The following is a 71,339-nucleotide window of genomic DNA, read 5'->3' as shown; positions in this document are numbered from 1 at the left end:
GGATGTGTGGAGGGAGAGGCAGCAAGACAGAGCCAAAGGCCCATTTATAGTACAGAGAGAATTGAGAGGAGGAGGATAGAGGAGAAGTGGGCCAGGAGTTCAGTATTAATTATTGTCTTTATCAAACATTCATAGAATATCCCTATATTTACACAGCACTTAAAAACACTGAGACTCATTCACTGCTGGCTCCCCAACAAGAGGTATGAGTGGGGTTACTAAGTGATCATGGTGATGGTGGGTGCCATAAAAGGACATAGTTAAGTAGGCAGGCAGATAGATAGATAGATAAGTAAGAGGAAAGGAGGGATTTTTGAGGAGAGGTAGGGTTTAAGAGGAGATTTGAGGGAGGAGAGAGAGATGAGGACACGGAGACTGCTTTAGATGTTAAAAGGTAGGATGCTCTTGTGGTTAGAGAATGGGGCTGGGACTTGAGAGATCTGGATATGGTTCCCAGCTTGCCCACAGGCTGTGTGTGTAACAGAGGGAAAGTCGCTTACTCTTTGCACCTCAGAACCTCAACTGTAAAACCAGGAGGGCTGTGTGAACAACAGATTTTACAGTTCACAGGCAATTCCAAAAAACTGGGGGGAAAGTTGTTTAGGGTCAAATCAAAAACTAACATTTTTGAAGTTTTCAGCGAATCAAGAAGAAAAACAAAAATTCATTTCAGGTCAAATGAAATGTATCATTTCAATTTTGAGTGTTTAATATTTATTTTTATAATATTGAAGGAAATTTTTAAAGAAAAAGTCATTTCAACCCAGAATATCAATTTTTTTTTATTTCCAAAACTGTTGAAACAAAATGTTTAGACTTTCAGAATTTTTTGTTTTGTTTTTTGATATGAACAATTCAGCACAAAAATGACACAAATTTGTGAAATGTACAGTGTCACCAAATCTGCTTTTTTTTTTCCTGAAAAAAATTCACCCTAAAAATAAGGATAACATTATTTTCATTTGCCCAGACTCTCTCTTGTACTCTCTTTAGGACAAAGATTGCCCCTTACAATGCCTAACACAACTGGACTGTGATCTTGGTTGTGGTGAGTGTGACCATAATATTAATAGTACTTAAGGTGCAGCATGTTAGAAGGCACAAAGCTGAAAATGGGAGAAGAGAACAAAGGGAACAGCAAGGTGCAAGATAAATAATTTTTCTCTTGGAAAATGCAGTGTTGTTGAAATCAAAACTTTACAAAAGAACATGTCAATTTCAACAAAATTTCATTTCGAAAAAAATCAAATGTCACATTTCATTGATGACAGAATAGAATGGTTCCATTTTTCATTTCAAAAGGACTTTTCACTTTGAAATGTATTTTATTTTATATTATTTTACAAAATTGAAAGTCTAAATGAAATGGTTCGATTTTCTCAAAATAAATTGTTTCAGGTCAACTGAAAAATGTTTTTCCCCCCAAAAAAAGAAATGTTTGTTCCACAGGAAACTTTAAAATGTCAGGATTTTATTCTGATTTGGAACAAAATATTTTTCCCCAACATGTAAGAATTCTGTATCTAGATAGCATCACGGCACAAGAACAAGGGCGACGTCTAAAGGTGGACTGGCAGAAATGTCAATTCCATACGGGGTCCTAGGAATGAGCTAAGCAGGGGGTTGCCGGTGACTCTTGAAGTTCAGGCTCAGAACTGTGTGGAGAATTCTAACTCTGCTCAAGTCTTTCCATCCACACGTGAGAACATCAGAAACATCTCAAATGTTAGGACAGAAAAAGAAACGGGGGGTGGGGGAGAGAACAACTAATTCTGATAAACAGCTCCCTACAGCTGAGTTTTTGCAAAAAAGGGTTGCTGTACCATTCACGTCTGACAGAAACCAACTGTGACAAGGGCGAGACTCAGGTGACCTTTGCCACTGCTTTGCCCTCAAAATATTTCCATAATTGTTTTTTCATATGCTATTTTTTCCTTAGTTTGTCTTTCACAAAGGGTTGTTTTAACGAGAGCAACTCACGGACACACGTCACTTAAAGATACTGACAAGCCAAAGGAAATGTCAAACCATGATTTGCCTCCCAGATACTCAGGACATTTTTGTTTGTCCTAATGGTGGTGTCCCTCCAAGGCCACCATACTCTGGTAACCTACAGAATCCTTGAATGGGTCATTCAGTAGCATAGGAGTGGTCCTATAGCAATTTGCTTCCAAGACAGTATCATAGCTGTCCATAATGAGAAATCACAATGCCTGACATTTTCCTTGTAGCTGATCCATTTTCCAAGAGCCCTGCAGCCTTATACTATGGGAAAAGCTGATCCCAATGCCTCCCAGGCTGTCCCTCTGTGGGCGTGGCTGCGATGGACATGCTGCCCAAGCAGCCACCCTCAAGCCTAGCTAGGGAAAGGTGGAGAGAGTATCTATCACTCCTGCTGATCAATAGGTGAAGGCGTATGGAGGGAACCCACTAATCCCTCTCCTGAGAGAATAGTGGCTGCAACATGGAAGGGGTGGTTAAGCAGCAGGAAATGGGAGGAAATCTTCAAACTCTCTCTCCAGGTGGGAAGTTCTGCCCCAACAGACATTTCAGAGCACTCTGGGAGTGTTAGCATAGCGAGTTTCCTGGCATGGGCTGGGGGAGAACCCCTTCTTTCCCAGAGCTTTGGAGTACCCAGTACCTATTTAGAAAATGTGGTGAAGAGACAAACACAGGAACAGAGGCACAGGAAGTGCGGGAACGTGCACAGAACTTGGATGGCAGAGTACAGATTTCAGCTCCCTATGCAGGTGGCTACATGAAGGAGGGGCAATGGACGGCAGTACAATAACAGACTTATTGTGGCTGACCTTGGCCCAGTGGGTTTGGGGGCTGGCAATGCTGAATGAGCTGCACCTTGCTTCAAGAACATTCCCAGCACATCACAGGCTGGTTCCAGACGGAACGGCGCCCCCGCATTTTCAAAATGGACCAGGGAAGGTTGCAAAAGCCTCTGGGTTCCTCAGCAGCCCCTCGCCAACATGACCCTCATTCCACCCACTACCTTCTCGTTGTTTCTGCCGTATTGTTGTAGTGTGCAGAGCGGGGTGATGGATGTATTTGGTTCAGCTCAAAGGTGGTGTCTGGCTGCCGTACAAAGCTCCCGGGGGAAAGAGGGGACGTTGATCTGTGTATGTGATCTTGCAAAGAACAAGTAACTGCTCTCAGTTTGGGCAGATATGGGAGAAGGAGAACTATAGGCTTGTAAGTGGGTCGGCCTAGCGTCCCTGCCACCTTGAACAACTTCCCCTCCACTTTCCCACAAACAGATGAGCTGCCAAAACCGACTCTCCAAGGCATTCTATGGCCTGGCCCCCAGATGCTTGTCTCTGTTTATGAAATGCATGCACAGTTAGCAGTGCAGGCCATTTGTCACCACAGGCACAGCCAGAGGGGGCTGATGGAGAGAGTTCAATGGGAGGCAGGGGAAAGGAGATGGGAAGAATGACCGTAGTGATTTGGCAGGGAACAGGGTTACAGTGGGGATGAGATCATAGCACTGCAGAGGCAAGTGGCTGTAGGGAGGGATATGACAGCAATGCTAATGCTGGGCAGTCACAGAGCTGAATGTCTTTAATTCCTCAGTGGGAGCGGAGGACACTCAGTACCTCATAGGATCAGGCCCTAAGAGGGAAAGAATAAGGAAGATAAAATGCCAACGAGGAGGAAGAGGAGAATGGGCATAAAGGGAAGGCTAGCGCTGAGGAGAACAGATAGGATGTGGGGTGATACTGGACCTACAGGGACAAAGAGGATAAAGGGGTGAGAAGGATGGTGATGAGCAGGGTGAAGACCATCAGGGTCTCATGTAGGAGATTATCACTTACAGTGTATGGTACTGTGCTTAACGGAGTAAGCCGTGGTCTCTTTGGCTTAAAGATCTTATCAGATAGTAACAGCCCATGCTCTTGGCACAAGGGTGCTGATACGGTGTGGTTTGGCCTCTGCCACTGAGCTGCTGGATGACCTTGGACAAGTCGCTTCCCCTCGCGAGGCCTTGGTTTCCCTTCCCACCCTTTGTCGGTCTTCTCTAGTTAGACTGTGAGCTCTTAGCAGCAGAGCCTGTCTCCCAAAATGGGTACGATCAGCCCTGATCTCAGCTGAGGCTACTGGAATATAAATAATATGACAGCTTTTGGGTGTGTGCAGATTAGCCAATGATTGTGCATATGCAACCCTGGATTTGTTACATACCGTTACCACTGACAGCATCTCTTCCCCTCTTGTAGGTCCTGCCCTCTTTCCTCACTCTCTTTTTTGGATACTTTTTAAACTTTCCTTTCCATCAATCCTCTGGTCCAAGTGAAACAATAAGGGCTAGCTCCTATTTAATCCAGTGCAAGGGGCTGGTGCCCAGTTCATGTCAGAACTCAGCTCCTGCTGGCTGCAAGCAGCTTTTGGGCCAAAGCAACAAAGGTCTCCGCATGGCTGGAGAAACTCTGAGTCACGTTGAGCTTTCTGGCAGCTTTGCTGTGGCGTGTGAAAGCATAGATGAGCCAGAGCATAGAGGAGAGCACAAGAGAGCATCTTGAAATGAATATGGATCACAGAGGTCACAGGAGGAGCTGGGCTGTTGGGGAAGAGAATTCTCCGCGGGAGAAGGCTGGGAGAGTCTCACTGCAAAGCAGAAGAAAGTAGAGGATAGGGGAGAGCGGCACCTTTGCGCTGCTGAAGGGGGCAAACATAACCCATAGCATTGGAAACCATGAAGAGCAACTTGGAAACATTATGGTAGCCATGTGCAGCATGGTCTAGTGGACAAGACACTGGGCTGGGAACCAGGTGTGTTCTGTCCCCAGCTTTGACACTGACCTGTAGGGTGCCATTGGGCAAGTTGCTTCCCCAGCTCTGTGCCCCTGTGACTCTTCCCATTCTTTGTCGGTCATGTTTGCTTAGACAAGGAGGGCAAAGACAGTCTCATACAATGTAGCTGTACAGCACCTAGCACAATGAGGCTCCTGTGATATAAATAATAATGATGGGCATTTCTCAGATGATCCCTCATCAGTGACTTTCTCCATCTCCTTTCCCACCCCTCAGGGTGAGAGAAGAAATAGCTGCACTAAGATGGGAACATCCTGGGGATGTGCTGAGGGAGCTCGCACTTGGAAGGGGTAAAAGCTGCCTGTAAGTGCCAGCTCATCAAGACTTGGTGAGAGAAAGCCGCATACTCATTAAAAGTATGGGTGTATCACTCCCATGCCCAGCATGGAACTACAAATCATGCTACGTCAGGACGTGAGTATAGGTGCAATAGTGCACAGTGATGTGAAAGTAGCACTGGGCTCTCCTACCCATTGATCTGCATTTCAGAATCATGTGAATTGTAGTTCTGGTGCCTCATGCCCCCATTCTCCTCTATGGGCCAGGCTTCCTGGTCAGATTTTATTTCCCATGATGCACTATGGTCTCTCTGCTTCAGTGCAGCATGGGAGATGTTATCCATCTGGGGAGCCCAGCCTGTGAAGGAGAACAATGGCATGAGGCACCCAAACTACCACAATACAGGGCACCAGGGTGGCATTTCCAAATCAAATTTTTTCAGGTTTTGGCCAACACCCAAAAAGTTCATGTTTTTTCTACTGTACATTCAAAGTTTTCCATGGAAAGCAGGCACTGTGTGTGAAAAAACATTGAGTCAAGAACCCCCATTTTCTTCCAAAATAAAATTCAGATGGAAAATTTCTGACCAGCCTTAGTCAGAGGCATTTTTGGCAGTGGTAGTTATGGTGCAGGAGTAGAACACCCAGCCACACTTTGCATCTTAGTTCCCTGCCTCCCATAATAAAATTGATCCTGTGCAGGCCTGTGTGCTCTTATGCCATAGTTCCCCATTACATTTTGGACTGGGATTAATGCATCCCAAGCCGAAGTCTGTTGCACATCAGAGCATGGTGGTGGAGTCTCTCTCAGTGGAGTAAACTTCTGCTATCAGAAGACACGGTGAAAAAAATAATCATTTGCACTTTTCTAATAGCCCTTTTCATCCAAGGCTCTCAGCTTTTCATATATTAACCAATTAAATTTTGCAAAAACCCTCAAAGGCAGGCAAGAGAAATTGCATCACCTATCACTGAAACTGATGTCTGAACTGTGGGGTAGAATCATAGAATCATAGAATCATAGAATATCAGAGTTGGAAGGGACCTCAAGAGGTCATCTAGTCCAACCCCCTGCTCAAAGCAGGACCAATTCCCAGCTAAATCATCCCAGCCAGGGCTTTGTCAAGCCGGGCCTTAAAAACCTCCAAGGAAGGAGACTCCACCACCTCCCTAGGTAACGCATTCCAGTGTTTCACCACCCTCCTAGTGAAATAGTTTTTCCTGATATCCAACCTGGACCTCCCCCACTGCAACTTGAGACCATTGCTCCTTGTTCTGTCATCTGCCACCACTGAGAACAGCCGAGCTCCATCCTCTTTGGAACCCCCCTTCAGGTAGTTGAAGGCTGCTATCAAATCCCCCCTCATTCTTCTCTTCTGGAGACTAAACAATCCCAGTTCTCTCAGCCTCTCCTCATAAGTCATGTGCTCCAGACCCCTAATCATTTTTGTTGCCCTCCGCTGGACTCTTTCCAATTTTTCCACATCCTTCTTGTAGTGTGGGGCCCAAAACTGGACACAGTATTCCAGATGAGGCCTCACCAATGTCGAATAAAGGGGAACGATCACGTTCCTCGATCTGCTGGCAATGCCCCTACTTATACAGCCTAAAATGCCGTTAGCCTTCTTGGCAACAAGAGCACACTGTTGACTCATATCCAGCTTCTCGTCCACTGTGACCCCTAGGTCCTTTTCAGCAGAACTGCTACCTAGCCATTCGGTCCCTAGTCTGTAGCAGTGCATGGGATTCTTCCGTCCTAAGTGCAGGACTCTGCACTTGTCCTTGTTGAACCTCATCAGGTTTTTTTCTGCCCAATCCTCTAATTTGTCTAGGTCCCTCTGTATCCGATCCCTACCCTCTAGTGTATCTACCACGCCTCCTAGTTTAGTGTCATCTGCAAACTTGCTGAGAGTGCAGTCCACACCATCCTCCAGATCATTAATAAAGATATTAAACAAAACCGGCCCCAGGACCGACCCTTGGGGCACTCCACTTGAAACCGGCTGCCAACTAGACATGGAGCCATTGATCACTACCCGTTGAGCCCGACGATCTAGCCAGCTTTCTATCCACCTTACAGTCCATTCATCCAGCCCATACTTCTTTAACTTGGTGGCTAGAATACTGTGGGAAACCGTATCAAAAGCTTTGCTAAAGTCAAGAAATAACACATCCACTGCTTTCCCCTCATCCACAGAGCCAGTTATCTCATCATAGAAGGCAATTAGGTTAGTCAGGCACGACTTCCCCTTCGTGAATCCATGCTGACTGTTCCTGATCACTTTCCTCTCCTCTAAATGTTTCATAATTGATTCCTTGAGGACCTGCTCCATGATTTTTCCAGGGACTGAGGTGAGGCTGACTGGCCTGTAGTTCCCCGGATCCTCCTTCTTCCCTTTTTTAAAGATGGGCACTACATTAGCCTTTTTCCAGTCATCTGGGACCTCCCCCGAAGGTAAAAAGCCTTCATTGTTTAACATGGCATAACAGTGCTGTGCAAGAGTTTAGGACAGGAAGTGAAGGATACAGTACCCAATGAAAACTGCAGGAAGACGTTTAGGTGGGCAGAATGTTACCAAAGTTAGAATTTGGCCAGGACACTGAAGCTAACCATCCCCTTCTGGCAAGCTGTGCATGGGATCTTCCAGAAACACAAGTGGTTGGATTGCCATCTCTTTCAAAAGCCGTAACCTCCAGCAGTGCTGCAACCCCTACACACCATGCTGGAGCACTGGGGTGGTACTGACCCAGTGGGAAGGAGGCTACTATAGAAAGATCTATGGCTTAGATACTCCACATTGACTCCTAAACTGAATTTTTGTTTTGCTAACACACTCTTTTAGCTATAGACTCACAAGCAGCCACTGTCAGCGTGAGCAGAATGAGAACTGAAGTTAGACAGTGAAAACACGCACTGAGAGTGCTCAGTTTTGGTAACAAAGAGCTCCCCCTTTTTATAATGGAAACATTTCTAATTTGGGTGCAGGTTTTTATATAGTTATTCCACATTTTCACCTTCCCCTTCTCCCTCAACCCCTTAGCCTGTATCTGCATTTAGAGCCTGAGCCAAAGCCTACTGAGGTCAATGAAAATATTCCTGTCAACTTCAGTGGATTTTGGATCAGGCCCAAGCAGAATATGCCACTAATCTAAAAGTGTAGAGGCCCTACTCCATATGCCAGCAGCAAACCACACGCTTCCCTGCACCCAGGCCTGGTAGCCTTCTTCCAGCCAGCTAGCTGATCGGCCCCAAGCCAATCAATCCTATGTCCCTGCTGCTGAAGGGTGGGATTTCCTCCTAGCTCTATAGTTTACCTGGGCTCAGGGGCCAGAGAGGCCAGGTCCTCTCTGCCTGAGCCCTAATCAGTCAGGCCTCCATGGAAGGGGAACAGCAGCAATGAGCTCTTCACACAGCGAAGAGTTAAATGAGAATATTCCTGTTGGGAGCTGAATGCTCCAGAGAGCCTGCCGGATCCTGTGAGCCTGTCTGTTCGGTGCACAGAGCTGTTGGCTCTCTCAGCAGGGGCTGCCATTTTAAGGCTTCCCACAGGTGCTCAGGGCTGATGCTATGGAATGGGGGCCCAGGCAATGAAACTCCCGGCTGAAGGCGCAATCAACCTCTGGAGAGTCTGCATTACAGCTATTCCCGTTCAAAATATAGACTAAAAGTTCATTGAAACCCCCCTTGCTCCCACCTGTGTTCCAGCAATGCTAATAGCTGGACTTAAATCTGCAAACAGCATTTGGAGTGAAGGATGAAAATGCTGGGCTGGGGCCAGAGGGCCTAAAAGAAAAGGCACATTGACAACAATGCAGGCTGGAGGGCCCACTTGTATACACAGCCTGGAATCTGATTTCCTTCAGCTTTGGGGGGCTTGAAAATCAGACAATGAGTGCAATGCATTTCCTTGGAGCTGGCTCTCCACATTAGTGCTTGGCAAAGAGATGGGCCTCAGTGAGATAGTCAGTTGGATAAAATATTGGCTGGGGCACAGAGAGTGGAGGGAAATGGTTCCAGACTGTGGAGGCGGGAGATGAACAGGGAAGACCTGATGGCTGCAGGGACTAGCGTTCACACTACACAAATAGCTACACCAACTGCATAGGTCTGCTAGCACTGGCATAGGGAAGGCAGCCATTGTGCAGGCTTTTTCTGTGCAGCTCCGTCAACGCATCTCAACTTTCTTGTGTATCGTCCACGTTCTGTGAGCCCTGTGCCTTCCCACAGGTCTGCCACTGCCCCTCAGGCCTGACCTGCCCCCTCTCCCCCCACTATTCCAGTCCTGGGATCCCCTGCAACCCTGCCACTGCACCTCATTCACTTTCTGCAGCATCTCCCATTATCTTCCAGTCCTAAGGAGCAGCTGCCCACTTCCTGGGTCCAGTTGGAGAGAAGTGTCTGCTATCATTGTAGTTCTGCTCCTTCTGTTTCAGCTATGTTGATTTACCAGCATCTTGTAGTTGATGCCATCGAAGGCTGAACAGAAGTTGACTACTCCAACCATTTGACATATGGCCTTTAGCCAGCAACATGAGGAAGTCATCATTAATAAGACTCCTGCTGTCTCCCTGCTGTGCCATGGTCCAAAGCCCAGTTGCAAAGCACCAAGGATACTGGCAGAACTCTTGCTGGCAGAGTGTGGTTCTCGGTATTTCCTTCGTGATTTGACCTCATTAACAGGGGGTTTGAAACCAGTCAGTAGTAGGGGAGATCTTCAGCACTGCTGGCTTTTTGAGGATGCCATGGACCATTTGCACTTTTCAATGGGGTTTGAAGTGTCACTTCTTTGAAGGAGACAAACTCCATTAGTCGTGGGCACAGTTGTTCTGCTTGGGCTTTCACCAATCAGGAGAGGCACATATCTATCTTGCAGGGGGTAACAAGTCTTTCTCAAGGCTTCTAGAGGCCTTATTGTGCAAGATAGGACAGAACTCCATCAGGGTAGCGGAACGTTTAGTGTTCTCTGGCCCAGTATTGAGAGTTCTGTCTCAGAGAGCTCACCACACATTCTGCTGATCTTATCTGTGAAGTGGGAGAGAGCTCTTCACAGCAGCTGGTGATTGGGTCTTGTGTTTGGATCACACAGCACTGATTGATTAGCCAGTTCACTGTGCAGAACACTCCTGCAGGCCACGTTTCTGTGACATCAGAAGAGAAGTAGGTTTTCTTTGCCTCCCTTTATTAGAAGTGCATAGTCCCGTAAGGAGTCTTTGTACTGTTGACAGATGGATTCAAGGCAAGTTTTTCACCACTTACATTCTATTCTTCTGTCCATGCCCTTTGTCTGACCCATGGGGATCTTGGGCACTGCAGGGAAAGGGGAGACACAGGGTCATGTTGCTGATGACTATGGTCATCGGTGTGGCCCCATACTGCTCCGCTAGTTATTCAGCACATTGGCATTGTGATTAGTAGTTTGCTACTATACCATGTGTTAAAAGCTGGCCAGATTCAGTAGCCATTGCGGGCAAGCTCTCCAGTGAGAGCAGGGAGGAGACCAAGGTATTCACCTGGATAAGATCAAAGTCAGACCAAGATTAGCATCCCACATGCTCCTTCATTCACCGAGGTTGCCTCTGTCTTCCCAGGAGCAGCCTGCCTTGGCATGATGACCCTGGAATTTCAGACATTACCCACACTACCACAGTGTGGGTCTATGTTCTCCTCTAGGGGCTGGTCCACATAAGAAGTTAAAGTCTGCTACAGCTATCGGCTAGGGGATATGCTCCGTTGGCTCATGAAGTAGAGCACCAAGCTTTTTACTGAAGAGTACTGGGTTCAGTCCATCCTAACGGTGCCTGGTGGGTGGCTCACATGGGTGTTTGAACAGCTGTAGACCTGCCAACCCCACCCTGTGGTTACCTACTCTTTGCACTAGTGGGGATAAGGCAGGTATTTGCAGCAGATTCAGGGCTGCCCAAGAATAGAATCAATAGCTCATATCCCTCCCTAACACATGGTTTGGAGGGTGCAGAACTACCCCATCCATTCTGCACAGCCTCACATCTGCTTTCCAGCCTTTGGTTTGGAAAACCCCCCTCCACCGAGTCCTGAAACCCCACTGGTTGGTCAGTAACCACGCTGGGCTGGAACTGCTCTGGAGCCAAGAGAAAGCTGACAAGTGGAGTCAAACAACAGAGCTGACACCATTTTAATCCTGGTCTGTCATTGATATCATAGCAGAGTCCTCCTGGCAAGGAGACGTTAGGAAGCTAGGAGCTGCCATAGCAGATCACGCCTGTGCTCTGTCTAGCCAAGTTGCCTATCTCCAACTGTACTCAGCATTAGATGAAGGTTTCAAACCTCCTAAAGGACGATTCTGCAATAACCTGCCGCTGGGGAAAGGTTTTGCTAACCCCAGGCAGTCAGTGGTGTTCTTAATTGTTTGTATCAACTCCAAGAGGTATAAAGCCATCCTTCACTCCTGTAACCGACAGCGAGCTGCTGGGGGCCAGAGAGCTGGAACATGTGCTGGCGCGTAGTGCAGATGCTGCAGCAGGGGATATTCAATCCACAGCCTCTGATGGAGGGATAGGAGTTGTGCCTCCTGGACACATTTCTTTTCCTTTCTCCTGCTGCAGAATCAGGACATCTCTCAAACAAAAGGGGCAAACTGGTTCACCAGTTCGCAGCGATTCTGTTTCAGTCTCCCTTTCCTCTCTGACAGGCTGAGAGTGAGACTAGAAGGAAGCAGTTCTAGTGGACCCACTCACAGCTTGCCCAATGTTCTTAAATCCTGACCTGAAGCCTCCCCATCTATTCTGGCCCTGGGATCCACACACAAGAACAGAATTCATGTGCAGCATGGAGCCCTCAACTGGATTTAAACAGGTCATGGCTTAATTCGGACATGCTAACCCCCTGCAGTTCCTGGGTCTCCATACAGGTCTGACAATGCACCTGATTTCTCACACATAGGACTACTTATCTTCTGGCCTGCCCCTCCCCCCAAGCAGCACCTGCCATTTATGCTGAATGCCATGGTGCTTTTCGTGTTCCAACAAACAGTCCAATGAAAATTTGGATGAGATTAGCCACCTCATCCAAATGTACCACTGGAGTGGGGCACATGCCTTCTGGAGATGCCTTCTCTTGTGCTTCTCTGCACCACTAGTGCTCCTCCTCTAGCCTGACCTCTCTCTTTCTGGGCCCTCTCCAATAGCACATCTCCACTGCAACCCCATATCCCAGTTCCTCTGCACAGCTCTCCCTCCACTCCACATGGCCTATCCCTCCTGCCAGCACCTTCCCCTGTTCCTATGCTAGCCCCACTCCACCACCATCCCAAATTCTTACTCCTCCACCCAACACTCCCCTCCCCGCTCCACCAAACCTGCCCCTGCCTTTCCAGCCCTCACATCCTCTCACCCTTGTTCCACCAGAACCTTGTTCCTCTCACACCACACAAAAACAGTCCCCTCCAGTTGTTAGGAGCTGCTCCACACCTCCTCCTGTTTCATCCATCCCCTATCCACCTCCCTCATCACCATCAGCACCGAGATAGAAACTCAAAGGAGGTTAAATTCATCTTCACAAAGCATGAGCCCAAGCCTCCAGATACCTTTTGGATGCTGGGAAAAGATGTCCAGTCTAGAACACCATCGCCACTAGCATAGTCCTCCGTTACAGCATGCTGGGGGATCCGGAGGTGGAATATGACTAGATGATGGAGTGCTCCTCACCCTAAGGCCATGCTGAATGTTTGGAAGATGATGCATGTCCCGATTAGAAAGGACAGCACCCCAAGCTTCTCCGTATTTTAACACCGCTCTCAGTGGAGGTACAGTAAATGCAGTTCAATATCCATGGCATGGCCGACAGCACCTCCAGCAGCTTTGCACTGTACTGAGCGCAGAAAGGTGGCCCTCAGCCAGGTTACGTAACAATGTTTGCATTTAACTGACCCACAGTAACATTTAACAACAAAATGTTCAGTTTAAATTTGCTTATTCAACCCAGCAGAGAAGAAATGAGAAACAGCTAATTAAAAATATTGATCCACAGCAATCAAAAGCTGTGCAGCTGGCCGGGAGTTAGAGCCTCAGCAAACTTTGCTTTTCAAAGCTATCCAATCTCCATGCTTCTTGAGTAAGGACAGAGCAGACTTCCTTGTAAATACCATGGCTGTGATTTGAGTCAAGTGCCAGACTCAGAAGTGCCCTGGTCCTCTGTGATTCCTTGCCAGTGGTGGGGGAGGGGAGTATTCATATTGTAAATAGGGCAGTCATATGATAAATAAACCAACCACTGTATGGCACTTGCCTTATTGAAAAAAAATAAACTCTGCAATTCTATGACATTTACTCTGTAAATATCCTGGCGTACCATGGAACCTCGCCTATTTTTATATGATGAACAGTCACCCGGGATGTCAAAAGTCCTGAAATAAGAGAAATAAATAAGAAATCAAAATTGGCTGTCTTTCTAAAAGAGATGCCCTATTTCAACCATAAGTTGCTAGGCTCGATATAGGATTCGCCGTGCAAAATTCCCTGGCCTGTGCAGGAGGTCAGACTTGACTAGAGGATCACAATGGCCCCTTCTGACCTTTGAATCTGTGAAGAACTGAGCAACTCACAAAGGTAAGTCATCATCTATCTGACTCCTACACAGACGGGCATGCACCAGTCAATTATTCAGCAAGAGCTCATCAGCTGTACAGGCTATTTTCTACAGAGGGTGAAATGAAACTGCCTATGTCTGGTCGCAGCACCTGTGCTCTGCTTGGATAGGGGAGAAGCTGCTGACTCCTCATTTCTGGATGGGAACAAAAACATTCTGTCTTAATTAAGAGATAAACAAAGTGAAGAGCAGCTTGACAGCTCTGTGCCACTGACAGCGCTATGAATAGACTCAAACACCTGCCCATGGAGCAGGGAGCAGTTGTGTCCTTGTACCATGTTACCCTGCACCTCTCGCCCTGTACAACCTACAAACTGCTATCCCATGAGCTGTGAAAGGAGCCAACAACTGAAACTAGAAACACGGGTCAGTTCCTTTTGCTCCCAGCTCCATTGAAGTCTGCTGTAATCTTCCTTTGATCACATGCACTGTGCAGCAGCAGGCAGAATTCATCACGTTGGTGTAAGTGAGCTGTGAGCAGGCTCACCCAGAGCAGTAGGATCAAGCAGAGAGGGAATCACAGGGGACACAGTGTAACTTTGGAGCGATGGCTGATGCTCCAGGCTGAAGGTTGGGTTTGGACAAGCAACCCACTGTCTAGACCCCTCTATGAGCCATCTCCAAACTCGAGCCTCCAGCCCTGCACTGGTAATCTTGTAGGCAGAGGCACAGTCAGAAATGCTATCTGCTTGGGGTGCAAAGGCTCTCCCGTGCTCTGTCTTTTACGTGATCTGAACTTCGTTTCAACCTTCCCAAGAGTTTCAGGCTGATTTTACACAGCCCGGATTGCTCCTCCCCATAACCACTCCCAAGCATAGCCAGGCAGCCACCCAGAGCATCAGCTGATCTTTCTGAGCAAAGTGCTCTTGTGACTTCAGGGAGCTCAACCAGCCTTCGAGAATGATAACGGAAAGGCTGGTGACAGCACCAGCCCCTCTCACTTCTGCCCATTCAACCAACCACTGCAGATTCCTGGATTACCTGTGTTGTTACTCAGGCATGTCTGTCTGGGAGTGCCACCCCAGCCCCCTCTTGCAATCTCCCACCCCCAGTCACCAAGATCACAATATTACTGAGATCAAGGGTCCTGCTAAAGCTACAGATAATCCTTGGAGTGAAGCAGTCAGGAAAATTCAGTTCTCTTTGCAGACCTTATCTGGCTCCATGAAGGATAAGCCTAAATCCTCCATTGTATTTCCCCCCATCCTCTTTACTCTCTCCAATCTCCAGCTCCAGGAGACAATCTGGCATCTGGTTTAGACTGAAATACAACATTTGGGAAAGGCATGAGATAGGGATGGTTGTTGGGACAGGAAGGAGAGGAAGGGACATAGAGTGGGGGTGAGAGGGAGAGAGGCCTGTAAAATAAAAATATGCATCTCAGGATGGAACTGGGAATATCCTTGCCCCACAACTCTGCTCCTACAATGCCAAACCTTCTGATGAAATGTCATCCACGGGCACTATCATGCCCAAACCTGGAGGAACCTGGCCAAGTTCTAGGCCTTGAATTCTGAGTCCTCCCAGGAAATGCAGCACAATGAGGATCTCCTAACCAAGGGGAAGTTACAGGCACTCTGATCCCCCCCACCCACCCACTCCAGGCAGAATTTCATCCACCATGCCCCTTAACTACTCTGGCAGCAGCTCATACAGTCCAAGGTTCAGTCGAGCCCACAGGGACTTTCCATTTCTTCTCTTAGCTCCCACCACATCCAGCCTTGCTGTAATTGACCAACTTCTGCTCCTTGGCATGCCCTGCTCTGAGACAGCTCAGCTCCCCCTCAAGCATGGAGCAGGCCTACAGCGGATGAGCAAATCCTGGTGGATTGGGATTAACTAGATCACATGCCTTTTCAAAGCCCGTGTTCAGAAGGGGTTAGCCATACCCCCATTCGTACCCCTTTCTTTCAGCTATGAAATAGCAGGTCACCCCTCTTACTAGACCACCAATGCCAATCCCGTATGGGTTGCAAGGGGCACTGCAGAGAGAGAGGGAGAGCGCGCCATCTCCCCTCCTCTGCCAGGAGTAAAGGAGAATTCGCACTCGGGATTCGGAATTCCAGCCTGGGACTCAGCTGCTGCTGAGCAGATAAGTGCCCTCTCTCTGTAAGAATGAGTTAAGTGAACAGCTGTCGGGGTGGTCGAGGTATGCTTCCAGCCTGATGTGTCTACAATTCTCCATCCATAAGGATATTTGGAGGGTTGAGGACAATCGCAGGCCATATTTCCAGCTTCTGTAATCAAACAATTCTCTCTTTTCCCTCCCTCTCTCTCAGGAAGTGAGACCTCTCCCCCCAAGTTCTAACAGAGGGCTGCTCTGGTTCATTTCATGTGCCATGCTCTTATCGCCCATCACCGTTGTCATGACAACTCACACTTTGATCTGGGCAAGGAACCGACCTGTGACTTGTGTTTATTTAAATGACTAGAAAGTGCCCCTGATATTTTGAATGTAAAAGAAGAGACTCCGAGAGAAGGAGAGAGAGAGAGAGAGAGAGATCCCTGGCTGGAACTCTGGAAGAACTGTCCTGTGAGCCCGATTTGCTCCTTGCTGGTGTAATTAAACAGGGCTATTTTCAAATGTTAGTGTCACATGGAGCAGGTGGAGTCTCCCACGCCCTGGGAGTAAAGATTGCCTAGTGCCCTCAGAGCAGGTCATTGCAGTACAACTTGGGGAGGTCACCATGGGACCTGGTGAGGCTGCACCATCACATCTCATTGCCATGGCCGGACCCAAGAGCAAGCCATCATGATGGGACAAAGGGCCCAAGTGCCTGCAGCTCTCTGAAGTCGCAGGTGCTCAGCACCTCTGAGGGTCAGGCCTAGATCTGCAAAGTTCTGGGAGGGATTCTGCCCCGGCATGCCAGCAGCAAGAGAAGCAGTGTTGCCCAGTGGTTAGGGCACTATACTGGGATTCAAGATAGACAGCTTCAATTCCTGGCTGCCTCCTGGGTGGCCTTGAGCAAGTAACTGCCTCTCCCCAGGACTCAGTTTCCCTACATATGAAGTGGAGATAATGATACTGTCCTCCATAGTACACCGCTCTGAGATCTAAACACTGTTTAAAGCTATCTTTGCCACCCCTTCCCCAGGCTGTCTCTCTGGCAGCATAGCCCAGAATCTATTCTTCTGTGCCCCACCTCCTGCCTGCATCTGAGAGTCAATCAACAGGATGCCAACTTCCCCTGGGCAAAGAGGAACCTCACAGAAGAAGGGTGACTACTGGTGCTGTAGGAAACTGCCCATTCCTGTACAGCAAGTGTTTGCTTCAGGAAAGCTTTGAGGGGGCTTGCAAAACCAGGCTAGCAGCAATGTGCCTTTCTTGCCATTTCTACCAGCAAGCATGAAGACGTTGCAATAACGTGTCAGCCCTGTGCAGGAAATTTCTCCTTGGTAAGTTGCTGATTTATATTGCAGGGAATTTTACCCTATCGATAGAACATCTCATCTCATCCATTCCAGGCTGTGGGTCTGAATGGCATTTCCCATGGCAGAGCATCCATGTGAAGAAAGTCTGTAGAGTTCAAATTCTCACTTACAAGCATGTCATGAGAACCCTCAGCCACTGGTTTGGACCACAAAATACAGAATTAGCCAATGTGGGACAGTTGGCACATATGCCATCTTCATGTTATACATTCCTGCTGCAAAGGACACATGTGAAGACAGGCACAGCAACACACTTAGACTTGCATGCATGCACACACACACACACACACACACACACACAAGTAGGAGACACTCCCTGACAGACAGGCCTTTTTGCATAAACCTGCTGACACTAGTGTACGCACACTACAATAATGACACACTCACTCTGACACTGGAACACGAGCACAAAGACACCATGCCATACACACGGTCACACTGATGTATGCAGAGGCACGGATGTGCACATGCATGAATGCTGCCCTGCACTCGGCCCTGACCTTGGCCACATACACACACCCTAATCAGTACATGCTCCAGTGAGGCTGTGGCCTGTTTCTTCACATGTTGAGCTGTCCTCAGACCGGTTGACTGCACCTGGCACACACAGCAATGGCAGGGCGTCTCTGCAGACGGCGCAGATGTTCTTCTCCAGGGCTTCATGTGGGGGGGCTAGGAAATGATCTGCTGGCAGGAATTAAGATGGCAGCACTTAGCTTCAGGTTCAAGCTCATGGCTGGGAGGGAAGGGGCAGGGAGCTGAGCACTCCGGGCCACGGTTGAGCTCCTATATACACTGCAGAGTCAAGGGGGGGGGGGAACAGTGAGCAGCTGCCAGGGCTATCTTAGGGTCCAGGCCTGCTCGGACTGACACCAATAGGCATTTTGCCATTCCCTCCAATGGGAGCAGGACTTTCCTGGCTCCATTTAGGTTCCTTCATAACCTACGAGGGAGTGGAGAAGGGCTCCCTCACTCCCTCCCCACATTGTACCTCAGCACATGTGCAGGGGCCCCTCTTCAGAAGCACAGCCCCATCCAGCACCAGCACTGACAGCAGCATAAGGTCAGAGCCTTTATTTATTTTTTTAGAAAACCCAATTCTACTCCCTTAGGAGGAGAAGAAAACAACAGTTGAGGTTTACACCTAATAAAGCCCAGCTCCTCTTTGGCCAAGCCTCCAAAGCCTCCTCTGAATGCAATTGCCTAGCAATCTGGTGCCCTCACAAGCCACCGAGGGAGATCCTGCAAAGCCACAAGGTAACTGATTGGACCAAAAACTTCACTATCAGAGGACATAGTGCAAGTGGCAGCCAGATGCAAGAGAAAGGGATGGACAGGGGGACAGATACTTCTACAGATGCAGCCTTCAGCGCTTAGATAAGCCCATGCTGCAAAGTTTGGATCTCAATCTGAACTTTCCCACAGCTCAAGGGATTCGAATCTAGTTGGTCACATTGTGCAAGTAAGGGCCAGCTAGGAAGATAGATCAAGATTGGAGTCTGCCCATTGACTCAGGTCCATCTCTCCTCCTAAACTATCTGAGTAGGGGAGGAGAAAAGGGTGTCAGCAATGACATGCAGTGGGGATGTACACTGCAGAGGTCAGAAGCTCTTCCGAACTGCCTGAATCTGTTGCATCTGCAAGAGCAGGCTGGCACTCACGCCAGAGCAGAGATAGCCAGCATCTCCCTACTTCCCAGCAAGCCAGCAACACCACAACCTTGCCCAATGTCATCCGCTGACCCCAGACAGTGCAGAGAATGACAACGATATGTAACAGGGGCTGGGAGGGGTGGGGGGCAAGCCACATCCAGTGAAAGGTCTGGTTTCATGCTAGAGATGGACCAAAACCAGAACCTTCCCCAATCCCATACACCAGTGATTCAAATTAATTAGAACCTACATCCAAATCAGCTCAGTTTGGAGCTTGGGTTTGCCAAATTGAGACCTTCCACCTTGCCCATTCTGGAGCTGGAACAAACCCAGAATCTTTTATCTGCACCCTACCTCTGAGACCACCAACTTTCCTGTCCACAAACCTAGGGGAGAACTAGGTTAACTGGAAACCAGTTCTAAGCCACACCTGGCTTGGGAGTCAGAAAATCAAAACCAACTCCCCACCCCATCAGTCTTGGAGTTAAAGCACAGGAATCAGTTTCTGTTCCCAGCTCTGTCACTGGGCTCCACTCACCACTAGAGCTCCTCCTCCTAGCTGCTCTGGGGATTAGCTCCTTCCAGGTCCAATGCCCTCTTCTGCCACTCACTCACACCACCTTCCTCTCTCTCTTTGTGACCCAGGGTGATCTCTCTTCATGGCTCGTCCCTTCAGCCCGGTGACTATAGTCCTTTCCTTCCATGTTAGCAAAGCCCTAGTGGACAACTGTCCCAGTCTTCTGCTCCATTGCCCAGTCTGTGCCACTTCCCCAGTAACTGGTAGGGGAATGCAGGCCTGCCCTCTACTCCAGGTTCCAGCCCAGGGACTCTGTGTCTAGCAACTGTGGTCTGCTTGTTCCCAGACCCTGTTCCTCTTTCCCTGGATTCCTTCCTACATCTTCTGGCTCTCTCCCCCCACTGTGTTTACCAGCCCAAACTCCCCCCTCCCTTCTCCCAGAGAGTGACTGCAGACTACTTCCCCTGCAGCCCCTTTCTGCTCCCAACTGCCTGGCTCTATACCAGCCCTGCCTGTTCCTTCTCAGCTGGGCTTTATCTTCAGTCAGCCTTTCTAACCCTGGCTTTCCCCCAGGTGCAGCCTATCAGGGTAATTAACCTAATCTAACCTGCTCTGCCTTGTGTGGGGTGGACACCCCATCACAGTGGCTATCTGGGTGACTTTAGGCAAGTTACAACCTCTCTGTGGCTCAGTTCCCCACCTGTAAAATAGAAATAATGGTTACGCAGGCCCTGATCTAGCTTCCACTGACATCAACAGCAAGACTCCCATGGCTTTCCATAGGAGCAGGGCAGGGCTACTCCTTGGGTGGGGTAGGTTGTGAGGCTAAATGAATTAATGTTGAGATGGTGTGTGGGAAGGCAACAGAGCTACACAAAGTATCATTAGCAATGAGTTATTCTACCTGCGCTGCCTCACCCATCCCTAGAGAATATGAAGCTGTTCATTTACACATAACCCCTCCCTGCCCCTCCCCAAAGGAAATCCACATTCCCTGCCCATCTCTTTTCTTGAAGGCAAACTGGCAAAATATTTGCTGTCATCCTCTTAACTCTCTCAGGAAGAATAACCCTGTTCTAGTATGTGCCTACACTGAGGGATTACATTGTGTAACGTCCTCTTGCCTGAGGGATGGAAATGGGGCTTGTTAAATGATGCTGCGCTCCGTGTGCTAATGAAAAGGAATTTAATCAAAAATAACCTCCCACTGAAGAGGTGCAGAAGGAAGAATGTCAACAACACACTGATATTACAGCCTAAGAAGTGGTCTTGCACAGACGGGCTGTATCTGGGGCTAGGTGGGTGCTAAACCTTAACAATAACCTTAATCACTGCTGGCTGGAGGTGCTTTGGTGAATGCCATAGAGTAGATGGGGGTAGTTCACAGCTGCTCTAGTTCTAGTCTTCCCCAGCAGGAGCCACTGTAAGGGGTGGTTTAGGAGCCTTGGCTATGAAGAGCTCTCAGCCAATATTCCCATCCTCTCCCAGCAGGAGGCACTGTAGAGAGCAGTGTAGAGCACCCTGACTGTTGAAAGCTCACAGCTCATCTATTCCTAGTCCCCATTAGCAACAACAACAAACCTAATGGGGACAAGGTACATTTCAAACCAAGCTGCTAAATCCCTTTCTCCCCAATTCCCTTTGCCTCTTTTGCTAGGAAAGGGGCTGCCTGTCGGTCCGTCGGTGCCATTGTTCCTTTCCCTGCAAACCCACCTCCATCCTGCTCACTGGAGAACCCTAAAGCTGGTGTTTGTTTCATTAACATTCTCATCAAGCAGTTCATCACCCTGTGATTTCCTGGCGGGATCTGTTCAGAATTCTTAACATCATCATCTGAGGTAATTTGTCTAAAGGCTTCAAACTTCCCAAGTGGATTCATATGTTGGATTAAAGATTGCTTTTTCTAAAAGCCAAAATACACTGTTAGCTGCTATCAGCTGCTAGCGCTGGCCTGTCAGGGCTGCAGGGCTAGCTTCCCTGGAACTAACTATAGCTGTAGCTGCTCCCTGCAGCCACTGTCCCAGTGCTGAAATGTCAGTTAGCTGTGGGCTAGTCCCCTTGAAACCAAATCTCTCTGCTCCCCATCATTGGTCCCTCAGCATCTCCGCCAGCTCAGGACTAAAGCTCTCTCTTCCCTGCCCCAATCTCCAGGAAACCTCTGCCCTAGCACTGGCCTGTCTGAGCAAATGCTCCTGAGATCCTCCTTTAAGCTGCATCCCTTCATTTCTGCCACCCGCTCCCGCTCGGACACTCTGATCTCCAATGAGAACATGGGACTGGCTCAGCGTATCTCTAGCCCCTCGGCTGGGACAGCTTCCTTGTCTCGTGAAGAAGGAATCAGATAATTTCCTGAGGGTGATATCTGAGTAGGGTGGAAGGATCCAGAGCTCAGGGATGAACCTGTGACCCACATTCTACTTCTCTCTCGTTATTCCAGTCTGTCCCCATTTTAGCATTGCCCTGTCACGGAGCCAGGTCTGTGTGCAGTTCTGTGGTTCACAGCACCCTCTTGTGGCTCTTTCCATGCATCCATAAGGTGACAGCATCCAAACTGGCCAGGAAATCGCTGTTTCTAGGGGAGGGGTGTGAACTTACAAATTTGCCTGCATTTGCAGTGACACAACATAGAGGTACACACGGCTGGGGAGGCCATATGGCAGTTTATTTTGGGGGCTTATGGGCTCATTGTGGTTTGCCCTTAAGACAGGAACACAAAGATTGGGGGGGGTACAAGGAGAGGTCCAACCCATCCTGTGCTCCCGCCTAGTTCTGTACCATCTCCTTGCCCAACTACAGCAGCAATAAAAGAAAGCGAAGGCTTCATTTACACAGTTCTTTCCTTAAGCCTAAAGCAGCAGCCAGGCAGGACCAGAGTTAATGGAAATACCAGGCCCTCTAGAGAAGTTTCCAAGGGTGAGACCTCAGCTGGGGTGAGCCTGAGAGGGATGACAGAAGCCCACTCTGCATTCTCCCTATTTAGGCTCCTACAGTGTATCCATCACCATAACATCTGAGCACATCAGGAGGACCCTAGTAAAGCTGCTGTACAACAAAGGACCAAAAAGAAGTTGAGGCAGCTAGCACCAAGACAGAGGAAGGCAGGCCTAGTGGTTAAGGCACGGCGCTGCAGCTCTGAAGATTTAGATTCAGCTTCTGACTGCCCCAGACACCCCGTGTGAACTATTTTATCTCTCGGTGCCTCAGTTCTCCATCCAGAAAACAGGCATGAAGATTCCTTTCTCCTCCCCATGCCAGCTGTCTTGTCTGGTTAGGTTAGATGTCACGCAGAGACTCTCACTCTGTGTTTGTAGAGCAGCTAGCACAATGGGGCCCCAGGTTCATTAGGAGCCTGTAGGTGCTAGAGTAATACACGTACTAAGTTCCCAGGGTGTGAAGGTGCAGGGACCGGGAATAAGGGAGTCTGATTTTATAGGGTGAAGACAAAGCTCCTGTCCAAGCAGGGCCGGCTCCAGAATTTCTGCCGCCCCAAGCAAAAAAAAAAAAAAAAAAAGCCGCAATCGCAATCGCCACCAGCGGCGGCAATTGGGGAAAAAAAATAAATAAAGCCGCGATCGGCAGCGGCAGTTCGGCGGCAGGTCCTTCGCTCCTAGAGGGAGTGAGGGACCTACTGCCCCCGAATTGCCGCAGGTGCCGCCCCTCTCCCTTGACCGCCCCAAGCACCTGCTTGTTAAGCTGGTGCCTGGAGCCAGCCCGGTGTCCAAGCTAACTAGGCGCACCTGATCCCACTCTACCAACTGGGACAGGATTCGTAAGGCCTTTTGGCTCAGTCTGGGCCTGGATTCTAGGGAGACAGACATAGTTCTCACTCCACCACAAGGGAATGACATGATGGGCATGGTTGTACAGAGGCGTGAAAAGTGACCCATTTTCACCTTCCACGTGAAAACTGCTCATGTCACAAGTGTTTGAAAATTGTCCACAGAGTAGATCCAGGGTGAAATGTGACCTTTCCTACTGGCAAATGCAGCTTTTCATAGAAAAATTCAACTCCAGGGAGGGGCCGGACTAATCCTGAGTTTACATTAATTTGATGGAAATTGACAAGATATTAACCATTTGGGGTCAGAGACCTCTCCATTTGCCCTGAAAAATAAGGCCTCTGATTTGCAAGTGTGCAGTGAGGTCACTAGGAGGCATGTACACATCTCTACAACATCTCTGCTCACCACTTCTGTTCTAATGGGTCTGTGCAGCCCCCCATCCTAAATGTCCACTATGGGAAGGGAGAGTGACCCTGACTAGCATGGCAACGATAAAAGCAATAAACAAGTGAGATAAACTGGATCTTCTTATGTGAAGAAGCTGAAGTCGGGGTCATCGGGACTGCATCAGCAGGAAAGATGGCTCTGTCACCTCCAGAGGCCTGATATTTTTCAAATCCTATTAACTTCATTGTGTTCTGGCCAGATCCAACCCTGGCATAAAATTCCATTAACTTCAATGGAGGGATGAATTTGGCTCACTGAGATACAACAGGAAGCAAAACTATGCAAGTCCTGTGAAAGAAGCACATCATTTCTGTGTTGCAGAGAGAGCAAATGGGCCGTGTTAACAGATCGTGTTTCCCAAGGGGGTTTTCCTCAGAGATTGGTAACATGGGGGTACAGGTAAGTATCCTTTGCTGTGGCTTGGGGAAAACTGTCAAGTTGCAGAGACACACTCACACTAACCATCTAACCTGCATACAATCTCCAGGATGCCCAGCTTCTGCAGCAGGGACATTATAGGCTTACTGGGACTACAACACTCGGGCATTAGCTAGTTCAGAGCAGTGGGATAGCAGTCCACACACCCAGTGTGCCTTGGTTCTGCAAGTACAGTGACGTTACAGGATCCTTTGGGGGCTCCAACTCCCAGAATGCTTAGTTTGTAGACATGCAGGGTGCAAATGGCCCATCCTGCATGATAAGAGTTATTGGTATATAAGCAGTCGGAATGAAACTTATCACACCCACACAGGGAGGGTGTAGGCCAAAGCACTCGCTGATGGGCAAAGAAACCTTTCAGAGGTTCCTTTGTATCACAAAGCCGCTTCTCCTAAGCAGGGTTGGTGCCCAGGCTCACCGCTGAAGGCCGTGTGGGGAGCTTGGATTAGGGGATTTCCCAGCTGAAGCTCAGGAGCTGAGGCAGAGCAGGGAATGGCGTTTTAAGCAGCAAGATTCTAAGAGAGGCAGAGGCCACGCACAGCTGCTTCTCACGGACAGAGCAGAGGTGAGGTTGCTGCAAGAGGGAGTTGCCTGGCTGCTGTTTGTGACCAAGGAAACAGCTAGTAAATAAACAGTTACACCAAGAATACACGAGGGGTGAAATCCCAGCCCCAGTGAAGTCAACAGGTGTTTTGCCATAGACCTCAAGGGGACCAACATTTCATCCCCTGACCCTGGGTCACCAATTCCTCCTCCAAACTGATCTGCAAAGTCCTGACACCTGCTGCTTGGCAAAGGGGAATATCATGTAGAAAAATACATGGGCTCTGCTAACACCCTATGAGTTACCCACTGTAAACAAAAGGCAGGTAGTTGGGTCTTGCCACAGCTTTGTGTCTTTAGAACATGCATCCCTGGTACATGATTAAAGGGGGGGGGAGAGAGAGAGAGAGATTCTTATTTTTGCACCTAAAGGAACAGGTGCTGTCAGCCCCAAGCACACTGCTAATGTGACCGGAGACTTCTCTAGCCCAAGTAAAATTCAAGCTGCCACTGTACCCAGCGGTTCGGGAACAGAATGCCTAGCAAAAGGCCATTCTCCAGGAAAGCATGACCTAGGAAAATGCATCCAGGAAAATTGCTCCTCAACCTCATGAACCAAGTACTAAATACACACACGAGTGTTTCTGCCTACTAAGCAAGATGTTCATACAGGAAAATACAACCTGGTAAGGTAGGGAATAGGTTTCTCCTATCCCCACCATCCTCTGCCATCATCTCCTGTTCAGGGCTATCATGAGTCTGATCTACAGGGCTATACTGAACCAGAAGACATTCCATTTGCAGACAGATAGGGCTATGGCTGGATTCCCCCTCCCCGCCCCCCATCAGGTTTTAGTCTCTTGAACATATGGACTCAGACACTGGAAAAGAAGTATTTACATAACATAGTGTGTGTGTTATAAAAGCAGATACCAAAATACATTAATGAGCATCTGGTTTATGCTTCAGTTTCTCCCTTGCGGTTTAGAAGGACCAGCATTCCCGTAAGATAATAAAGGTCATCCTCCTCACCAGCCCCATCAAAAACGGGAGAAGTGAAGATCTTTGACTACATCAATGCTTATGCACCCCCACCTCGGCAATGCCAGGGCCCAGAAGTCCTCACTGACTCCCACCTACAAGGCGCTGAGTTAATGGAGTCCCGATCTCTAAGGCCAGAAAGAGGACAGCAGGCTCCCTGAAAGAGCTTGAAGGAAATGTTAGCAGCAGCAGAGGTCAGTCTTGTGCTTTTACTGATCTGTGAGGTCTTGGATAAAGGCAGCAAGGAGAGAGATCAACTTGAGTGAGAGCTACTGGAGTCACCTGACTGCTCTCTACTCAGTTCCCAGCCATCTAAGGCCAGCAGCAGCACTTCTATGGGTTCAAGATAAGTCTCATACAAGGCAGTGGGAGCAATGCGTTCCTGGAAATACCATCTCAGCAGCGTGCACACACAGCCAGAGCTGACATCTGTGGCCCTCACTCCTGTCCTTTGGATTTAGCTGCTTCTTCTTCCTCCAGGGAGCTGTCTGAGCTGTCGGAGAAGAATTCCTCCTGGTTGTACTGCTTTACCCTGGACTCCAAGACAGTGATGCGCTGTTTGAGCTTCAGCTGGGCAGCATTGTACTCAGTCAGGAGCCGGGCAAAACGGGTGTGCAGCGTGTCCAGGTGGGACTCCAGCCTCTCCAGCTTCTGCTCAGTGTCCTTCCCTTCTGAGCTCTCTGCGGCCGCAGACTCATCCAGAAGCCCTTCCTTGATCAGGATCTCCCGGCCACGCTCCTCCAGGACCCGCTTGGCATCAGGGTACTCGGTCACTGCTTCCATCAAGTCGTCCTTTGACAGGCAGAAGAGATCGGAGTAGCCAAGGCTTCGGATGTTGGCCGTGCGCCGGTTGCCCATTTTGCTCCCTTTGATGTTGAGGATGCTGATCTCGCCAAAGCAGCTTCCCGCGGTGAGTAAAGCATACTGTGTCACGCCATCGTCTGCCACCACAGCCAGCTTTCCTTCCTTGATGATGTACATCTCCTTGCCAATGTCCCCCTTCCGGCAAATGTAATCTCCTGGGCTGAAAACCTGTGGTCGAAGCTTCAGCACTAGCTCCACCAGCAGACCAGCCTCACAGTCCTGGAAGATTCTCACCTTCTTCAAAGTCTCCAGATGGACGTTGATGGCAATCTCTGCCCTCAGCTTGTCAGGGAGGTTCTTGAGGACCTCACGCTCATCCACAGCCTTCTTGTTGGTCCACAGGTAGTCAAACCACTTGATAACTTTGGCCTCCATGTGCCTGCTTACCTTGCGGAATTGCATGTAGTGCTTGATGGCATCTATCTTGGCCTGGAACTCTGCCCTGGTGGCATTCATGTTGGAGATCATGGAGCCCACATTCCCCACGATGGTGGCAAAGATCAGGACACCAATGAGGAAATCAACAATGACAAAGAGGTACTCCTCATCACGCTCTGGGGGTGGGGTCTCCCCAATGGTGGTCAGGGTCAGAGTGGACCAGTAGAGGCAGTAGACATATTCTCTGGCGAGATAGCCATACTCAGGGTCGGTGATATTGGGATACACCCAGGTGTCCGTCCCAAACCCAATGGCCTTGGAGATGGCATAGTAAATACAGGCGTTCCAATGGATGATTATCAGGATGTAGAGAACCAGGTTGCTGATCCTGAAGATATTTGGGTAGCTGGTTCTGGTCTCGGTCCGGTCGAAGAACTCAAACATGCGGGAGAAGTGCAGCAGCCGGTTGAAGCGTAGTTCAGGCTGATGTAATCCCACTGCAAGGTAGGCCAGGTCTGTTGGCAAGATGGAGAGGACATCCAGCTTGAATTGTAAGGTGGTGATGTAGTTATCCCGTAGCTTCTTCAGGTCCCTGACCAGCAGACCCTGTTCCAAAAAACCTACCAGAGAAACAAGGGGAAGAATTATCTTGGCTCAGATATGTTTGTTCTCTTGGCTTTGGGGTTGCATTCAACCAACATACACATATAGTAATTAAAATATTTCTAATTCTGCCTGATCTGCTCGGTCTACAAGCCTTTGCCAGCCCTCAAGCGCTTCATCTGGAAAAAGCCACAAAAAGGTATTACTTAGGAATTTACTCTGATGACACAGAGATAGGAGGACATACTGATATTTCCGCCCTGCATATAGTGAATTAGATCAGAGCTCTTCAGTGACAGACAGAAATTGCAAAGCAGCCAGCTACGTTCTGGGAACATTAAATTCTACCATTTTTCCATTTAGATTACTCATTAACTTAACAGATACCAAACCAGAGACATAGACTTAAAGCTGTGCCCAAACACTAATGGTCATGTGGGTAATTTTGTACAATTATTCATAGGTGAAGTTAAAAGCTGTGGATGATGAATCTTTCATTTTGAAACTTAGTCTATTTTACAGAGCTTTTAATGAGATTCTTTCTCCAGAGGCCGTTTCCTGCCAGCTAACACCGAGGTATGGATTAAGCCAGTGGCTCTCAACCTTTCCAGACTACTGTACCCCTTTCAGGAGTCTGATTTGCCTTGTGTATCCCCAACTTCATCTTACTTAAAAACTACTTGCTTACAAAATCAGACATCAAAATACAAAAGTGTCACAGCACACTAGTACTGAACAATCGCTTACTGGCTTATTTTTACCACAGAATTATAAAATACATCAATCAATTGGAATATAAATATTGTACTTACATTTCAGTGTATAGAGCCATATAAACAAGTCATTGTCTGTATGAAATTTTAGTTTGCACTGACTTTGCTAGTGCTTTGTATGTAGCCTGTTGTAAAACTAGGCAAATATCTAGATGAGTTGATGTAATCTGAGGGTACGCAGATGTCTTCCAGGGGGTGCATGTACCCCTGGTTGAGAATCACTGGATTAAGCCACTCCTCCTAAAGGAGCCCCAGATCAGGCCAGCCCCTCACAGCTTCTATCAAATCTCAGGTGATAACATTAAAACAAATCCTTCCCAGGCTAGGCTGCCTCTTCTGCTCACCTGTGCGCAGCCGAATGACAATATCAGCGACGTAGATACAGTCCGAGACATAGTCCAGCACCAGCCAATGGATCCAATAGTCCCTCTGGAGGTCACTGAAACAGGCTCTGCAGAAGAAGCACATGGCAGTAATTGTGGGGGTGGGGAGGGGGAAAAGGGTGTTATCAAGATACCAAAACCAACTCAACCCCATCACCTATACTGAACAAAGGCGGATACTGGGTTCCTATAGGCTGTGGTGTCCCAGTGGCCACCAGGGCTGATCTCTGACAATTGCCAGCCATTCCCTCACTCCTCGGAAATTAAGTCCATCCTGTCTGCGACATCTGCCCTCCGCTAAGCTAAGCAGTAATGCTACTGAAACTGCCTCCCACATGCAACAGCATAATGCCACTCCACCACCCCACACTCAGTTGTTACCAACCCAGCACATGCAGCTAACCTAGATGGAAGAGGCTCTACCTTTCCAGAGCCATGACAACAGAAAAATGTGGATTTTTTGCTACTGATGCAACAAGGTCAAGCACTTCCCCTGTGCCCCCGCGTGGCCAGGGTGGGTCTGCCTCAGTTTCCCTCCTTGGACTCCTCAGATATTCCCAAAACATTTAGAAGTCCAACAACAGCCTTTCTGGGGGTCTGGCTTATTAGCATAAAGTTCAAAAATGAACCCAAAAAGACTTCCACCCCGGCCTTACTCCCAGCACAACCCCACCTCCCCGAGGTACCGTCTCTTACTGCTCTCAGAGCCGCTGGACAAGATGCAAGGCCTGGCCTGCTTTCTTTGCCTTCTCCCCAAAAGGAAAGCAAAACTTCCAACCAGGGCTTTCTACCCAGCCACAACTCCCTCCCAGAGGGACCACTGCAGGAAACACTCTTCCTTCAACTTCACTCTGCAGTCACTGCCCTCCAGCTGTCTACTGACCACTACTTCCCCCCACCACACCTCTAATTTAGACACATGACCACCTCTCACATGATCTAATTCATCCTCTCTGCCCCAGGAGGCAAATCAGCTGTATCACAGGTGGGCCGAGCCCTCCCTCCCTTTGAATGGGCCAGCCACCCAGTGATAAGCAGCCTCAGAAACAAACAATGCAAGACATAAGCCAGTTTTCAGCTGGCTGATGCTGATCTCAGAGATGGCATCTATGATGGTGGAAGAGTTACAGAACAGAGTTGCCCTGGAATGCTCCCTACTCACCTTGCCACAAGTAAACACCAGTTGTAAAGGACGGGCACTGCAATGACAAGCAGCCAGTGATAATACCAGTCTCCAGCAGGATCCACCACAAAGAGCTCCCAGTTCTTCCTGAAAATAGAAACCGAGGCAACTAGGGCGTCGGAGACTGCATGTGGTTAAGGGCACAAGCAGCATCAATTACAGTTTGGTTTAATTATATCAGCACCTTGGAAGCAGCACTGAGCCCCTTCCATCTAAAGAGCACTAAGAACCTGCCAAGGTTTCTCAGTTAACCATCCCCCACTCAACACCCCTTTGCAGTAGGAAAAAATGAGCTCACTCAATTTACAGATGGGGAAACTGAGGCACAGAGCAGCTGACTGACTTGCCCAATGTCACCCAGCAAGTCAGTGGCAGAATCAGGAATTTGATTTCAAAGCTGCTGTTGCCACCACTAGACAACATGCTCTCTCATATAGAATGCTGGGACAGTTTGTGTCAGTATAACAGATACAGTTCTGAGATAGTTTATAACTCTAGTACTGATTAGGGCAGAGTAAAATGCATGCAGTTTAGGGGCATACAAGGTGCCACACTAAGGAAGGAAAGGGGTTGCTGTGGCAGCTAGTACTATGGAATTGCCATTTCCGTTCTGCTTTATGCTGCCTGCAGTCTGCTCACTGAATTGCTGGGTCCAGCCTTTGAACTGTTCCCAAGCATTTGATCCTGCTTATCTAGGGACTGAGCAGTAAGATGTGTGTGCTGCAATTGCTAGATTTCACTGGAGGAGAGAGGGGACAGAAACTCTGCTTCCGAACTGATAGGCTTGTCTCTCTTTCACTTTGTGCCAAGAGGACAAAATTCCCCACAGCCTTTGAGTTTACAAAAATCCCTCCTAGAAATAGAAAACAACTCATTTCCCAACAAATTTCACTGTTTTCCATTTGGCAATTGCCAGTTCCCTCACCCTCCAGTGCTGCTTCTGCCACCTTCAAAACCAGCATCTTCTGGCCTTTTGTTTATGCCCCTGGTTTTGCACAGCACAGGCATCGTGCATCGAGCTTTAGGAATAACGCATTTTGCACAGCACCGAGCTTTAGGAATAACGCATTTGGCAAAGCCTGGAGAGCAGGTTCTCACACGGTTTTGGTAGGGCCACAACAACGGTGGTTGTTCAACATGGCTCTAAAAATGGGTCAAGAGTTTTCAGAGAAACAGACTGTCTTCTACTGTGTCTGCACATCACATAGCTGATCTCAGAAGCAGCTAAGCCACCAGCTCCCAAACTGTGCGTCACGACCCCAATGGGGTTGTGCCATCAGCAGATGGGGTTGCACTGATCCCTAGTGTGGACATAGGTGCTGGAACTAGGGGTGCTGCCACATCCCCTGGCTTGAAGTGGTTTCCATTATATGCAGGGTCTACAGTTTGGTTCAATGGCTCTCAGCACCCCCACTATACAAAATTGTTCCAGCACCCCTGAGTGTGGAGGACATCATTTTGCTCCACACATCGCATATGGCGCCTGCAGGGTCACGATGTATGGAGGATGCCATTTTGCTTTATGAACCCCTGGTGGTCATCATGGATCAGTCAGCCCCAAGGGGAAATAATTGCATGAGGATGCCGAAATGCTCCGTCACAACATCACATTAGTGACAATGTCATGACAGGTAGTGGCTTGATCTCTGTCCCCAATCTCTGGTCAATGAGCTATTTCTCCCTAGAGAATGATGGAAATGGGAAACCCCCACCCTTAGTCATCCCTGTGTGCACCAGGTGGCCAGGGAACCGATCCTGAATTTTGTGGGACCATCCTGAATTTACAAATCTTCAAATGGAGTAATGGCCCCACAGAACTTCAAGCTAGCAAACATGTAACAACCACCGTCTTTGCCATCCTGTCATATAACATTATGGTGACATTTTGGTGCACCACAACAAGCAGATGCAGACAGATTTTGCCTGCAAGCCAAACCTCAGCAAGGTGGCAGCCCCCTGTCCGGAGCTCATTCTGGTTGAAGAACCTCACTGTACCCCTTCAGAATATACTCCAATTCCATCTCTCTGTATTCGAGTTCTAAGCCTATTGCCTCTGATAATTAACAAGATACCCTTAACCTCGCAGGGCAGAACATTTTCTTCTCTGGCTATTAAAGTCTCAGATACAAGCCTCTGATATTTTTCTCCTGCAGAAAACAATCATTTCTCAGTGTTCTAATTACCATTTATAATGGAGGGGTCCAGACTAGTCAATGAGCTTTGCCCTTTAATTATAGAGAGGAAGAAAAGCCAGGTTACTGTTTTTCACTATGTGAGTGTGTGTAGAGCAGATGAAAGGACTGGATTTGAAAGAGCCTTTTAGAGAACTAGCCCTCACAAAGTATGTTCTGGCAGAAGGCTTGGGCAAGGAACACACTTCCCTTCCTCTCCTGCAGATGATGCAAATACAGCATCAGCCGAGTGACTCACGCACTTTGTCAAAATCCCCCAAGGAGTTCCTCCTGGAAGGAGTTACTGCTGATGAGAGGTAGCTGGGCCTAATAGCTGCACTTTGGGTTGGGGAGCTGGGAGCCTAGAGAGACCATTTCAAACTCTGCCTCAGACTTCTGATTTGAGCTTAAACATTCAAAACCAGGGGCTCTCAGCCAGGGGATCATGAACAGCCACACTGCCTTCCCATATTGCGACATGGAAGAGGGGTCATGGCTAGATTGGAAGGAGGTCCTGTATAGAAAAGGGGGCCACCGTATGGAAAAGATAGCAAACCAGTGCTATAAGCCTTAGTTTTGCCCTTCTATAAAATGGGGACACTATGACTTACAGACCTTTATAAAGCGCTTTGAGACTCTGTGATCAGGATGTGCCAGCTGTGAGCACTGTGGCAGATACAACTGATTAGTATAAGGGTCTAGTACAGAATCAGGGATGGCATGTGAGACTAGACAGTGAGTAAAGGGTACGCACCAACTACAGGTGCAGGTGCCTATGTCTGGGCAATGGATCAGTGTATACACTTCCCCTACCAGGGCCCAGACAGTAAACACACTGATACCAAACTGTTCAGAAACAGAGTTAACTGAGCTGGGTCTGGTCCTCTGACATAGCACAGCATGGTGACCCCAGTCACCTCTAGTTCATGCAACCGTCCTGCTTGTATCAGGGCACACAATCAAATCACTTAGCCCCCTTCATCGTGGGAGAGAGGAGCCCAGAGGGTGGGGGGGAAAAGGTCTACCACATACAAGAAACATTTTCCCTTTCTGCCAAGACGTTTTAGAGAAAAACACACTCTACTTTTTGCGTTTGCTGCCGTCGTTTTCTTGGTCACCTTGGGCGTTGCCATCTCCTTCAGTCACCGTCTGGAGCTCCGGCCCATGGAACCGCTCAAGAAACGAGTCTGGCCTTTGCTCCTCCTCCCGCAAGCCTTTGTTAGCCCAGTCTCTGAGCACCACGACCAGTCGGACTATCCTGGCCAGGGAGAGAAGAAGCCAGAGTCAGGAGTCTGTGCCGTGACAGAAAACACATTCCCAGCCAGCACGTTGTTCATAGGTGTCTCTGTGTGGTCCCAAGTGCAGCTGCATGGGTGCTGGTGGACTGTGCACACCTAAGCCAAATCCCTATTCTAAACCATGGACATACAGCATGAGCACCCTCCAGCCCCCTGGGCTCACTGTCTCGGCATTCTAGACCTCCACACAGCTGGACACACTTATTGCATGCCAGGTGAACCTGTACAGAAACCAGCAAGTCTGAATCCAAGATCTTCAGCCCCCCGTAAAGCCAATGGGATCTGGTGTGGTGCCAAACGTCCCCAACTCCCACTGAATGCAGCGAGACAGGAGGGAGCTCAGCTCAGCACAGGATTAGGCCCTAAGCCAGGAAAATGTCACCTCTTCAGGGGGTGAATGAAAAGGCCACAGTTGTAAAAGAGCCCACTTGGCCCAGTGCAGCTGGAAAAGGATTTGCCAGAGGTGACAGGTTAATACTTCACTTTGTAAGCACAGAGCAGCTGGGCCCGAACATGCTGGTCATTTGGAACCCCACACAGCCCTGCAAAAGCAGTGGTGGTTGAACAGTACTCAGTGCTCATCCCTTCATCCCAGGCCTGGCTACATCCTACAGACACAAGTACCTGGACAGAGCTCCTCTCCCTTGGAAGGTGGAGCGATCTGGCTGATCTGCATTGTCCAACGCAGCCACCCTCTGCAGCTCCGAGGAGGTGTCTTCACCTGCAGACAGGGCTCTGCAGAAGAGAAAAGAGATCAGATAACTCTCTGCTTGCTCGGTGTTCACCACCAGTTACTTTAGATGAACTAGACCCTGAGGGAAGAAAAGAAGAGACCTGACATCATCAAGATCCTGCCCTCCCGCTTCCCAGCCCTCTGCTCCTTGACGTGTGTGATAGCATAGGGTCCCCAAGTTCAGTCAGACATGGACTTCCCCTCATCCATCTGTGCTAGAACAAAGCAAGGAGGGATCCTCTCTGTTATTTCAATCCTTGATTTCCTCCACTCAGCCTAGAGATGTTGCTCATGGTAATATCATCTCCTCAGTGTTCCCCTCCAAGCACGTGAGCCCACCTGGCTTTCGGTGGAGAATAGGGTGGTGTCCAGGAGGAGCTGGAGTAAAGTTACCAGGCTGCTTGCACAGTGAGGTCTGGATTTCCCTTTGGATACTCACTGGTTTCACCAACCCCTGGGGCATGTGTTCACTGCTAAAGCCCTGATTCTGAGAGGGAGGATGGTCCAATGATTAGGGTGCTAGCCTGTGATTCAGGGGACAGGAGTTCAAGTCCTTGCTCCTCCAGAGACAGCTGGTGTGATCCTGGGTAAGTCACTTAGCCTTCCGTGCCTCAGTTCCCATCTGTACAATAGGGATAACTGCACTGCCCGGCCTCGCAGACGTCTGCGAGGGTAAATACATTAATGATTATGTAGTGCTCAGATACTAGCATATTATTGTTACTCTTCCTCCCTGGCTCTACAGAGCACAGAGGTCCTTGGCTGCTCTCACAGTTTGCCCCCACCACTCTCCATCTTCCGCTAGGTCGGCCACCAGGCTGCACACCACAACAGGCTCAGCCGCCTGCCTTCCAGCATCCTAACCATGTGCCCTGCCCACTAAAATCATTGGGGCTTCTTCACTACATTTACTATTCTTGGTCCACAGACCTCGTGCAGGTCCCTATTAGAGCTTCTGCATGTGTCAGTCTCCCTTACTGGCCCCAAAATTCATCTCAACACTTCATTTTCAAAGGTAATTAGCATCTTTCTTCCTTCTTAGGCTTGGTCTACACTAAACCCCCAAATCGAACTAAGGTACGCAACTTCAGCTACGTGAATAACGTAGCTGAAGTCGACATACCTTAGTTCGAACTTACCCCCGTCCAGACCCGGCAGGCAGGCTCCCCCGTCGACTCCGCGTACTCCTCGCGGCGAGCAGAATTACCGGAGTCGACGGGGAGCACTTCTGAGTTCAATTTATCGCGTCCAGACTAGACGCGATAAATCGAACCCAGAAGTTCGATTGCCTGCCGCCGAACCAGCGCGGTAAGTATAGACAAGCCCTAAGTCAGTGCCCGGGCTCACGTCCATATAAAACTACCGTCCTTGTGCATCTAAAGCTTGGGCTTTCTGAGTAGTAGTTTGGAGCTGAACATTCCCTGCAGAGCAAAGTAACAGGTATTCCCACTCTGTAACGAGGCCTTAATTTCTTCTCTCACCGAACTGTTCTTGGACATCAGTGTGTATAGGTATTGAATCTGACCAACTTGTTACTATTTCAATGGGGGCATATAAGTATCTAAGACAGATAGCACCTTCAATGTAGGAGAGGTTGGGATCTCTCAGGGGCATTCCCCAAAGCTCCAATACATTTTAAGTAGGTGGTGTCTGCACCCTTTTCTAACATAGGGCACATACTGTGGGCATTGCCTGACCCAGACAGAGCCTTCCTGGGATCTGCCCAATTCCTCAGCCAAGACTGGAACTCCAAATCTAAGCTGTATCCCTCAGGCTCCTACCTGGATTCTTCCTGCAGGACCCACCACTCTCTGGCCTGAGAGAAAGCGGCTCAGCCTTTATCTTCGGGAGCAGCATTAACAAGACACTATCTGGTCTGCCTGCCAGGCTGAGCCAGCAGAATAGCTCTGCTCCCCCTTCAAAACTGGGTGTCCAGGACACGCCTTCACACACACACTTTTCCCATATCGACTAGAGGTTCCCTATACCACTCTGGTTACTTTCAGTTTAAGTTCCCCTGGAGCTGGGTTGTGCTGTCCAGATTCCTCTATTATGCCATGCCTGAGAGGGCCAGATACCTCCCGAAGGGATCTGAGGCCCACCTGTCCTTTAACCCCTACTAATAGACTCCCCTTCTCTAGCAAACCGTTCCTGTTCCAAACTGAAGAGCAGCCTGACCTGCTGGGGCTGAGCTCAGTCCGCTCCGGATCATCTTCAGTACTGGTTGTGACGGACAACCGGGGGGGGCAGCTGGCAGGCGAATTCTTCAGACCATTACTCTGTCCCTTCATCCTCCATGTGAGAAAGCCGCCGGCATGAACCCTGCCCCAGGAAGCAGGAAAGAGCAGAAAATAACTAAGAGCTGAAAGATATATGGCACACACGTATCACATCCCATGCAGGGCTGTCCCCCACCCCCTGTACACAGCACTCGTGAAGGCTTCTGCTGTTGGAAGAGGATGCATGGAAGAACAAAGGCTTTGCTGACCCAGATCATACTAAAAGGGCATTCCCCATTCTGCCTCCAGCAGTGGCCTCTACTGGAGGAAGATGAAAATTACCCACAATGCATTTCATCTAGGCTTGCCAGGTGTCCGGTTTTTGACTGGAATGCCCGGTCAAACAGGGACCATGGCAGGCCTTCAGAAGTCTAGTTGGCGGTGCAGCAGGAGCCCGGGACTAAGGCAGGCTCCCTGCCTGCCCTAGCTCCGCACAGCTCCTAGCACCGCCAGCTCCTTGTGGCCCCTAGGCACATGGCCAGCCAGGAAGGCCATGTGCTGCCTCTACCCCAGTGCCGGCTCCACAGCTCCCATTGGCCAGGAACCGCGACCAGTAGGAGCTGCAGGGGTGGCGCCTGCCGGCACAAAGGCTGCACGCAGAGCCTCCCTGGCCTCCCACACGCCTATGGGCTGCAGGGACCTGGCGGTTGCTTCCTGGGAGCCGTGTTAAGTGCCACTGGGACCCCAAACTCCAAACCCTCTCCCGCACCCCAAACCACTGCCCAGAGTCCCCACCCACATCCAAACTCCCTTCCGGAGCCTGCGTCCCATATACACACTCCAACTCCAACCTCCTGCCCCAGCCCTGATCCCCCTCCTGCACTCCAAACCCTTCATCCCCGGCCCCACCCCAGAGCCCACATCCCCAGCCGGAGTCCTTACCCCCGCACACACACCCCAACCCGGAGTCCCCTCCCGCACCCTGAGCCCCTCATTTCTGGCCCCACCTAGAGCCCAGACCCCCAGCCCAAAGCCCATACCCCCTGCACCTCAATCCCCTGCCCCAGCCTGGAGCCCTCTCCTGCACCCCAAACCCCTCATTCCCAGATCCACCCCAGAGCCCGCACCCCCAGCCGGAGTCCTCACCCCCTCGCACACCCCAACTCCCTGCCCCAGCCTGGTGAAAGGGAGTGAGGGTGGGGGAGAGTGAGCGATGGAGGGAGTGGGGATGGAGCGAGCAGGGGCAGGGCAAGGCCTCAGGGAACGGGCGGAGCAGGGGTGTTCGGTATTGTGCCATTAGAAAGTCGGCAACCCTAATTTCATCATCACAGGCGGCTATCACAAACAGGGCCGGCTCCAGGCACCAGTTTAACAAGCAGGTGCCTGAGGTGGCCAAGGGAGAGGGACGGCACATGCGACAATTCAGGGACGGCAGGTCCCTCACTCCCTCTAGGAGCGAAGGACCTGCCGCCTCTGATCGCGGCTTTTTTTTCCCCCCTAATTGCCACCGCCGGTCGCAATTGCGGCTTTTTTTTTTTTTTTTGCTTGGGGCGGCAGAAATGCTGGAGCCGGCCCTGATCACAAACCATGGTTTTGTGAATAAATCTTGTTGTGTACTATCCACATTCAGGCTTGGGGTTAACCCACGGGGCTAGAAACTGGAAGTCTGGGTTCTAGACTCCCCAAGGGGCCATCAGCAAAGTATTTAATCTCTGTGCTTGGCAGTTTCCCCATCTGTAGTCTAGCAAGAACCACACTTACTAGCCTGACTCATGGGACATGGCTGGGAGTGGTCTTTTGACCATCTTTTAAAAGCACATGCATCTCCTGACAAGGGGGGAAAGGGTGTATGCGTACAGAGAAATCACATTAGGCAGAGGAAAAATTGTCTCCTCTCTGTCCTCTGTACTGATCTTTCCCTATTTCTCCCCATTTTTCTTTTCCTTAATCTCTGCCTCTCTCTCGTCCTCCCTTCCCCCATTCCCTTTTGCTCCACTCTGCTTCTTCCATGCCTCCCTCCCTTCCCCAGTCCCCCTCCCTCATGGCCCTTCACTGTGCTGTGCAAGTGGGAAGATGCTCTCGCACTAGCTCTAATCTTTGCACCGTTACCAGGGTGACAGCATCAACATCAAGCACTGCCCTAACAACAGGTGCCAGCTGCTCCAGGGGCTGCAACCTCAGCAAGGTAATGAGGCCCCCCAGAGGGAGCGTGCAGGGAGGAGCAGCTCCTTCAGCCCCCCGCCCCCTTGTGAATACTCAATAGTTATGGAAGCAGAAGACTCCAGGCAGTGAAGAAAGTCAAAGCTACCCTGTCACCGAGGTGCTGCTGAAGGCCACTCTTGCAGCCAGGGCTGGCAGCGCCTGGTACCTGTTTGCTTACAAAGAAACCTGACCCGCAGGGCTGCACAACAGCCCGGAAGTTTGCCCAGCAAGCCGTAAGCCTCATCAGGCACAAGTTCTCTGCTGCGTTTGAAATTAAGGCTAGTCATTAAAATGGGCCTTTCTGAGCCTCTGACTAGCAGCCGTCACTGCGCTGCTCCAGATAGCAGCAGGGAAACCATAATAGATACATGAACAATGCTGCAGAGTTGTTAGAGCAGGGGGTCTCCAGGTTTATCATAGTGTGCACCACATCTTAGTAGAGAGACTGCTGCCCTCCCCCCAGTCACAACTCCAGAACTTCCCTGTGGCAAACACGGCACCAGGATTCTTTTAATGCAATTTAGCAGCTGGAAACCAGGAAGATATTCAGCCCAGCTCTCCCCATCAAGTGCCCCATAGACCAGCTCTGTATTAGACAATGACAGCTTGTTTTATTTCTTGGGGGAGGAGGGAAGATTTTATACTCCCCCCGAATAATCCCCGATTCACTTTTATAATGTATCCAGGGCTAAGCTTTGTCCCCTTGTTTACTCAAAGTTTTAGTGCAGTGTCTCACAGGCAGTCAATTCAGCCCCTTTGAACTGTTTAAATATCTAGGCAGACTCAGGGGGTGGGAAAGTTTGTCCTTATACCTGACAAACTGTGCAGAGTGGAACTATCTGCCCGAGATACAGAAGCAAAAACGGGTTTAAAGATGCACAGGGTGGATGAACCATTCCAGAGAACTCATATTCAAGTGGGTCCAAGCCCCCCTCCTTCCCCCCACTTACATTATAATACCATTTGAACCAATGATGGCTCAAGGATTGTGTAGCTGGACAGAGCACGCTGTGTTGTTTACTGGTCCTTAAATAAACCTCTGACTGGCACAGAATCTCAGATCCCCCAGAATAAAAATTCTCCATTTCCTCAAATGAATTGGGGAACAGCCCCAGGTGGACCCTGCCCTATCTCAGGTAGCATAGAGGCAGGAGATGCAGGAGCTAAGGAATCTGACCATGCCAGGCAGCTTTGCTCTCTTTCTGCTACCCAGCAAGTTATGACATCTGCCCTCAGACTCAGGAGATACAGCTCAGTTTAACTAGGGGCCCAGCTTAGAACAGGGCAGCTGCTCCGAAGTAGCATCTCAGCTGGCTCTGCCGTTTCATCTTTTCCAGCTCCTGCAGGACCCTGCTGAAGCCCTCGTACATCACGCCCCTCCCCAACACACCTGAGTCCTGACTGGGGCGGTCACTGCAGCAGAGGAGAAGGAGGGAGTTTGGTTTCCAGGCCCCATTCTCTGTACGAACACCTGTCCCTTAGGAATGGAACAGAGAACACAAAACTCACATCGCAGAGGCCACCGAACAGGAGCTTAGACATAAAAAAAACCTCCACATTCCCCTACGAAGTCCTGGAGCCCTCCAGTCCCTTAGCAGAGAGAGTAACGCTCCGGTGGGGCAGGGTGCAAACTGGTTTCCAAGTGCTAACCTCCTGCTTCCACTGGCAGTGTCTCCCAGCATTATTTCCCAGTCAATGTTACTGTGCCCGCTTCACACTGACCCAGGAGCTCTAGGATCCGTGCTCTCTTAGAATCATAGAATATCAGGGTTGGAAGAGACCTCAGGAGGTCATCGACAATCCAACCCCCTGCTCAAAGCAGGACCAGCACCAACTAAATCATCCCAGCCAGGGCTTTGTCAAGCCGGTCCTTAAAAACCTCTAAGGAAGGAGATTCCACCACCACCCTAGGTAACCAATTCCAGTGCTTCACCACCCTCCTAGTGAAATTGTGTTTCCTAATATCCAACATAAACCTCCCCCACTGCAACTTGAGATCATTGCTCCTTGTTCTGTCATCTGCCACTGCTGAGAACAATCTAGCTCCATCCCCTTTGGAACACCCCTTCAGGTAGTTGAAGGCTACTTTCAAATCCCCCCTCACTCTTCTCTTCTGCAGACTAAATAACCCCAGTTCTCTCAGCCTCTCATAAGTTATGTGCCCCAGCCCCTTAATCATTTTTGTTGCCCTCCACTGGACTCTCTCCAATTTGTCCACATCCCTTCTGTAATGGGGGGACCAAAACTGGACGTAATACTCCAGGTGTGGCCTCACCAGTGTCGAATAGAGGGGAATAATCACTTCCCTCCATCTGCTGGCAATGCTCCTACTAATACAGCCCAATATGTCATTGGCCTTCTTGGCAACAAGGGCACACTGCTGACTCATATCCAGCTTCTTGTCCACTGTAATCCCCCGGTCCTTTTCTGCAGAACTGCTGCATAGCCAGTTGGTCCCCAGCCTGTAGTGGTGCATGTGATTCTTCCTTCCTAAGTGCAGGACTCTGCACTTGTCCTTGTTGAACCTCATCAGATTTCTTTTGTCCCAATCCTCTAATTTGTCTAGGTCACTCTGGACCCTATCCCTACCCTCCAGCGTATCTACCTCTCCCCCCAGTTTAGTGTCATCTGCAGACTTGCTGAGGGTGCCAATAGAGACCCAGCTTTGGTGCTCAGGCACTTCCCTTCTAAGACAGCAGGCCAGGAGCAGTAAGTCAGCAGAGTGAGTCAGTCCTGAGAAGGAGGAAACTTCTCACTCCACTCCACAAAGGTCATCCTGGCTGAGTTAGGACCCCCCCCCCCCCCCCCACAAGGGCTTAGAGGGAGTCTCCCCCACAACCAGCCCTCAAGAAGGAGAAGAATCTTGTCATAATGGAGAGCTCATCTCTCCCTGTCAGGGCTGGCTTTAGGCCGATTCAGCCGATTCGGCTGAATTGGGCCCCGCGCTAAGAGGGCCCCACACCGCAGCTCTCCACCCTGCCCCCAGCTCACTTCCCCCTCCTCCCCTCCCCTGAATGCTCCGCCCCCTGCTCCTCCCCCTCCCCTGCTTCCCACGAATCAGAGGTTCGCGGGAAGTCTGAAAAGAAGCAGGGGCAGGCAGGCAGCACCAGATAACCCGGGGTGGTGGGGGGCACGAGAAGGGCTCCGGGGAGGCACGGCCTAGTCCAGCCCCGGTTCCGGCCGAGTGCACCGGCCCGCAACGCGGCTCCAGCCCAATCCGCGGCACGGCTTCGGCTCTGGCCCGGCCCCCGCGGCGCGACTTCGGGTCCGGCTCCCTGGCCCGGCCCCCGCGGCGCGGGTCCGGCTCCGGCCCCCCGGCCCAGCCCCCACAGTGCGGCTTCGGGTCCGGCCCCCCGGCCTGGCCCGGCCCCCGCGGCGCGGCTTCGGCTCCAGCCCCCCGGCCCGGCCCCCGTGGTGCGGCACGGCTCCGGCTGCCAAGGGGCTCTGGGCCGGACCCAAGCCCGGCGAACACGGCCGGAGTGGGGCTCAATTCCTGGGGGCGGGGCTTGCAGCAAGCCCCGCCCCCAGGAATCGGGCCCCACTCTTGCTAAAGCCGGCCCTGCTCCCTGTGAGCACAAAATGGGGAGGGGTTTATTTCTGGAGGTTTGTGAATTCGTCCCTGCAGTTCTCAAAACAGGATCCTGGACTCAGTCACCTGCCATGAGCTACAGAATCCACAGACCATTCTGCAGCTCAGTTAATCTCAGTTAACTCACGCAATTAACTCAAAAAAATTAATCGTGATTAATCGTGATTAAAAAATGTAAGCGTGATTAATTGCACTTATAACAATAGAACACCAATTGAAGTTTATTAAATACTTTGGATGTTTTTCTACATTTTCAATATTAATTTCAATTACAAACAGCACTCACTTTATATTGTTATTTTGATTATAAATATATGCACTGTAAAAATGATAAAAGAAATAGTATTTTTCAATTCACCTCATATAAGTACTGAAGTGCAATCTCTTTATCATGAAAGTATAACTTACAAATGCAGATTTTTTTTGGTTACATAACTGCACTCAAAAACAAAACAGTGTAAAACTTTAGAGCCTACAAGTCCACTCAGTCCTACCTCTTATTCTGCCAATCACTAAGACCAACAAGTTTGTTTACATTGATGGGAGATACTACTGCCTGCTTTTTAATTACGTCACCTAAAAGTGAGAACACGCATTTGCATGGCACTTTTGTAGCTGGCGTTGCAAGATATTTATATGCCAGATATGCTAAACATTCGTATGCCCCTTCATGCTTCAGCCACCATTCCAGCGGACATGCTTCCATGCCGATGATGCTCATTAAAAAAATAATGCATCAATTAAATTTGTGACTGTACTCCTTGGGTGGAGAATTGTAGGTCTCCTGCTCTGTTTTACCCGCATTCTGCATATATTTCATGTTATAGCAATCTCAGATAATGACCCAGCACATGTTTGTTTTAAGAACACTTTCACAGCAGATTTGACAAAACGCAAAGAAGGTACCGATGTGAGATTTCTAAAAATAGCTACAGCACTCGACCCAAGGTTTAAGAATCTGAAGTGCCATCCAAAATCTGAGAGGGACGAGGTGTGGAGCATGGTTTCAGAAGTCTTAAAAGAGCAATACTCTGATGCGGAAACTACAGAACCCACACCACCAAAAAAGAAAATCAACCTTCTGCTGGTGGCATCTGACTCAGATGATGAAAATGACCATGCATCACTCTGCACTGCTTTGGATTGTTATCAAGCAGAATCCATCATCAGCATGGAAGCATGTCCTCTGGAATGGTGGTTGAAACGTGAAGGGACATATGAATCTTTAGCACATCTGGCACGTAAATATCTTGCGACACTAGCTACAACAGTGCCATGCAAATGCCTGTTCTCACTTTCAGGTAACATTGTAAACAAGAAGCAGGCAGCATTATCTCCTGCAAATGTCTGAGTTTGTCTGAGTGATTGGCTGACCAAGAAGTAGGACTGAGTGGACTTGTAGGCTCTAAAGTTTTACATTGCATTCAAAAATAAAACAGAGGTTTTTTTAACATAATTCTACATTTGTAAGTTCAACTTTCATGATAAAGAGATTGCACTATAGTACTTGTATGAGGTAAATTGAAAAAAATTGTTTACAGTGCAAATATTTCTAATCAAAATAATAATATAAAGTGAGTGCTGTGCACTTTGTATTCTGTGTTGTAACTGAAATGAATATATTTGAAAATGTAGTAAATATCCAAAAATATTTAAAATAAATGGTATTTTATTGTTTAACAGCACGATTAATCGCTTGACAGCCTTAGTTGCAATGCATGCTGTACAGATCTGTCGCAGCATGGAGTGCAGGGGTCACTAGGGCTGGTCAAACAGGGGAGATAGCCAAATTCAGCTTGCCGCTTCCTTGCTCCTCAGGGACGAGTGCTGCCACTGCCCAAATTGTGCCACTTGCCCAGCAGGCTTCAATTTGTGCCTAAATGGAACCAAAGGTGGTGTGACTGAAGATACTGGGAGCAAAGACATCCCTGTTAGCATCACAAAGAGCTGCATTTCAGCGAGGGCTGAGGCTCAGCAGACTGACTCAGGGAGAGGGTGCAAGGCATGGGACCTACAGTGGAAGTCCCCTGGAGAGAAGAATGGGAGGATGCAGAAGGAGCAACAATGAACTGGTTGAGGAAATACCAAGGAGAGAGTAAAATCAAAGCAGACCAGCAGTAATCCACGGGGACCTCGCCAGCAGCGCATGAGTGCACAGGCAATACAGCATTTGTCTACGGCTGATTCCTCTCCTTGCCCAGCTGTCTTACCTACTTGCAGCAGTGGCACCTCTAACACCCCAGCGCTGTGTACAGCCAGACACTGGGGCCATCAGGCAACTGCAAACACATGTCACACCACCTTCATCTCCAAACACAGGCCACGGATGAGATAAAGGAGCAGTTCCAGAGCACAGAGAGCCTCTAGATGTGTGTGTGTGCGTGCACACACACACACACACACACCTGGCGCATCTCCTCCAGAAGACATTGGAGAGCAACAAACATCTCATCCAACAGAGAGATCAACCCATTGCCTGTCATGACATTAAGTCGTTAATCATAGAATCATAGGACTGGACGGGACCTTGAGAAGTCATCCAGGCCACACCCCTGCACTCTAGGCAGAACTAAGTATTATCTAGCATTCTAAGGCAATTATTTCCCCTCAGGGCTCACCATCAACGATGACCAACAAGGGTTAATTGAGGGCACATCTGGAATACTGCATGCACCATAGCGGAGACTTTCTACAAGGGGTGTCGGTAGAACAGAGACCCACGGAGATGCCAGGGTATGACTGGTTCAGAGAGGTTAGTGAAACCACACCTGCAAGATCTGGAGTAAAGGAGATTAGGTTGGGTGGGTGGGAGGGAAGGAAGAGACTGGATGGCTTTGTAAGACTTCACACAGTCTGGAGGGGACAGAGCAGAGAGGAGCTGTAATGCTAAGTCAGAACAGGTAGGTAGGAGTTTAAAGGGATTTCATGGGAATTTCTTGGCACAGAATAAAGCTGATATATAGGACAGTCTGCTAGAGGCAGGAACGGGAGCAATGAGGAAGGACTCATGCACAGTTCAGGAAAGAAGAATTCCTGCTAGGTGTATAACCACTGCCTGAACAACTAGGTGTAGGGAAGAAAGGAGGGAGGAACAGGTCTAGTGTTTCCCTGGCCTTCCTTACTTCTGAAGCCACCTACACTCCAGCCAAGGAAATTACACCCAGCTGGCCACAAAGAGCACCAGTGTTATGAAGCCGACATCACAGGACTGTCAGAGTCTGATATGACTACGGTTAGTTGCTAAGCCTCCCGTCACCAGAGTAATGGGGGATGATGCAGGTCAGGGAACCGAGCTGCAATAAGAGGTGTGAAGGAGTGCAGGGCTGGACTGCGGGGCTTCATCAGAGTGGGGGCGGGGGAGGCCCTGCACTGGACAAAGGGTGGGGGCTGTGCCGCAGGTTAGGAATCAGATCTGATGGCAGAGCTTACAGTGCCTTACTGTTCTGGGCCTAGTCAAAGCCCGTGCTCTCAGTCCCGGATTTGCAGACGCTGAGACTCACCCCAGCTTTAGGAACGTGGCTGTAGAAGTCCTAGTCACTGGGGGCTCGAGTCAGAGCAGGGAGGGAGCTCACCCACTGATGAGATGAGAGAATTGCTGCGTCAGCCACTGCTCCCCAAGACCAGTCATGCAGGGGATAGCTGCAGGGAGTGAAACTCCCACAGGACAAGACATTTTATAAAGAACCCAGTCAAACTTTTTGTGACAGAAGTGAGGTGGCTCGGTAATAATTAATGAACACTGTATCCTAACCTGGTTATTGGGATGTTTACTGGATGACTACATCGAGTTTAAACCACCAACATTGTTGGGAAACAAGCAGGAAGACAGAACAAAGGCTCAAGACAAAACACCTCTCAGCACACACTTGTGGGTTGTTACAGGAGAATGGCAGAGTTGTTGGCCATGAAGAAACTGACTCAACCTGCCAACGAGCCCACCAAAAACGGTTTTTGGACCCAGCAGGGCCCAAATGCCTGGAAACTGAAAAGTCAAAGGAACTCCAGCAGAATAACAGTGACTCTCTCACACGATGAAGTATCAGAGGGGTAGCCGTGTTAGTCTGAATCTGTAAAAAGCAAAGGGTCCTGTGGCACCTTTGAGACTAACAGAAGTATTGGGAGCATAAGCTTTCGTGGGTAAGAACCTCACTTCTTCAGATACAACACAGGATGGTAGGGCTCTAGGTAAGATAGAGAGGCATGTAGGTTGACTATGTTGTTTTAAAATCCATTTCTCTAAATGTTTTATTCCTACTGTTCAGATTAAACAATACTTTGGTTTAAACAGACCCTCTGGTCAGTCTAGTCACCAGAGATCAGAGACCCCTGCAGGGCAGAACTGCAAGTGTTGAGCCCAGTCGGATCTGGTGGGTAAGTACAGTCAATACACAGAGTGCTGTAGCCCAGGGCCCGGTCTGAGAGTGGGAGATTCATGGGATTCCGGCCCAGGAAAAGAAGGCCCAAGTCCTGAGACCGTGAACTCAGAATCCACAAAGGGGACAAGGTGCTGCCAGCCCCATAACTGGGACACTCTTCACAGAGGTTTCTCATTCCCTATTAAATCCAGAACACGGCTCAGCAGAGAGGGGCCCTTGACCGCATTGGTAGGAGGAATGGGCAGTTCCAGCCCTGAAAACCTTCAGGGCTCTTGGCAGCTGGATGAGTCACCTGTCACTGCCCTTGTGACCAGTCCACTGCAGCTCAGGATGGCAGATCAGACCCTACTTAGGAGTCTTAGGGGGTCATCGAGTCCAGCCCGCTGCCTTCACTAGCAGGACCAAGTACTGATTTTACCCCAGATCCTTAAGAGGCCCCCTCAAGGATTGAACTCACAACCCTGGGTTTAGCAGGCCAATGCTCAAACCACTGAGCTATCCCTCCCCCCGTACCCATGTACCCACAGTGGGCAAACTCCTGGGTACCCCACTCCACTGCAGGTAATGTATACAGCATGCAGAAGTGCTAATAATAGAGAAGTACAGAGTGGACACACCACAAACGATGCGGCAGATTAAAAAGACCCTCCATGGAGACATAGGCATGCACACTGAAATACACAAAGACCCATGGACAATAGCCACCAGTACACATGTACTAACAGGGATGTATTCCCTTTACACCACATATTCCTACATTAAAGACAGGCTGCATGGACATAATTATATACACACAAATTTCTCATTTACATATGCACAATAACTAAATACGCACTTCGATTATATACAGGAAACGCTTATGCAGCATGCAGAGGAGTTGAGCACATGCATAAATACATGCATGCAATGCATTATAAACTGAAGTTCTTTGTCTACAAAGAAAACAAACATACAACAGAGGGGCAATGATATCCACACACACCCAGTCATAGGCATAGAGAGTGCAATGCATCTGGCATATGTACACATCCAGCTATGCATGACGAGTAGATTCGTAGACTTTAAGGTCAGATGGGACCATCATGATCATCTAGTCTGACCTCCTGCACATCGCAGGCCACAGAACCCCACCCACCCACTCCTGTAATGGACGCCTAACCTCTGGCTGAGTTACTGAAGTCCTCAAACTGGGATTTAAAGACTTCAAATTACAGATAATCCACCATTTACACTAGTTTAAACCAGCAAGTGACCCCTGCCCAATGCTACAAAGAAAGACGAACACCGCCCGCCCCAGGGTCTCTGCCGATCTGACCCAGGGGAAAATTCCTTCCCAACCCCAGGAACACGCACAGGTCGGTCCTACAGCCACTAGACACATGCACACTGTGAGTTGGGGGAACATAATCACCTATGGGACACTCAGGGGGCAGAACAAACCCTTTTACTCACTAATCAGACGTCCCGCGCAGCGTCTAGTGACAAAACTCAGCCTCAGAGCAGCCTTTGCTAGCACAAGCGATTTGCTCCAATTGGCTCAGCCTCTCCGGTGCAGTGCCGTCTGACCCAGTCGCTCGCCTCCAAGTTCTTATCTCAGTGCAGAAGGTGGATTCAGCAAACCACACACAAACTTCTGTTATCTCCAGGGGCAACAAGGAGCTGACCAGGGATTCATCACCCCAATAATTTTCAGCAGCTTCTAGGACTGAACTAATTTAGGATTTTAATTCCAGATACTGATTTGAAAAGAAACAGCTCTGTCCCTGTTCCAAGGGGTGCTGCCTTTTGCCTGGGCTCAGGAGCTCGGCTAGTAGCCCATGGGGCAAGGCTATAGCTTATAGCCAAGAAATGAAGTAAACTTTGAGATGAAAGGGGTTGGAGCAGGTGCCCCCAACAGTAGTGAAAGGGTCTCCAAGCTGCTCTGAGCTGGTCTCTCTCTCTCTCCCCCTGCTACAGTGTGTGCATCCCCTGCACGGTCCCAAAGCGCTAGGTGTACTTCACAGGCGTTAATCACAGATGGCTTTGTGTCTGGGGAATGAAAGGGGAGGAGAGATAAAAGCTTTCCCCCCTAACCCCCCTTCTGATACCACTGGGCTGGGACTGCTCTACTTCCCAGCAAATTCCCACTCGTCTTCCATCTGCGTCTGGCTGAGTCCCCACTTGCCTGGAAAGAATACAGGGGTATCCATTTCTTCCTTTCTCCTGCCCTCCTATTATGGGAGGTGGGGAGGCAGGCATTTCACAAAGCATTCAATTAATAGTGTGGCTGGACAGAATAGCCATCCATCACACCTCCCTAGCAATTCTGGTACACAGATCTCCAAGCACTTAACAAACCTTCATGAATTAACCCGCCCAGCCGCTCTGTGCCTCACAAGGATGTTAAGTGACTCACCCACTAGTTCCAAGACCCAAAGAAGAGCTCTGTAAGCTGAGTAAGCTCAAAAGCTTGTCTCGCTCTCTCTCCCTAACAGAAGTTGGTCCAATGAAATATGACCTCCTTCACCTTGTCACACTGAGCCAGAGGACTACAGAATAAACTGAGACGTCAGGACTAGAACCCAAGTCCCACCTCTGCACAGCACCTCCTCCTGGCTTTAATCAATACAGCATGGGATACCGCAATCTGCCATAGCACTAATATTTTTATTTCCATTGTGTCCCTGCCATGCTACAGCTGTCACTTGGCCTGAAAACCACAGGAAAAGGCCAATAATTTGGTATCATATGCTTCCATCACCACTTTGGACACACACTTACCCAGAAGGGAGCAGGAAGTGAAATCTGACACACGCGATTACCAGGGAAGCGAACAGGTCGGTACAGAGATCATCAGGACAGAATTATGTGGGAGACATTTCATGAGGCCATCTTTTCAGGGGGTATTAAAGCTTTTCAGAGGCCATTGTAATGCGAGACAGTGGGGACGGGAGGGAATGCTCCATTTGCAACTCAGAGCATCTACAGCCCAGAGGTTTATACAAAAGGGGTATTTTATCCAATCCCCAACTACGTTAAAACAGCTGTAAGGTGTAGCGGCTAATTACCTGGCTAGATCAGTTGGTTGCCACCTCCTACAGGAGTCTCATAATATTTAGTGTTTCTCTAAAAGTCCTAGGCTCTGGTGTTATGTGATTACATGAAAAGTCTCAGCTTACATTGAAAACCAAAAAGTTTCTAGCACTTATGGTTGCAGAGCAAACCTTGAAAATGTGAATCCTAAAAGCTGAAAACCCAAAAGGCAAATGAAAAGAATCCAAAGTGTACTACAATGATTCTCAAATCTTACGATCTTGGGGGCCTAATTAATGGTTTCTGCATGTCTCAAGTTGGCGACAGTGCTAAATTTATGCCTTTACCCATCACGCCTGCCTCAAGCTGGCCCAGGTTGGCAGTTCCATCAAAGATTAGCTCAGTGCCAATCCCACTATCCCACAAAGCAGAGCTGGGCTGAGGGGTGTGAACAGAGCGAGCACCAGCTAACCATGCTTAACATCTAAATTCTGGTCTCATGCCAAAGGCTCTTTACCTGGCACCGGGAGAAGAGCTTGAGCAGCTGAGACCTGCCCCTCCACCCAACTCATTTAATGAGTGAAGGTGCTGCAATAGAAACACACTAGCAGTTAAGCCCCCATTTTTGCCATCTTGCTCATAGATTGCCCTGGTTTTTAGCACCCTGTGGCAGCAGGAGTCTCGCATATGAACAGCGAAGATGCCCTTGGGACTATGAAGGATGAATCTGATGCTCCTCCCCTTTATGCCAGCACGGTGAAGGAGAGAGACAAGGGAATCAGACACAGAGCCCACAGACACCTAGTGAAGCTCCATGGGAACTCCAGAGGCCTATTTGTTTCCATTCCTGTGAGTCATGGCCAAGCGACTGCCCTGAGCACCTCTGTCACACAACCTGCTTCAAACTTACCCTTCCCACCAGCCTCCCCAGGGAAGCCTCATTACAGACAGAGAAACTGAGGCACAGGGATTAAGTGACTCACCTGAGGCCACTGTGGAAATTGTGCCAGCAACTTCCCAAAAGCCAAGGACAGTCTCTTTCTGCTACAGAAAAGCTGCCTCCATTCAAGGGCTCAGGAGCTTATCCTGGACATCTGGCAGACTGCCAGATGTCCACAGTTCCCTGGCGAATCATTATGGAAAAGGGTAAGCAAGAGCAGCAGAACAGGACTTACCTTAGCAGAACCAACAGTGGCTTAGCCAGTCTCGTTTCCTGTCTCTGATGGAAAGGATGCCCCGAGGAGGAGGAGGCTGCTCCTCACCTGGAAACGGCAGCAGCATTACCAAGCAGCCTCCAGCCACGAATTCCCCATGGCCCTGGGCTTGTGTAATTTTTTATTTTACACCGGTTGGCCAATTTCACCAACATGCTCTTACACAGTCAGGATACTGAACCCTTGTTAAATGTGTGGCTACAATACCTAATGCAAGGTCACAGCCCTGCAGCCACCAGGAAAGTTCCTGATTGTTCCTACCCAGGTTGATATGGTGAGTGCAGGAAGGGCAGTACCCTCCAGTACCGGCAAGAGATTTTTAGCAGGTACAGGGTACCGGAAAGACTTAGGGCTAACCCCCCCCCCCCCCTCCGGAGTGTGGGGGGCTGCGCTCTGTTCCTTTAAGGAGCAGAACACGGCTAGGGAGGGCATTCATTTTTTAAATTGCTTTAACAGCACACTACATATGCTAACAAACAAACTTAAACAAAGGCTTTGTTTAAGTTTGTTTGTTGGCATATGTAGTGTGCTGTTACCTTGGTCAGGAGTCCTCAAGATGGTAGGGGGGAACGGATTCTGTTTCTCCCCATTGGTCTGAATTATCCATGACATTCATACTGCATCACATCAAGTCCAAATAATTAGAGGAATGCCTCTGCTTGCACTGACCAGAGGATGTTTGGATTCTGATGTCAGCCCAGTTCTGCAGCCTGACAGGAATCAGGTGTTGTCCCCAGTATACACAGAATTCTTCTTTGCAGCCAAACTAATCTAACATGCATTTTGTTAACTGGAACTGGAGCACCAAAACAAAGAAAACAAATGTCTCATTTTACAGCTTTGTGGGTGAGAGAACTATAAGTGAAGATTATAATGCCGGACACGAATGGCCTTAAACCAGCTTCCTCAGGAATCTGCCAAGAACTTTGCTGAAAAAGATGTTCCTCATCTTAGCGATGGAGCTAAGACTTATTGCACATCTGCCCACCTTTATTCGAATGAATTGTCCAGTTTTGGGCCCCACACTACAAGAAGGATGTGGAAAAATTGGAAAGAGTCCAGCGGAGGGCAACAAAAATGATTAGGGGTCTGGAGCACGACTTATGAGGAGAGGCTGAGGGAACTGGGATTGTTTAGTCTCCAGAAGAGAAGAATGAGGGGGGGATTTGATAGCAGCCTTCAAGTACCTGAAGGGGGGTTCCAAAGAGGATGGAGCTCGGCTGTTCTCAGTGGTGGCAGATGACAGAACAAGGAGCAATGGTCTCAAGTTGCAGTGGGGGAGGTCTAGGTTGGATATCAGGAAACACTATTTCACAAGGAGGGTGGAGAAGCACTGGAATGCGTTACCTAGGGAGATGGTGGAGTCTCCTTCCTTGGAGGTTTTTAAGGCCCGGCTTGACAAAGCCCTGGCTAGGATGAATGTGACGTTATTGACATAAACTAGGACCATATAGATCATTGTTGCAACCAAGGTCCTGTAGTGGCACCCAAATCTTGTATAAAGGGGGTCAAATGGGGTGTCTAAGACAAGGTTATGGTTTACTGGTTATGATTATGCTGTCTATATGTGTGTATCAGTTTTGTAGTTAAAGTTATGAATATTGGCTCTATACTGTCTGTATGGCAAATTTATGCAATGCTTCTGGGTGACATCCCAGACAAGCTGGGATTAGCTCTGCCTAGCCGGCTTGATGGCCCATTAAGGACCATCAGCTATACAATGGACTCATTGAGAGAAGGCAAATATGCCTTCAGACTCAGCAAAGTATGCAGGGACTGGCCCATGTGACTCCAGACTCCATCTTGCTGTAATTTTCCACAGTAAGAACAAAGAGGTGTTCTTGCACCTGGAAAAGACTATATAAGGCTGATGCCTCATCTCCATTTGATCTTCAATCCTGCTTCTTACCTCTGGAGGGACTTTGCTACAAACTGAAGCTCTGAACAAAGGACTGAGGACCCATCCCAGCTGGGGATGTATTCCAGAGACTTGATTTGAACCTGCAGTTTATTTTATTGCGGCTGCAAGCCTGAACCAAGAACTTTGCCATTACTGTATGTAATTGATTCCATTTGATCAATTCTAACTCTCATCTCTATCTTTTTCCTTTTATGAATAAACCTTTAGCTTCTAAAGGATTGGCAACAGCGTGATTTGTGGGTAAAATCTGATTTGTATATTGACCTGGGTCTGGGGCTTGGTCCTTTGGGATCAGGAGAACCTTTTTTCTTTTACTGGGGTATTGGTTTTCATAACCATTTGTCCCCATACTGAGTGGCACTGGTGGTGATACTGGGAAATTGGAGTGTCTAAGGGAATTGCTTGTGAGACCTGTGGTTAGCCAGTGGGGTGAGACTGAAATCCTCTTAGTCTGGCTGGTTTGGTTTGCCTTAGAGGTGGAAAAACCCCAGCCTTGGGCTGTAACTGCCCTGTTTGAGCAATTTGTCCTGAGTTGGCACTCTCAGTTGGGTTCCGCCAGAACCGCATCGTCACAATGATTTAGTTGGGAATTGGTCCTGCTTTGAGCAGGGGGTTGGACTAGATGACCTCCTGAGGTCCCTTCCAAGCCTGATATTCTAAGCTCCTTCTGATCTGCAGCTCAGGTACTGTTCTGGATGAAACTGACAATTTACAAATTTGGAACCTAATCCTGTAAACCAAGGGTCTCAAACTCAATTTACCTTAGGGCCAGTGCCAGTCCTCAAATCCTCCCAGTGGACCAATGTCACTCATGGCACTCAGAACCCGCCCCCCAAAAACTCCACCCCCCCACCTGCCTAAGGCTCTGGGGTAGGGGATTGGGGGTGCAGGCTCTGGGAGGGGGTCAGGGGTGCAGTGCTTACCTGGGGCTCCAAGGCAGGGAAGGCATCACCCCCACAGCATCCCATTGGCCGCAGGGGCGCGGGCACAGCCCCTCCTCCCCCTGGGCCACAGGGCGGGGCCGGCAACCACTGGAGCGAGCAGGCAGACGCCACTCAGCTCTGCTGCACTGCCAGGGGGGAGCGCCTGGGGGCGGCAGGTGGGGCCAAGGGAGAGACCCAGCCCTAAAACTGCTGGAACCCTGTGGGCCACATTGGGGAGGCTTGTGGGTCACAGATGGCCCGCAGGCCAGGAGTTTGAAACCCCTCCTGTAAACCCTTAATGGGACTATTTGCATGACTATGGACCACTTTTGTGGATGGGTAAGAGGTTCAGGAGTCTGTTCTGTTCCTATAAAGGAAGTTGAATCCCCCATTGAAATGCAATGATTGGGTACAATATCATAAAGTTTAGGATACAGTTCTACTTAAAATTTGTCTTTTAATATGTCACACATATGCTGAAATGGCTCCCCACCTAACTCCCATATTCCATATAAACAGACTGAATGCTATATATTGGGGGGGGAAGTGAATAGTTAAGCATGTTGATGTTTGTGTATACAAGGGGGAGTGTCAGAGGGGATGGGGAGAGCATGGGGTCCCTGGGCTGGGGGCAGGGCGGAGTCACATGGAGGGTCATGTGAGGATGTCACATGCCCCCTGCTTATATCCCTCCCATGAGTGCAGTACTGGCAAGAAAGGATTTCTACTTACACCACTGGGTAGGGTGACCAGATGTCCCGATTTTATAGGGACAGTCCCGATTTTTGGGTCTTTTTCTTATATAGGCTCCTATTACCCCCTACTCCCTGTCCTGATTTTTCACATTTCTTGTCTGGTCACCCTACCACTGGGTGAGTGGGTTCAGAGGCCACCTCTCAGGATCAGGACGCAGGTGGCCAGGTCCAGTAGCTACAGCAGGAGTCAAACCAAGAGTCAGAGCTAGAGCCCAGGGGCAAGGGTCAGAACAGGGCAGGACCCAGGGAGTCAGACAAGCAGGCTCCAATGTACCAGCCAGAGAGCTTAACTGTGCAGAGAGTGACCAGATAGCAAGTGTAAAAAATCGGGGGACCTGGGAAGGGGGCAGCATAGTTGCATATATAAAAGACAAAGCCCCTAATAGCAGGATGTCTGGTCACTCTAGTTGTGCAGACACTTCCCCATACCTCTCTTTGGGTTTAAATAGGAAGCCCTGACCAATCAGCAGTCCCTGTGTTCCTCCAATCAGGGCCCTGGCAAGGCATCCCTGATGTAGCTTCAGGTTTCATGGTCTCTCTGTTCCATCACTTCATAGCAAGCTACTGAGTGGGAGCAGAGAAGCACTAGTCACCTGGGAAGATCCAGGTTTCGGAGGTGTGGGGTCATAGCACCCTTATCCAAGGGGCTGCTAGCACAGGACAATGCCTTTGTTTAAAAATGCATTTTATTGATTGATATTTCCAGATTTATACACACATACGATCAGCAGGACATTTGCCTTATACAAAATAAATCCATATTTCACCCCTGGTAGCTGCTCACCAATTGCCCTCTGAGTAGACATAACGAGCCTGATCCTGCAAGTTGCTGAGTGACCCCTGCTCCAAATGATTTCAAAGAGTGGGAGGGCACTGGACGCCCCACAGGATCAGTCTCTAGCCTGGATTGGGAAGCACGGCTTCCCACCGCAAACATCTCCTCTTCTCAGGGGTGGGGACCACCACAAGAGTACACACACTTCCAGCAAAATAGTAGCAGATTCTTTCTTGACATTACATGCAACTGGAGTGATACAGTGAGAAGAGCAGGCCCATCTGATCCCTGTTGGAATGGGTGGTCCCCTTTGGGGGCCCCACCCAAAAAGAAATGAGAGAAACTGGAGTGACAGCCCTGCAGACTAAAAATCTAATCACCCTAGAATAACCCAGACAAAAGCACTAGAAGATCCCTGCTATACTCCCTCACCCATGTCCCTTAACCTTGAGATGCAGGAAGCACCTGTAGGCAGACAGCCATCCCACCCCAGGCACTCACCATCATTTTGTGATGAGACAGCTGAACAATTAGCAGATCTCAGCTTCTGCTGTAATAAATCTTGATGTTCTCAGGTCAGTCCTGAGGCACAGTCTGCACCCACAATTATTTATGGGTCGATTATTTAGGTGCCCTGGCTATGTAAGTCATTTAAACCTCTACATACTTGTGCCAGTAAATCAGGTACTTACATATCTAAATGACCTAAACTGCATCCATGTTTATTTATAGATGGAATAAGAGAGGCCTGCTTACAACTTGGCTAAAATTCTGGCCCAAAATGTAGGTGTATGTAATGATTACACACACACACACACACACACACACACACCCCCCTCTAACTGGAAGTGTCCCCCACTACAACCATGAATTGCTGTGAGAGTATACGATATAAGTGCACACACTAAAATGCACCATTCAGTTCAATTGTTTCCTGCTACATACCATCCATCCCATTTCTTGGATTTGTACCTTGTCTGTTTCGACTGCAAGCCCTCTGGGGCAGGTTCTTGTCTTCCTACAGGTCTGTAAAGTGCTTATCATGCTGGCGCTATATAAATATCGCTGCATACAGCCACCATTCGAAATGAGGGGTGAAGTTAGATGCCTCTGCAAAAAAACATGGTTGGTTACAAGTGAGCTAAGCAAGTGATTTGCATACGTGAGCCGAATGGTTACCATTGTTCCAGAAGAGAAGATTGCTGAGATCCAAGAAGGTAGATGGCTGCAGTTTCCAGACTCACCACATGACAGTTTTTTAGCCAATAATGAGCCAAGAATTGTCCTGGTCAGCATCTTAGGGCCACTTCCGTTGCTCAGTATGTCTTACTGACAACAGCTCCACATCAGTTACCACAGCACAGAGCCTGAACAATTCTTTTCTATCCCAGCCCAGCACCTGGAATGCATGGTGCTACAAGAGTTGATAAACCATTCTATTATCCAGCTGATCTGTGCTGAGCAGGAGATCCCATTTATCCCCCCTTTACACCCAAATACCAAAGTCATCGTCCAGGCACCTAAACACTGACAATGGTCTTACAGATCCCCTGGCAGCCTCAAGGATACCACTATGTCTTACAAGCTAAATAAATATGGATTGCTTCACCCACCACAAATAATGCAGCCTTCCCCAGAGATGAGACATAGTAACCATTTAAAAGTGCACAGCCATCCAACACAAATTTAGGGCAGGAGATGTAGAAGGGCCTAAATAAAACTGCAGGGGAATCTTAAGGAGTCAAAGTTTAGTTATCTGGCTGGAATTTAGCCAGAAGACCAGGGCTGACTATGTCCAAAATGCAGTGAATTTCTGATGGCCACAGGTGCCCGGAATGTCAGTTTTGTCTCTCCTCTGAAAGATGGCACCAATAGCAGCCTAGCATCCCCTAACAGCGGGCTGGGGTGCCAGTTCAGATCACAAGGAAATAGAGGACCACCTACTGAACGACCAAGGCTACTACTCGCAATACCTGGGATATCTCTGGAGGCTTCCCATCCAGGTACTGACCCAACCCAGCTTACAACACCATAGTTAATATTTATAGAGCAGTAGCAATCTGATAGAGCCACAGCCCAAAGCAACATGGCTGCAGGACACAGACCAAAATTCATTGTTTATAAGCAAGCCTTCTTCACCCCTCCCAAACATCTCCTCATAGTCACTGGCTGCAGAGGCAAGAGAACCCAGCCCTGCAGTTCTCACTCCTCCCCCCACCCCATTTCCTCCAGCATTGCAGGTACATCACCGTCTGTTCATCTTCACTTCAACGGGGGCCAAAGGTCTCAGATCTGCAGGGAATCTACACTAGAAGAAGAGGGCCAGTCACTTTAAGAAGCACACTGAGTTTACTGTTCATAAGTGCTCTAGTGAGGATTCCCCATCTCACACACACAAGCTGTCTCTCCTGGGATAGGTAGGGCTCTTTATCTCCTTAGCCAAAGCCAGGTGTTGATGAGACATGCAGAGACTAACATAGAGTAGACCAGAAGCTCCTTCTGACGCCAGCCAGTACATTGCTCCTCCAGAGTCCGCAGCCTCCCCGAAATCTTGTTCAACTGCAGAAAAAGCAGCCAGGTCAGTAACAAGTTATGCAGCAAATGAGGGTATAAAGGAAGCTGCCCCTAGCCTCTACCAGCAGAGGTCTCTGTAGGGTTGGTCCAACAGCACAGAGTGCAGGCGCAGGAGCTCACAGCTGCTCCAGGTCTACCTCTCCCAGCAGGAGAGACTGTCCTGGTGTGGAAAGAGTTGTCATCTGGACCACACAAATACAGCAGGAAACAAAATGTTAGGGTCCAGCAGAATACAGGGGCCATTTAATGTCAGTGACTGAGTCTACCAGGGTCAAGCACTTTCCCAGCTGCTTTAGGACAGTAAAATCCCTATTAAGGTGACCAGATGTCCTGATTTTATAGAGAGAGTCCTGATTTTTGGGTCTTTTTCTTATATGGGCTTCTATTATTACCCCCACCCACTGTCCTGATTTTTCGCACTTGCTGTCTGGTCACCCTAATCCCTACAGCCAGCTTCGAGTATAGGAGCACTGGTTGTAAGAGGAGTCCACAGATATCCAGGGTACCCACAAGGGCAGTGTAAGAGGAGAAGCTGGGATTAAAGAACGCTAGCTGTGGAGGAGCCCACTACTAGTACCTGCTCTCATTATCCCTTAGGCAGCTTTCACAGAGTCCAGTTGCAAAACGTCTCCTCTCCTTCTCACCTGTTTCCTCATGGCTATAATGTCAGTCACGCCGATCTCCTCCAGGGAGCTTTCTGAGGCTGGCCCTGTGTCCTGGGAGCTAGGAAGAAAGAAAACAGAGAGATGCAAATGTGCAAACAGAGATCAAGAGAATGCAATCACATCAGCTCGTGTACACAGACAGGAAGAGGTGAGGGAAGGGTTACCCATGCAAAAAGCACACCTGTTGGATGGGGAAATCAAAAAACAGAGGAAAAAAAAAAAAACACCAGATGTTATTGTGAAGATGTATCATGTCTTTTAACCACAACCACAGCCACTTAAATCCTATCAACATGCAGCTCTCAGTTACCATCATTGTGAAATATACAGCGCATGCTGCAATGGGTAGTGTTATACAGCCATGTCTATATTCTTAGAAGCTCATTATAGAGCTTAGACATATGGAGCATAGAGAATGTGATATTTACCAATTTGTGTGTGTGTGTGTGTGTGTGTGTGTGTATGTATATATACATACACACACACACACTAAAATGGCCCATGAAAACACAAATCAGGGCCAAGGCCTCAGCTGGCATACACTGGCATAGCTCCACTGAATTCTATGGATCTGTGCTGGTGTAAATCAGAAGAAGATCTGGTCCATAATTTATAAATCTGCTATTTTTTCCATTTAAAAAAAAAAAAAAAAAAGACAAATGGTGATTATCTGCCCCAGTGCATGAGCCATGGATCTCTGTTAAAAGGAGGGTTCTCTAGTTACTTTGCATGATCCCCAGCAGAGTCACTTCACTAGGCAAAGGACCTTATTGCCTTCAGAAGAAATTCTACGTGAGACCTAAAAAAAAAAAAAAAAAAATCCATCCGTGTTCTGTCTGCTTCTTACACCACCAGTAGTGAAGATTTAGTTGGGGATTGGTCCTGCTTTGAGCAGGGGGTTGGACTAGATGACCTCCTGAGGTCCCTTCTAACCCTGATATTCTAGGATCCTATGAATGTGAGACACAGAAAGAACTCCAGCTCGCTCTCCTATAGCTGCATTGATTCTGCAGGGCTACTGTGAGTAACAGCTTTGTCTCAGGAAAGTCAGCGGACAGGACTAGAGGGGATAGGCTGGGTAAAAGGGAGTTGCCATTTGCAGAGTCAACTTTTCTAACACAGTGCTCCAAACATTTCATTGTAATTGTAAAACCAGATTCTCAGCTGGTATGAATGGATGTCATTCCACTAACTTCAATGCTTCCATTTACCTGGTCTGAGAGGCTCTGGCCCAAAATGTGGACTATGTTTGATAACATATAAAACAGACAAGATATCTCTGTGGATTTGAATTAGTTCGCAAAGTTTGTTCTGGGGAAAACACCACAATCCAAGACAGTATGAAGAGGTTTAAGGAAATGGATGCTGATCAATATTATATCTTCATATAACGCTCTATAATACGACAATTTTTTTTTTTTTTTTTTTTTTTTTAACTTGTGATGCAGCAGTGTTGATGTCTCCAGACATAAAATATTAACAACTGAAACAACCCACAATTTTTCATTGAAAAAATCATGCCAGGTCTAGGTAGTGCCCATTATGGTATAGACTGAAAATTACCTTTAATTCTAACTCCCTTTTTCCAGTGACAACTTTCAAGACTGTTATCTAGCAGCAGATTTACCAAAGGTTTATTTCTGGTTATGAACAATGGAGCAAAATCAGTTGTAATTTTGTATTATGTGTGAACATAAACTTTTCACCCAAGAGGAAAAAAAAAAAAATAGCCAAAACTCAGTTTCAAACTAGGCTGGTTTTGTAGAGAAAAGAGACTTCCAAAAACAAGCCAGGTTTGAAGAACGTTATTCACACATTTAAAGCTGCTTGACTGTCACTTTGTGTCTATACAATATAACTTCTGTTTCCCTTGTCTTTCCTCAAAATCATTTGATTACAGTGGTCCTAGCCTGCTGACAACACAGATGTGCAAATTCCAGGGACTGCATAGCTCAGCTTAACAGAATCCTGAAAGGGAATTGAAGGATGACTGAGTTATAGCCACTGGTGTTGGGAGCCTAAAAAGCTTATAAACCCTGCAGAGAAGAGAGCTGCTGGATCAGAAACCCATGTCAGAGGCTCAAGATCATGGAATCTGCTGCCAAATAGCTCTGGATTTTCAGTCCCTTTCCCGCCCTGAACCCATTTGATAAAATCAATTAGGCAGCATAAAAGCAGAACCCTAGCACTCGTGTAACATTAAGGTAACAGCTGGAGTCACGTGCATGTCACAGGAGGCCTTAGTTAATTTGGGACAGTCAAGGGAATTATTGATGTTAGCAGAGGCAGGTGGCCTGGCTCAGAGTTTCAGATAGTCCAGGCCAGGGGTTCTCAAACTGGAGGTCAGGACCCCTCAGGGGGGTCACGAGGTGATTACATGGGGGGTTGTGAGCTGTCAGCCTCCACCCCAAACCCTTTGCCTCCTGCATTTATAATGGTGTTAAATATATTTAAGAGTGTCTTTAATGTATAAGGGGGGGTTGCACTCAAAGGCTGGTCCAGGCTGACTGCACAGGTAGTTTCCCCTCGCCATGACATCATAGGCTAGCAATTTGGGGTGTAAAGCAACAAAGAGCATGAAAGGCCCCAAGACAATATTCTGAACAGTTCCTCTCCTGCTGTGCTGCCCCCTATGGGTTAAAAAGTACACACGCACTTCATGCCATGTTATGTCTTTGAGGAAAGCAACAGCGCCTACACAGAGTTGTGTGGATACAGGCCTGAAGCAAGCCAGACAGTCACCTGGGCTGCGCTTGGTCTCGGGCAGACTTCTTAACACGGTGGAAGAGTAGGTGACCCAGGAAGTACACCATCTGGAAAATGTTCTGTGGAGAGTAGATCCTGGCATCCTGGGGGAATGGGGGGCTGGGTAGTGGGCTTATGCCTGGCCTGCAGGGCATATACAGAATCATTCTGGTTATTCCCTTCTGTGCTGCATTTCCCCTCCCTATACACCGGTGCGCCAGGGGACCCAGGATTGGGTTGTTCTCAGTATCCTTATGATGGCACCAAGTCTTACAGTGGAATGTAGTTAGCAAGGGTACCGTCTCACTTACACCCAGGCATCATGGAATGGACACTTAATCTCAGAACCATTAGCAATTATCTTCAAGAACTCATGGAAGACAGGTGAGGTCCCAGAGGGCTGGAGAAGGGCAAACATGGTACCTTCTGTTTTTTAAACAGGGAACAAAGAGGACCCAGGAAATTATAGACCTATCAGCCTAACTTTGATACTTGGAAAGATACTGAACCAAATTATTAAACAATCAGTTTGTAAGCACCTAGAAGACAATAGGGTCATAAGTAATGACCAACATGGATTTGTCAAGAACAAATGCCAGACTAACCTAATTTCCTTCTTTGATGAGGTTACTGCCCTAGTGGACTGGGGGTGGGGGGGGGGAGGAAAGAGAAGCAGTAGATGTGATATCTTGATTTTACAAAGGCTTTTGACAGTCCCATATGGACTTTCTCATAAGCAAACTAGCAAGATGTGGTCTAGGTGAAACGAATATGAAGTGGATGCTCAACTGGTTGAAAGACCATACTCAAAAGAGTAGTTATCAATGGTTTGCTGTCAAACTGGGAGAGTGTATCTAGTGGGGTCCATCACGGGGTCTTTTTGTGGGTCTTGCACTATTTAATATTTCATTAATTACTTGGATAATGAAGTGAAGAATATGCTTATAAAATCTGCAGATAACACCATGCTGTGAGGGATTGCAGGCACTTTGGAGGACAGGATTCAAAATGCCCTGGACAAATTGGACAATTTGTCTGAATTCAACAAGATGAAATTCAATAGAGACAAGTGCAAAGTACTGCACTTGTGCATTTTATTTTTTCCTTCCCAACAACAAAATGGGGAATAACTTGCTAGGCAGTATTACTGCTGAAAAAGATCTAGAGGCAGTATTCAATCAGTGATTCCCTATGAGCCAAGAATGTGATGCAGCTGCAAAAAAGTCTAATACTATGCTGGGGGGTATTAACAGAAGTCTCCTATGCGAGACCAGCAAAGTAATTATCCCATGCTGCTCAGCTCTGAGGCCTCAGCTGGAGTATCGTGGCCAGTTTTAGGCACCATGTTTTCAGAAAGATATGGGCAAACGAGAGAGAGAGTCTCCAGAGGAGAGCAACAACCAACAACAACAAAAAAAAGGGATGATCAAAGGTTTAGAAAACCTGACCAATGAGGAAAGGTTAAAATAACTGGGCATGTTTAATTTTGAGACTAGAAGGCTGAGGGGAGACCTGCCAACACTCTTCAAATATGTTAAGGGCTGTTATACAGAGGACAAAGAGTCCTGTGGCACCTTATAGACTAACAGATATATTGAGGCATAAGCTTTCATGGGTGTACATGCATCTGACGAAGTGGGTATTCAACCACAAAAGCTTATGCTCCAATACGTCTGTTAGTCTCAAAGGTGCCACAGGACTCTGTTGCTTTTTACAGATCCAGACTAACACGGCTACCCCCCTTATACATAAAGAGGACAGTGATCAATTGTTCTCCATGGTCCACCGAAAATGGGACAAGAAGTAATCAGCAAGGGAGATTTAGATTAGATATTAGGAAAAAACTTTCTAAGTCTAAGGATAGTTGAGTACTGAAATAGGTAACCAAGGGAGGCTATGGAACCCACAAACCTCCAATGATGGAAGAACAGGTTAGACAAACACCTGTCAGAGATGGTCTAGGTCTAGATATACTTGGTCCAGTCTTGGAGTGGGGGGTTGGATTAAATTATCTTTCAAGCTCTTTGTTGCTATCATTCTATGATAGTTATACTCAACCAGGATCACCAGCTCAGAGACTATAGATTGGTGACCCATCTGCTTATACCTCACTCACCACGGTGGTATCCAACTATTAGCTTCTGTGAATGATGTCACAGAAAGTCAGCCTTCATAGCCTTCACAGCATTAGCAAAAGGGGAAGGATGATTGTGTTTCCAGGGGTCAGTGGACCTGAGTTCTATCCTTGGCTCTAATACGGATGTGCTAGTGTAACACTGGGGCAACCGCTCAGTAAAACAGAGATGACACCTAGAGTCTTAACATATTGCTGGTGAAGAGTTCCAGCCTTCTCAGATGGACAGTGCGAGAGAAGGCCAGCGCGTTGTTAAAGATCAACGAGGGAGGTCAGCATGGCTATGAGAAACATGGCCTGTCCAGCCTGAGCTGGTTAAGGCTGACCAGGCACCAGCCACATCTTTCAGCATGATAGTCAGGCCAAGTGCTGACAAGGCCTTGAGCCCTCAGTGAGCTGAGAGCACCTCATATGGAGGATCACACATGAGAGGATGGATCATCTGATGCTGGGACATCATTTAATAAGAGCATTTCACTAGAACTTGACCAACATGGGCTTGGTCCCTTTCTTCCATGCCGCTGCCTGTCAATACCCTTAGATTGATGGGGATCATGCCTCCCATAGTGTGAGAGTGCTGCCGGGCGGATGGACCATCTGAACACAGTAAGAGGCTGAATGCTCAGCCTGTGAATTAGCCCCTGGCAGTTCTCACCGGTCAGGCTTCCGGCTCATGCTACGCAAGGCGATCTGGGGAGTCTCGCTCGGAGTTCTCTCCTTCCGCAGTCTGCCATGGTGGGTCTGTTAGAACGCATACACAAAACGAGAGGATTAGTACTGACACTGAGTCATTCTCCTCTTCAATGTTCCCACTGCATCCCCTATGCTCTGCCATCATCAGCCAGGGGCAGCAGGCAGCAGAGGGCAACAACCCCAGTAATTCAATAGAATTGCTACAGCTCTATTGCAGCCCCACCATAGCTACTGTGAAACTGCAGTGCCAAGTGAGTGTTAATATGCTAAACGAATGTGCTTTCACAGCTACATGGGCCTGATCCCATGGTCTTTACTCCAGTAAAGACCCACTGGCATCAATGGGAGTGTTGCCTTGATTAAGGACCATGGCAACAATTTCAAATTCATACTCTGCCACTGGGGTAGCAGAATAATAACCTATTTATGCAACAGCCTCCCAGCCTACACAGTAGTTATCTTAGCCCGCTTCTTATCCAGTGCAACACAGAATACATTATGTCATAATTATACAGTCATTCAGGCCATAAAGGTATTAATGTGACATATTGTGTTTAGATCCCGGAACAGCATATGCCAGAACACATCTCTACACCAGCCTTGCCCATGATCAGCCTTGCTCCACGAGAATACAGAATAAGGACTCCGTCTCGATGCAAACATCATATTCAAATGAAACCCCTTATTGAAGCTGAAAGAATTTGTATACGACCTCGTTTGAAGTTTGTTTATTCTCTTGCATTTCATTTGGCTCAGACAGCCAGGCTAGACTGACCTGTTTATGCCTTGGTTTGATCACAGACTAGCCTCCTGCCACAGCATACGGAGGTGGCTTAAAATATACCATTGGGACGGGGGAGAAACAAATAGAGTTTTGCCATTCCATAGGAGAAGGCGGCCCAGTGATCCAACCTTTCTTGGAAATATTCTCGCTACCATCAGGTTGTATAAAACAACCTTGACCTTGGGCCTGAAGTGCATACGTGACCATCCCACACAATGTCGTCCCTTCCCAGCAGCAGCATTCCCTTATCACCCACAGTAGAGCTGCATGAAATTTGGTAGCTTCCTTTCACAGCCAGTTGTGGAAGCATTTCCCTTGGTTCCATTTCACAGCCAGGGCCTGACTGGAGCCAGAAAAGTTGGAGCTGGCATTTAGATCAATGAGTGAGCTCTGAAGAGAAAGAAATTAAGCTCTACATATCCTAGCACTCCTGTAGCGCTCCAATGGGTGAAGGCACCTTAGAGAAGGCCTGGTTGGATGGTCTGGATGACTAAAGATGCAAGTCTCTAACTGTAAGCATTGGAGAACCAGAAACAGCTTATTTCTTCTAGGTTAGTTTTGTATTAGAGTAAGATTTATCTCTGGATTATCAGATACTGGATTTTTTAAAATAATGTTTTGATCCCAAGTACTGACAAAACTAAACTTCTTTTCCTGTTTGACACAGTAGGAGGGTTGAAAAGGGATCCCACAGCCCAGTTGGCCTATATTTGGGACACACCCAGTGCTTAAATTGTGCCAGGGCTGAGACCCAGCACCTCTAGGCTTGGCAGTTTGTAGCCCCAGCACCTCTAGGTTTGCTGCATCAGTTAGGACTGTAAAAAAAATTGCTTGAGCTCCGACACCTCTTTCGTTACAAATTAAGCACTGGACACACCACATGAAACAAAGTGGCACCAGAACACATTCTGCCCAGAGGAGATAACAGCAGTGGACATTAGTGGTGGGGCAAAAATGAATTCAGAGAGAACCCTTCCAACGATCTCTTGCTCTGGACAGAGCCAGAGTTCATAGGAGTCAACCACAACATAAGTCATCCTATCAATCTATTCTGCAGAGGTGGGAGCTCTCCTTTTACACGTTGTCTGTCTTGTCACTTAAAATCAGGACTTCATCACAGGTATGGGGCACTAGCAGGTGAGCTATGGGACGCAGAAGGAAGAGGACACTGGGGACATTTCACTATCCCAGGAATTTTTCTCCTGGAGACTGCCTTGTTATGGGTGCCCACATCTGTTCTAGATACAGTACCGATCGTTTGCGTTTCTGGGTGCCTGATTGGGCTGTGGTGTCCAGAAACAGGAGCTCCCCAAATCCTGCGGGCTGGGTGGAGGGGTCCTGAAGCGTATGCACAATAGAGGGGTGCTGCCTTAGCTGGTCCAAAAGGAGAGGCCTTCGACTATCATCCATCATCTCTACAGAGAGGAAAGAGGGCAGTTAGAAACATTTGCATACGTCCCAGAACATAACAGCATTGTGTTCAGACTTGGGGGGGGGGGGGGGCAGAGGAGAAGAGGAGGAGTGATGTCCAAATCCCTGGGAGAAGCAACTCTGTTTCTATGGCTACCAAACCACCCCCCAACCCCCCTGCAGCTTTGACAGTCATTGTCTGCAGTCTTTATCCAGTGCCTGTTCCGGGTTGTCCCATAGAAATCCATTTCAGGATTTCCTCCCCACCTCCCTCCAGTAATCACTGGAGCACTCTCTGCTTAGCTGAAAGAGGGGCAGGTGTCATTAACAGGCACTACTCACCCACAGGCACATAGAAATCCCATGCCGGAATTCTTACACCCACATGGCCCGGAATCTGAATTGAGAGCAATGACAAAACTCCTCTGACTAAGACATTCACTGCTTCAGGCAAAGTCTAACCATGCCCCTACTCGGCTCTACTTGTTTTCATGGGCCTTAGAGGCTCTTGGGCACTGATGTCAGCATGTTCAAACTGCTGCCTCATAGCCAGAGTTTTAACTCCAAGTCTCTAAAACAAGCATTCCTCGGACACACCACCAGCTGTGCAGAGGATAAGCCAGCCTTCCTCTCAAAGCACAGAGAAGGAAAGTCACTTACTATACAGCTCCAAAGCTGCTAGTACACTGCGGTTCAGGAGTTAGTGTTCAAAGAGTAGGGGCCCTGGGTCCTTGTTTACCTGGCATCCCAAGGAGGAGATTCTACTAAGAGGTGGAGAGGGGGAAGATATGGATAATGCGGGTCGTAGCTCCGCCTCCCCCAAGCGGGGACTCAAGGATATTAGCCAGCTTGAGTGGCACCAAGAGGATCTTAGAACTTTCCCTCCACCACCCTATCCATCTCTAATGAGTGCATGCACGCTCACTAAACTACCTCAAGCCCTCTGCCCCTGAGGCTGCACACTCAGAGCAATTCTGGATCCCAAACGTTTTTGCTCCCACATCTGCAAACCTGCCTGTCACCACCTCCACAGGCACTGCCAGAACCCAGCCTCACCCTGAGCCTGCTTTATTCAGATCTCCTGCACTTCCTCTTAGAAAAGGCAGTCTCTCTTGGGTCCTTGCTGTCTAGGGCCCAGAATGCAGCAGCAGGACTACTCTGTTGCCCTAGAAAGCTATATTAGTCCTGCCTCAATCACTGTCTCTAGCTTCCTACACTTCCAGACCTAATCCACAATTTCCCACATGGCTTTCAAAGTTCTCCATGGACTCATGCTGCTCCAGCTAAACCTCCATACTGCACAGCTACCTTCTCCTGCCTCTTCCTGCTGCATCTTCTCTCCACACTTGGAAAGTGTAACCTCTCATCTCTCTGGAGCCCATTCCCTCCCTGCCATTGGGCCTTTTGGCACCTTTACTAGTGTGTGATGAACATCACTTCCCACTCTCTTTCCCTATCATTCTAACACTCCTCCTCACACCTCCCTCATGCTACAGGAAGACACTGAGATCTTTTGCCTCACACAGCAGCAGCAGATGCAATTCTCAGAAACAAATCCTCTGTCCCCACTCAGGGCAAAGCGCATCAGGATCAGCCAATGGCGGATGCTACACCGAGTCCATTGCATTCTATGCTCTGTGCTAGTCCATGTCCAATCAAAGCCGGCCAATTCCATCACCTGCCAGCGACAGCCTATCAGGGATGTGCATCCGGAAGGAAGGGCGAAGCTCCTCAGTTTTTCTCTCCTCATCCAGTAGGTTGGACTCATCCGCCATCTTCAGCCTGTTGGGCACCTGCATGCGCTGATTGATGGCCTCCATGAAGCTCAGGTCACATGGGGCTCGGTTCACCTCCAGGCCCCGAAATGGCCACATTGTCATTTCATTCCCAGCCTCACTTTGGCAGCCTGGAGGTCACACAATAAAAAAAGCGCCAGCACGGCACTGAAAGAAAGCTATCAACACCAAACACACTCTCACATCCTGCCATGGTGGGCACAATTTAAGATGCAAATGTAAGAATAATCCCTAACTCTCATACAGTGAGTTTTATTGGCAGACCTCAAAGCATTTTACAAGCGCGCCCATCTGTGAAATGGGGATGATACTGGGGAAACTGAGGCTCAGAGCAATGCAGTGCCCAAGGTCACCCAGCAGGCTAATGGCAGAGTAATCAATATAAAAAAAAAAAATGGATGCTATGTTTTAGAAGCCAAGCAACAGCACACCTTAAGAATTAGCTGGTGGGAGGAGACAAAAAGATTCTGATAGTGATTAAAAATGGAAAATTCCTGTAGGAGGGGAAAAAGCATGTTCTCTCTCACATCTACATTCAGCAGTAAAGAAATGAGCAAGAAAGAAGTAAAGTGTCCATAGGAAAGAGCACAGTATACATGGTACAGCCAGGCAAAATTTTTCCACCAGAACTGTCTGAGGGAAAACTGGGTTTTCAATTCAATTCAGAATTTTTCATGAAGAGTGTTCTGTCCACACAGAAAATGTCAAGTTTTTAATCAAAAGCCATTATTTTTTTTCCAGGGAAAAAAGCTGAAAATTTCCCCTGGGAAATTTCAACAAAAATGAATTCCCCGCTGCCATTTTCAGAGCAATTTTCTGCAATAGGGCTACTCAGAAAACCAGCCTTTGTGGGCCTTTAAAAAGAAAACAGTCACAGTCTCTTAGAAACATAGACGATTAGGGTTGGAAGAGATGTCAGGAGGTCATCTAGTCCAACCCCTGCTCCAAGCAGGGCCAACCCCAACTAAATCATCCCAGCCAGGGCTTGGTCAAGCCAGGCCTTGAAGACCTCCAAAGATGGAGATTCCACCACCTCCCTAGGTAACCCATTCCTGCCTGGCTTCGGGCAGCCCCCATGCCTCCGGACCCTGCGCCGCCGGAGCCCGGGAGGGGAAGTGCCCGGCCAGCGGCTGGGGTCCGGAGGCAAGGAAGCTGCCCGAAGCCCATAGCGCTCGGGCAGCTTGGCTCTTAAACAGAGCTGAAGAGTCAGGGGAGGAGCAGAGCCGCCGCAGGAGGGGAAGTGCCCGGCATTTTTCTGGACATGTTCGGCTTTTTGGCAATTCCCCCCGGACGGGGGTTTGATTGCCAAAATGCCAGACATATCCGGGAAAAAACGGACGTATGGTAACCCTAGGATAGTTCTGTCCCTTCACAAAGTCTCCATGGCAGGCTGGCCCACAGGCCTCTGCCACCGAGCACAATGTGACAGGGACTTCGCACCACTCTGCAGCCAGCCGCTGGTTGAAGAGCAGCACCCAACGTGACAAGAGGATCTGGTCTAGATGTGGGGAAGGGGTAAGTGGGGAAAACCCCAGGGATCCAGGAGGTGCATGCAGGGTCTGGCTTGGGTGGTTGGAACATTGTAAATGTACATGGAGCTTTACTAGCGTGTCTGTACAGTGCCTTGCACGATGGGGTGATGAACCTGGGTAGTCCCTAGGCATGTCTGTGACAAATATACTTAATGAACAACAATGGGGGAGGGGAGGGAAATCTATGGGCCCTGCCCCAAGGGTAACAAAAAAAGATGAAAGGCAGGAGGGGAGCAGTTCTGGTAATGGAGAGTTTGGAGACCAACCCAGGAAGGATTCAAGGAGCATATTTCTCCAGCCAAGAGAGTTTTACTGTGGATTTATTTTAAACAGCGCAATTCCTTTTCCCTAGAGAAAATTAATATCATCAGATGGGCACCGGGTCTAGCCACAGCCCCCCAGCAGCTGCTCTTTTGAAGCTAGAAACCTCACAGAACAAAGCCACACTGGCTAGGTGCAGCAGTAAGTCAGGTCGAGAGAGGTGCTCTCCATGGGGCTGCAAGACGGTGAGAATAAATGCTGGGGAGAAAAGCAACCGCGTACCAGTCCCAGCTCTGCTGCTGACTCACTGAGTGACCTTGGATAAGTCACAGCCCCCCCACATCTCCATTCCCCAGTTTGCACTAGGGAAAGAATGCCAAATTCATTCATATTTGTGGTGCAATCAACTCTCTCTGGGGTGGGAGTGGAGGGGAAGCACAAAGATGATTTGGGCTCCCCAGCTCACACTGCCACAGGGGATGCAGCATAGCTAAGCAGATAGAGCACTGGGTTGGGACTCAGGAGAACTGGGATCTATTCCCAGCTGCCTAAGAGGCCTTCAGCAAGTCACGTCCCCGCCCTGTGCCTCAGTTTCCCCTCTGTAATATGGGGATGATGACACTGCCCCTCCTCCCCCTTTGTAAAGCTCTTTGGATGTAAAGCACTGTATAAGAGCCAGGTGTCAGAGAAGGCATTGATGGCCAAGGAGGATTTTAGCAGGGAAGAATACATGCAGCACGGCTTGTCCCAAAAGCCTCCCCCAGTTTGTTCTCTTTATAGGTGCAGCAGAAGCAAGGAGAGGAAAAACTGAGAAGCAGGCCAGCACGGAAGCTATTTCCATAGAGGGAGGGAGGGGAAGAGGAGACAGAAGAGATGGAGAATCCAATCAGAGTCACATCTCAGACTGATCCCTCTTCTCAGCCATCCTTGCTACCTCCCACTTCACACCTCCAGCCATGCACTCCCACCACACACCCTGTCCTCTGCTAGATCAGGGATTTCCATAACAAAGGCTGCGGTTCCCCAGGGAGCCAAGCAGGGGCACCATGCAGCTCAGAACCTCAGAGAGGAGAAGGACCACCCGAAGGATGGCAAGAGGAGCTGAGGCACCAAAAGGGAGGAGGAAGTGTTGGGAACACAAGTGAGTGCACTGGGGCCTAACCTTGTTACGCCCCAGGTCTATTTTTAGTAGAACTACCTTGATTTTCTGCCCAGTCACCCACCCGCTTGCCTTCTGAATCCACCATGGTGCCGAAGCATTCGGCTCTGTGTGCATCTCTGACCCCACAAGCTCCTCCCCACCCTCTCCTGACACCCACAGAGGTGTCAGGGCAATGGATGGCACTGCGCCACCCTGCAGAGATGGCAGCTTCTCCTTGTGAAATCCCTGCTTCCTACAGACAGTCCCCACCAATCCCTTCGCCCTCACAGGCTGGGCAGACAGCCCCCAAAACTAACATGAAGGCAGCACAATCAGAGAGGCCAGAGGCTTGGCTCAGCAGATGTTCCTGGGGGTTTGCTGTGCCCAAGGCTGGCCTCAGACAGGAGGGAAGCATGATTCCCTCTGGCTGAGTAAAAGGGCTCTGCTGAGCCAAGATGGGAATTTCAAATAGTTATCGTCCGGCTGCAGGGGCTGGTCACTTTAAAAAGGTGTCTAGTGGGTCATTTAATTTAACTGGAAAATATAATCAGCCAGGCAGTTGCTCTCGACAGCCTGCCGCTGCATAGGGTAAAAGGGCCAGATCCTGGCCCATACACCCAGTGCCTTTGTGCCACTCGGATGGTCCAAAGAGCAC

At 48.8% G+C, this 71,339-nt stretch overlaps 2 protein-coding genes across 3 annotated transcripts in view; both read right to left on the bottom strand.

The window, feature by feature from the left end:
• Nucleotides 1–24,088: 24,088 nt before the first annotated feature.
• Nucleotides 24,089–50,969, bottom strand: CNGA2 (cyclic nucleotide gated channel subunit alpha 2). Of its 2 annotated transcripts, none has more exons than XM_034780642.1 (7): nucleotides 47,802–50,969; nucleotides 36,142–36,285; nucleotides 33,855–33,965; nucleotides 33,017–33,190; nucleotides 29,741–29,848; nucleotides 28,540–28,646; nucleotides 24,089–27,439 (listed from the first exon to the last, which is right to left on the bottom strand). In XM_034780642.1, the coding sequence occupies exons 2-7, from the start codon at nucleotides 36,252–36,254 to the stop codon at nucleotides 26,016–26,018; spliced, it is 2,037 nt and encodes a 678-aa protein (XP_034636533.1). In that variant the 5' UTR covers nucleotides 36,255–36,285; nucleotides 47,802–50,969; the 3' UTR covers nucleotides 24,089–26,015. The 2 variants fall into 2 exon arrangements, with proteins under 2 accessions (XP_034636533.1, XP_034636534.1); XM_034780643.1 differs by lacking the exon at nucleotides 47,802–50,969 and adding an exon at nucleotides 39,775–40,184.
• Nucleotides 50,970–54,842: 3,873 nt separating this feature from the next.
• LOC117882434 (mitochondrial fission factor homolog A-like) overlaps nucleotides 54,843–71,339 on the bottom strand; it is a 21,820-nt gene continuing 5,323 nt past the window's right edge. Inside the window, 6 exon segments of the mRNA XM_034780645.1 lie at nucleotides 54,843–57,508; nucleotides 58,168–58,246; nucleotides 60,931–61,077; nucleotides 63,723–63,808; nucleotides 65,796–65,959; nucleotides 67,633–67,860. Coding sequence (XP_034636536.1) covers nucleotides 57,377–57,508; nucleotides 58,168–58,246; nucleotides 60,931–61,077; nucleotides 63,723–63,808; nucleotides 65,796–65,959; nucleotides 67,633–67,860 — 836 coding nt within the window. The 3' untranslated portion in view covers nucleotides 54,843–57,376.

This window comes from Trachemys scripta, chromosome 9 (genome assembly GCF_013100865.1).
Source record: "Trachemys scripta elegans isolate TJP31775 chromosome 9, CAS_Tse_1.0, whole genome shotgun sequence".
Classification (NCBI taxonomy): Eukaryota; Metazoa; Chordata; order Testudines; family Emydidae; genus Trachemys; species Trachemys scripta.
This window is presented reverse-complemented; position numbering and strand designations above follow the sequence as displayed.

What these genes read in the sequence shown, in the direction of transcription:
- CNGA2 (XM_034780642.1), bottom strand. Translation starts at nt 36,254, where the DNA reads ATGAAGGGACAGAGTAATGGTCTGAAGAATTCGCCTGCCAGCTGCCCC. An exon ending in GGGAGAGGAGCTCTGTCCAG is followed by an intron (nt 33,191 to 33,854) that starts GTACTTGTGTCT and finishes CTCCCTGGCCAG; the next exon opens with GATAGTCCGACTGGTCGTGG. An exon ending in TGGTGTTTACTTGTGGCAAG is followed by an intron (nt 28,647 to 29,740) that starts GTGAGTAGGGAG and finishes CTTCTTCTGCAG; the next exon opens with AGCCTGTTTCAGTGACCTCC.